At 48.2% G+C, this 69,422-nt stretch overlaps 2 protein-coding genes across 5 annotated transcripts; one reads left to right on the top strand and one right to left on the bottom strand.

Annotated features, from left to right (window-relative positions):
* The first annotated feature begins 9,855 nt into the window (after positions 1 to 9,855).
* On the top strand, positions 9,856 to 27,694 carry LOC121673178 (ras-related protein Rab-6A). 2 transcript variants are annotated; one of them, XM_042046269.1, is made up of 7 exons: positions 9,856 to 9,942; positions 12,474 to 12,527; positions 14,179 to 14,284; positions 16,073 to 16,184; positions 16,886 to 16,979; positions 22,434 to 22,500; positions 24,639 to 27,694. In XM_042046269.1, the coding sequence occupies exons 1-7, from the start codon at positions 9,862 to 9,864 to the stop codon at positions 24,701 to 24,703; spliced, it is 579 nt and encodes a 192-aa protein (XP_041902203.1). In that variant the 5' UTR covers positions 9,856 to 9,861; the 3' UTR covers positions 24,704 to 27,694. The 2 variants fall into 2 exon arrangements, with proteins under 2 accessions (XP_041902203.1, XP_041902204.1); XM_042046270.1 differs by lacking the exon at positions 14,179 to 14,284 and adding an exon at positions 14,006 to 14,111.
* A 4,573-nt stretch (positions 27,695 to 32,267) lies between these two features.
* On the bottom strand, positions 32,268 to 38,003 carry LOC121673176 (pleckstrin homology domain-containing family B member 1-like). 3 transcript variants are annotated; one of them, XM_042046268.1, is made up of 7 exons: positions 37,784 to 37,999; positions 36,613 to 36,675; positions 35,992 to 36,144; positions 35,062 to 35,164; positions 34,190 to 34,229; positions 33,449 to 33,554; positions 33,145 to 33,375 (listed from the first exon to the last, which is right to left on the bottom strand). In XM_042046268.1, exons 2-7 carry the CDS (start codon positions 36,647 to 36,649, stop codon positions 33,239 to 33,241), a joined length of 576 nt encoding a protein of 191 aa, XP_041902202.1. In that variant the 5' UTR covers positions 36,650 to 36,675; positions 37,784 to 37,999; the 3' UTR covers positions 33,145 to 33,238. The 3 variants fall into 3 exon arrangements, with proteins under 3 accessions (XP_041902201.1, XP_041902200.1, XP_041902202.1); XM_042046267.1 differs by having other exon boundaries at positions 32,268 to 33,554; positions 36,613 to 36,672; positions 37,784 to 38,003; XM_042046266.1 differs by having other exon boundaries at positions 32,268 to 33,554; positions 37,784 to 38,002.
* Positions 38,004 to 69,422: the final 31,419 nt, after the last annotated feature.

The following is a 69,422-nucleotide window of genomic DNA, read 5'->3' as shown; positions in this document are numbered from 1 at the left end:
GTGTAAAAGGAAGGATCCTTTGGGAGAATTGCTGCTCTGCCTTTTAGAGGCAATTTCTTGTCCACTGGAGATGGACCAGTAAATACCAGTGAGCCAGCTCAGCTGTCTGAGTGGGAGGAGAAATCTCCAGGTGAGATGTGACCATGAGGAACAAGAGACTTTCCCACTTGTCACTGTCTGCTCACATCTTTTGCAGTGGCAGAAATACTGTTCAGGTTCCCTTGAGGAAGGGAAGTTTCACCTGAGCTATTCAGAATGAAAACCACAGCAGGGAGCATGGACAGGATGATCTTTAAAGGTCCTTTCCAACTCAACCCATTCTGTGATAACTCTTGCCAAATACTTGAAGCAAACTGCAGTAGTGTACAGCAGGAATTAGACCAGGAAAATGTATACTGCAAGACTAGGAATAAAATGAAAATTTTCTCATTTAAAGAAAAAGAGAGCAGGTTTTTAATAACTTTAACTAGCTCTGCATTCCTAGCTACAGAGACTAATGTTCAGCTAGATTGAATCCCAAGTGTGTGTCTCTGTCCAGGGGTATATGTAATCTAAAACAAGGCTGAGAACTTCAAATTTGAAGACATGAACCAGCCTTGAACCGGTAGGTTTTGGAAAGCATCTCTTGGAAAGAGAGAAAAGAAATCCTTGATTTCTGCATTGTACTGAATTTGACTGAAAAGTGGGGGAGTGGAGTTACATGCCTGGCAGCAACACCCTGGGAAAAAAACACTTAATAGGTCAGAAAAGTGCATCAGCCTCCATTTCCTTCTGTCTTGGATGAATTATTGTAGAAAACAACACCGTGAACATGCTCTGAGGTACCCAAAGAGAACAGTGAATGAGAATTAATGAGCTTTTCAGGCTAACACATATTTTCATAGTCATCTTTTTTATAAGGCAGTTACTGAAGTGTTAATCATTTGATTACTGGTTGTTGTAGATAAGGGAGTAATTGGTCCCTTTTTGTAAATGATGGAAGTGCCTGACAGGAAGGGGCATCATGTTTCCATGGATTATTGCCCAGGGAGATTGACTTGAAGTAAAACCCCTTTGCTCTGATGACATCTGGGTTGTGACAAAATCCTGTTTTGTATTTCCTTCTCAGTAGCAAGGGCAGGTCTTTAAAACACAATCCCAAATGTGTGTGAAACTTAATTTTTAGCATGGCTTGAAATAAGTATTACAAATTTCTTTTAGAAGCCGTTACAAATGAGCCTTTGGTGCTGGCCAGGGAGAAGGGCTGAATCTTGGCCTCCTTGGTGACAAACAGCTCTGGTGTTGCTTGAGGACATTTCCCTGAGCCCTGAGGAGCTGCACTTCTCTGTTTTCCTGGGGCTGTAACAAATAGAGCAGATATTTTTTGGTGTAACTCAGGAAAATCAAGTTATACCTTGTCTTGGGAAGGAAAAGCATGTGAAATGCAGGATCAGGGCAGCTCTTCCCATCCTTAGAGTTTAAAATGGTGCTCCTGTGCAAAGGGCTTGGCTCCTTCCTTTGTATCCCTGTTCTTGCAGCACGTGGGAACGAGCTGCAGATGATCCCAGCCATTCCCAGAACAGCTTTCAGTGTGTTCATCTGCTGGGTAGGTGTCATTCCTTGTTATTCCCTGTTACATCATGCCAGTTCACTCCACTCCATGCTTCCCTTCCTGCTGCTCTGCGCCAGACACTCATAAATATTCATGTGAGCTTCCCACCATCCACTTAGGCTCCTATCCCTGGCTAAGGGTCTGTTCCAGTTTGCTAAATGCAGCTTTTTTTACCAGTGCTGACGGCTGGCTGGGGAGCTAAGGCTGATGTCACACTTTCTGCTTTGGGAAGTTGCTGGGAATTGCTGGGATGTTAAGGCTTTAAAAGGTTTTGCTCAGAAATTCTCCCATCACAAAGAGCTGACTGAAGTTCAAGGCACCTGATCGTCACAGGGTAAAAGGAAAATGGAAATTTCCTCAGCAGCAAAATTCTGGCTGTGCTGTTTCTTGCTTCATTGAATGAGTAAAACTCATCTCTCCACCTTCAGCTCTAATAAAACTGTCTCATCTTGCCTTGAAAAGTCCAGTCCAGACAGAATCTTTGTAAGGATAAAGGAAATTGAATTTACAATGAGCAAATAATCAACTTTTTGTTCAGGATCTCTCAGTACTTTAAAATACTCAGGGCTGTGTACAGAGGGCAAAGGAAAGAGGCCAGTTTGGTTATTCCACTGGTTCATTGATCACATGCTGCATCTCATTAAATTCATCCCCATTTTGTGTGGAGCGCTGGGACAGTGCTATTACTGATCATCTGGAAGGGGGTTAAAACCTGTGTTTTAAGGAAATAAATTAATTTTAAGAGGCTCAACATTCTCTCATGAATCCCAGAATGGTTTGGATTGGAAGCAGCCTTAAGGCTCATCCAGTCCCATCCCCTGCCATGGGCAGGGAGACCTTCCACTATCCCAGGTTGCTCCAGGCCCCATCCAGCCTGGCCTTGGACACTTCCAGGGCATCCATATGCTTCAGGATTACCTTGAGGTAATCCAGAACTTCCAAAAGTCTCTCATGTTGTCCAGTCAGTTTCTCTAGAATTTTTATTTTTGATTGTTTCTGCTATAAATAGTCTCTGAATAACTGTGGTGATGGCTGTGAGGAGTTACTACTTTCGGCTTTGTCCACTGCTGGCTAACAAATGGAAATGGAAAACAGGGAAAGGCCAAGTCCACCTTTCCCTGTAGTTCACCAACGCTGAACAGGCTGCTCTGGGAATCCTCCACATCCAGTCCTTGAATTTCTGTGTGTTTTTTCCCCTGCTCTGTAGGTACAGGCCAGCGATTCTCAAATTCGGAGCTCCAGCCTGCCAGCAATCCCTGAAGCCAAAGTAATTGATCCAGGACTGTATCAAACAGTTTTCAATAGTGCTTTTAATTAAAAGGCAAAATAAAAGCTTTGTTGTGGTGGTGACCTGAAAAGAAATAAAGGATTGGCAGGGATTCATTGGTTTAAGAAGGCCAGCTGCAGTTGTTTGACATTGTTATTGATTGTGTCTGCCTTTCTAGAGTTCCTTTTCGAGGTAGGATACCATAAAACCTCCACAAATACACTGCCAAAAACCCCTTTCAGATGTGGTTGCTCTGCTGCCTGTCCTCCTTTCCCCAACAGTCATGGACAAACTCCTGCCAGTAGCATCCTTGTGGCTGTTTTTCATTGGAGGAGGTTCAGAGCAGGTTGGAGCAGGTTCTGCAGCCTGTGTGTAAGTTCTTGAAAGGTCTTTGGCTTATTTTGGGGCTGGGGTTTGCCATGTGGGTGTTGTTTCGTAGCCCTGTGAGAGCTGCTGGATCCCCATTCCTGGAGGGATTTAAAGCCCTCTGGATGCAGCTCTTGGGGCCGTGGGTTAGTGATGTTCTTGGCAGTGATGGAGGAATGGGTGGACTCCATGATCTTGGAGGGCTTTCCCAGCCAAAAAGGTTCTGTGATTTTTTTTTTTTTTGCATTTTTAGAGGTATCCCTATGGACCAAAACGTGTCCTGAACTGCCAGAGAAATACCTAAATACCAATATTTGGCATCAGCACGTTGTGTGCAGGTCCTCACTGGCCATGGTTCTGTGGGAAGCATTGCAGCTGCAAATGTCCTTTGTCAGAGGAGCAGCTGCTAAAATAGAAGGAATAAAACTGCTGGAATTGTGTTGAAGGGACGCTGTGTTCAGAGGGTGCTCCCTGTGCTCCGCTCCCTCCGAAGCCGGCGGATTCGCTGTCACTGCTTTAATTTCCGTTGCCTGATCTCCGTGTTTGATCTCTGCCGTGAGCTCTAGGCCATTGTTTGTTCTGCTTGGAATGAGTATCAAACCCAGAATCAGCTAAAGTCAGGGTGAGTTGTTCTCTGGGAGGAATGAAATGGAATGTATTTAAGGTAGAAAATGATGGAGCATCTCTTGAACTACAAAAATGGTATATAATCAAACCTAAATTGTTCCATGTTTTTGTGGGTCTTGTTTCCCTGTAACTCTCTGGATATTCTATGTTAACTTCCTAAACAGAATCTTAAATTCCTTCTTTTAAAGGAGCACATCTGTATAATAGGATGACAGAATAATTTATAACCTAGATCTTTAACTAGGCTGGGAATAAATTATCTTAAAAGGGGCTGTTTGAACCATTTTGTTTATTCTACTTAGAGTGGTCCATGCATGGATTTCAAGAAGGTTCATATCTTGCAGGCTTTTTACTGATTTTATTTTTTCTTGATTTTTTTTTTTTTTTTTAATTTATTCAGGACTTAAAACTGCAAGGAATTGGCTCAGGTGGTCCTTTGGTCTGATCTTATATCCCATCAGGAAAGAAATGGCAGAATAAAATAGGTTTGACAGCAAAGCAGGAGTGCAATCAATAGGGAAAAAAATCAGGGTAAAAACATCCTTTAATTAGAGTGAGGAGATGAGACCTCCTCAACTGTGGCTTTTGCCTCTGCTCCCTGGGACTAGACTGGATTCCATCCCCCGAGTTCCTCACTGTGGCTGGGATAAACTTCACCTGACTGAGAGTTCCTTGGATGAATGCAGTCTGCTGGCTCTGTCAGTGCCTTCGGATAATGAATGAGTTCTGTTTCTTGCTTGGAGGGAGCCAGGTGAAATTTCCGTAGTTTGACAGCAAAGAGCAGCGGAGGATGGGGGATGTTTTTATTATTTTTTAAAGAAGCTGCTTTAATCACTTTAATACAGCATTTCTGTTTCCAGTGCTGGGAATGACATACCTAAAAATACTCTTACTGGTTCATGCAGATCATTTTAAGTCAACTCTGTGCATCTTCCTTTTGGGGCTTCTTTTTAAACACAAATCTAAAAATGGTTTTGAGGCATTCATAATTCAGTATATTGTTCTTAGCAATGCTTTTCCTCTGGGTGCCTTGGGTTGGTTTTTTTCCCAGCAAAATAATTCCAGTGAAGATTTTGAGGTGAGCTTATCTATGAAAGAAAGTTGTAGTGTCACTGGGGTTTATCCTTCAGTCAAATCTGAAAGGAGTCATGCGAAGGGCAAGTGAAATTTTGGGATTACACTGCAATTTATCTGCTATTGTGAGGAGAAGGCTTTCCTCATCTTCCTCCCTTCACCTCTGGCTTTCAGCAGGTTGGATCTTTTAGCCAAGGCTGCTTCTGAGAGCTGGGAGAGGCCAAGTGCAGTTTTCCAGTTGAATAGGCAGGACATGTTGATTACTGCTAAGGTTATTTCGCTTTGCAAATATTTCTCGGTTTGTTTTTTTTCGTGGTTGCTGATGCTTTGAAGGTTCTAAACGACCACTAGGTGAAGTCAGCAATTTAAATGCGACTTTTCCAGAAGAATCCATGGACAAGATGTGAATCTCTAGTATGATCTGCCTAAGAGAATGAGAGGGGGATGTCAGACCTGCTCCTCGTGCATCGCACAGTCCAAGTGCCACAGTCCCAATTACTTTTCCTTGGAGGTCACTCCTGGCTGGTGCCTGAGCCCTTTGCAGACTCTGGCAACAAATGACCTTCTAATCCCATGCTGGCAGGGAGGTGATTTGTGTTCTCTCATGGGTCTGTGCCCTCCTCCTCCGTGTCTCGGTAGAGTGCCCGGCACAGAGCGCTGCAGCCGGCGCTGTTCCGCATGCGCTGGCACCGAGGGCTGCGGGAGCTGTGGGAGCTGTGGGAGCCCACCGTGAATCAGTGTCAGTACTGGGGGCTGCTGCTGGACACACAGATCTCCCCAGGAGCAGGAAAAAGGCAGCCTGCAAGAATCAGATGGAACGACCTTAGAATCTCTCCAGCGGCTGCTGTCGGATCAAAGTGGGTGGAAGCACGAGATCAGCGTATTGATTCCATCTTGCAGCTGACTTCTCTCTGTGAAATCCCTGCCAGGCAGTGGCTCAAGGCTCCCAGACAAAGGGTATTGATCAGGGTGACTCTGTGAGCTGAAGGCTTGGAATTTAGCCCCTCCTGGTTGATGGCAGTTCCACTTATAGGAACTTCACGACTTCCCATCTTTTAACTCAATCATGTTTGGACACGTGGCTGTTTGCTGCCACAATTCAGTTGCTGATTCAGGAGGGTGTTGGTATTTGGGAGGGTGTTGGTGTTCGTGGGTGTCTGCTGGTTTCTGTGCTGAACCAGTGATCAAACCTTGCCTTTTAGGAGTTTCCTAATTTTATATATCAGGACAGCCGACTTCTTGTCCCAGAACATACGAAAACATTGCAGCCTTCCAGAATTCAAGTGGATGGGGTGAGCAGCCAGTTCATGATGGGAGCCACCAGCTCCAGATTCTTCCAGAGCTGACCCAGCCAAAGAAAACCATCTGAACAAGTCAGATCCGAGCTTAAAAATTCCTGTTGGAGCTGGACCCCTTCAGAAGTGTACATTGATAATTAGATGATAGAAGGTGCTCTGGGGGCTGGAGCCCCTCTGCTCTGGAGCCGGGATGGGAGAGCTGGGGGTGTTCAGGTGGAGAAGAGAAGGCTCCAGGGAGACCTCAGAGCTCCTTCCAGAGCCTAAAGGGGCTCCAAGAGAGCTGGAGAGGGACTGGGGACAAGGGCTGGAGGGACAGGGAATGGCTTCCCACTGCCGGAGGGCAGGGCTAGATGGGGTATTAGGAATTCTTGGCTATGAGGGTGGGAAGGCCCTGGCACAGGGTGCCCAGAGCAGCTGTGGCTGCCCCTGGATCCCTGGCAGTGTCCAAGGCCAGGTTGGACGGGGCTTGGAGCAGCCTGGGAATAGTGGAAGTTGTCCCTGCCCATGGCAGGGGGTTGGAATGAGCTGGTCTTCAAGGTCCCTTCCAACCCAAAACCTAGGATTTTATAATCACAGCACTTAAGCAGTGGTGTCTGAGGCACAGCTGTGTGATTAGGAGCTGTTTGATGTGGAGATTTTGTTGGACGGAAAGTTGGAAGGAGCCAAGAACTCATCTGGTGAAGCCGTTGTTCAGCCTCTTAATGACAGAAAAATGTCCAGAATTGATGTTCAGGTGCAGTGTCGAAACAAACGGTTTCTTTGGTTAATCACATATTTACTTGGCTTCCCTCCTCTTCAAAACACTCTCGGATGCCTTAGATGTAAATTCCTGGAGTGGAATGACATCTGACAACTCTGCGTGCCAAGGAAGGGAGGAGAGTCCACTGCCCAGCTGAATAAGTTATTTTAGAGTTTAATTGCCTCAATTTCCCAGTTCCATGCCCTTCTGCTCGGATTGTGGTTGGACTTCGCTTTTAGCTGTTAGATCTTGATCTACAGAGGGAAAAGTGGCTGCAGACAACTTTTCCTGAGCAGTAAGTCACTTCTGCCCTCACCTTTCAGCTGGTTGCTGTGAGCTATGCAAGCTGCCTGGTTTTTTTGCCAAAAAGTTCCTTCTCAGCTCCTGAATTGTTTGAGATTTTCCCTGGCTTCCTGTAGCACAGCTGTCAGTGTGTCCAGCAGAACCCTCCTCCCTGCTCCAGTCAAAGCAAACCCCATTCCCAGCACTTCCTCCCCCACCTCTGTCCCTCCAAGGATGTGATACTGACCTTTTTCTTGGAATTGTTCCAGTAGCATACCAGGGATATTTTGGCCTAAAGGATATTGCATTGCTGACTTATGCTGCCCTGGACGTACTCGTGTGTGGAAATTTTTCCAAGAGATTAAATTAACTCAATAGATTAAAAAAAAAACCCAAACCAACATCTTAATGAAACAAAGCTGAAGTCTTGAGTGTCTTATCTGTTCCTTGGGCTATAACCCCTGGATTACTTATCCAGTTGTTTCCCATCTGCATTTAAAGCAGCCGGTTGTTCTTGTCTCTGTGTACTACCTTGTTCTGCTTCTCCCTGCTGAGCTTCATTTGCCTCCTGAGGTCATTTTGGCATTTTCCAAGATGAATTCAAATTCTGATTCTGTCCTCTCCCTTGCTTGCAATCACTCCCAAATTAATGCCTTTTGGGAATTCGAGAAACATATGGCCAGCAAGGCGGAACAGAAATCAGAGATACAGTGGGAACTGTGGGCTTTCTTTCCTGCCAGGATTTCTAAAAGGAATCCATTTGGGTTTTTTAAAAGGAGGAATGGCAATGCCTCAGTATTCATGGAATTAAAACTGTGAGCAGTTGGTGTTAATACCAACTTGATCTGGTGCCTGTCAACATAAACCTGGGTCTGTTCAGAGAAGAAAAGTCTTGGAACTAAGTCCATTAGGATGCTCTCTCCAAATGTTGGTTGAAGCAGATATTTAAATATAAACAAGCCAAGCATTACCTTATTTCCCCCCTCTTTTTGTAAAATGAGTGAAGGTAGGGTAGGGAGGGAGGTTCCAGGAATAAACGGAATATTTTCATATTTTGTAGTCTGTGGTCAGACCCCGTCCAAGACATGTCACTCAGAAGGGAAGAATTTGCTGGAACACTTCATTGTCCTTCAGGGGTCGTGAGTTACCAAAGCAGATGATTTCCTGGGTTAGATTGGACCTGTGAAGAATTAAATGTGCCTATTTGCATCAGTGGCCACGTGAGGAAAACCAGCTTGTTTGTGACGCTGCAAATCAGTTCCTGGGATTCAGCCTGTGCTGCAGCGGGAAGGGATTGGGTTTGCTTGTCTGTGTCTCCTGAGGATTGTCACTGGGTCTGGAATGAATCCCTCCTCCCCTCACAGCAGCCTGTGGCTGTTTGTCCTGCACCAGCTCGAGCTGTTCAGCACATTCTTGGGACAAATCTGAGTAAGGGATTCGGGAATCATTCCCGTCTGGGATGCGCCGCTTCCGAAAACCTACTCAGAGAAGGGAATATTTGGTCTACCTTTGTGAAGGCAGCTTTTTAGCTTCATGGGAAACCTGACTCTGCCTCCAGAGCAGAATATGCTAGAAATTCATGTGGGAATGCAGATTTTGACTTGGGAAGATCTCATCTCTCCAAGGCTGTCTGCTGGGTTCCTGTTTGTTTAGTCCTTTTTCAGAGTTCACTGAAGATGAAAATGCTGCTTAATTGGGATACTGGAGATTTTGGTGACACTCTTATGTTAAGATTTAAAACAAACAAACAAAACCCCCCAAAACTCACCCCAGAAATCATAGAATGGTTTGGGTTGGAAGGGACCTTAATCTTGCCTTAAATCCCTGTGTTCACTGGGTGGTCACCCGGGCAAAGAACTAAAATCCTTGGAGTATTGCCTGGAGAACACAAGCTCTGCCCTGTGCACTCTTCCTGCTGTTTATCTGCACCAGCAGTGTTTGGGATCCGACACAAGTCACACAGTTCCTCTCTTCTGCCAGTGGGAGATGGCAAATTCCAGCTGCAGGGAGGTTGGAAAGAACACTAGGAGGAGATGTAGCCTTGAGGAACTTCAGTTGCTTCCCAGATAACTGGCCTACAGTTAAGAGGATTTATACACATCAAAATGAGGCAGCTGGAGATATTCCAGTTCCTGTGTATCTTGCTGATCCCTTCCAGGTGAAGATGGAGGAGAAGGAAAAACCCTATGAAGTATGAGTTAGGCTTTGGCCCAGCTCAGCTGTGTTGTTTGGTCTTAGAGGAGAAGAAGATAAGTGTTGTGGGGATGGTGGGGTTTTAAAGTGAATAATTCCCGTATTTTATGAGTGAGAAGAGCTTTTTGTTGTTAATAATTAGTTGTAGGGGCTGTTAAATTCATTCAGTTCAACTAAAATTACTGAATGACTTGGTAGAAAATGGAGCAACGAAATTAATTTTCATCCCAAATCACAAATATTTAAGAGTAAAACTGATGCTTGGGAATGATACCGAAAAAATAAGTGACCTTACAATTGTAAAGTCAAATAACTGCTCTTGTCCTTGAGGGAAGTTTAAGTGCACGCTATGGATCTGTTGGACACAGTAAACCCTTTTAAAATGACTTGCTTAAAATTTGCTCTGAAATTGGTCCTTGAATCCATGGTTTTTTCTCTTCTTTTAGTGGGGAAGACTTCCTTGATCACCAGGTTCATGTACGACAGCTTTGACAACACCTACCAGGTAAATTAATCAGTATTTTTGTCTTGTGTAAGACTCCTCTGCTGCCGTGTCTTCCATTGCAGGAAAAGTCATTCCGTAAGAGTTGGGGCACTGACCATGAAATTCCCAATTGTAAGATCTTAATCACCTGCCAGAGTGGCACTTCTGGGTTGGATTCTGCTCCAGAAGTTTATCTGCTGCTTGCAGCAGGATGAGCTGTGGTTCTAAAGGAATACCCGAGGCACAGCCAGGGAATAGCAGTTGTTAAGTCTGCTAAGGGTTTTTTATCCACCATTTTCTACCAGACCATCAACAGATCTAATCCCTGTGTGTGGATAACATAGCAGGTACCCAGCTCTTTTAAACAACGAGTTGACACAAGCTAGAAAATCATATAAAATGTGAAAAAAAAAGGAAAATGTAGGAAGTTTAGAAAACAATTTTACAGATTAGCACTGTGCAATCCAGGAGAACAGTTGCCCACTGTTGCCCACTGCCAGAATTTAGCATGAGCTCAAAATGTGGCAAGATATAAAAGTACTTCAGTTTCCTAAAGTGTATCTCCTCCAAGCAGAACTTGTTTCATGACTTGGTTACAGTTGGTGATGTTCTGGATACACGAAACTGAGAAAAATCTGTTCCCTGGTGCCTGGGAAGGTTTTCTTAGGGGGGTGGGAGGAGGAGGTAATAGAAAAAAGGAAAAAAAAGGAAAACGTGATTCTCCCGTTCCTCAGTGTCTGCCCAAGGATCTCATTGAACTGAGTGATTTCCCTCCTGCCTCCTTCAGTAATTCCTCCTTGCTGCTGCTAGGAAAAACGAGATGGGAAGTTCTCCCTGAGCTGTGGGAAGAGGCACGCTTCCATAGTGTGGGAGGGCTGGAGCACACGTCACTGCTCCCGAGGCAGCAGACATCCTTGCTGATTCCTCCCACTGTAATTACATGGACATTGAAGGCAGTTCTTTTATTTAAACTGGGTTTTTTTTTCCCCCCCAGTGTTTTTTCTTTTAGGACTGCTCCTTTTCCTTACGGAGTTTGTGTCCTAGTTCTTCCTTGAGGAGGTTTGACCCTATGTGCTCTAGGATAATACGGGTGTCGCCAGGAGAGGTGGTCTGTTGTAATACATTAAATGATTACAAAATCAGTGAGTGGCACTTAGAACAGTGAGAAATCCTAAGGGCTTCCAAGATAACTTGGATTTAGGCATCAGTGCTGCCTGCCCAGTTTGGGCGTTAATGGACTTGGGTCAGAGCCATTCAACCAAACCCCTCGGTTTTCCTGGAGTCGTGACTGAGGTGGGGCCATACCTCCTACTGTGCTGGAGCTGGAAGAAGGAATCAGTCACAAAAGCTCCAGGAATTTGGCCAAAATCACATTTCCAGAATAGACATTTTTGGATGCCCAGGATTCTCTAGAGACCCCTCAGAGCCCAGTATTTAGTGCCAGTGCACATCACACCCTGATCGTGGGTAACTGGAGCCGGAGGGGAGTTCAGGGACGATATGCTTGTTCTGGACGTTTCTGGCAGATTCTGAATGCGTAGTTTTCTGAAACCTATCATTTGAACATGGGTTTTTATGTTCAGCTGTTAAAAATAGAAAGCTGCCATTTAATAAAATCCGTGCTGTGCATTGGATTCCTTTTACTTGATGCTGGATGAGAGGAGTTCAGCTGTGTTCCTCTGTCTTATCAACAAGAACTTGCTGTACTGTGTCAGAAACCCAAACACCTGAAATAAAACCATGCAATTGGATCTGTTTATTTTACCAGGAGTGATTCCCCTCCATGGACATGCTGGGAATGATTTCCCTTGTGCTGTGGCACCATATGTAACATATCATAGAAGATCTATTTTTTAGTAAAAGTCTGGAGTGTAGGGAATGCTGGAATCCACTCCTTGATAACTGCTGCTTCCCTGTGTCGTGGTAGGACAGGCTGGGAGAGGAGAAGGCTCCAGGGAGAGCTGAGAGCCCCTTCCAGGGCCTAAAGGGGCTCCAGGAGAGCTGGAGAGGGACTGGGGACAAGGGCCTGGAGTGCCAGGACAAGGGGAATGGCTTCCCACTGCCATTAGGATGTTCTCCAGGAAACTCCCACTGGTGTCTGGACATTTGGGTGCAGTTATGCTGCTGCTTTAGGACAAACCAAGCTGTAGTGGTTGTTAGGGATCATGTAGGTGTGTGCCTTAATCTGCCTGGGAAAGTGAAGATCCATGGAGATATTTGGCAATTGGGAAGAAGACAATGTGCCCACATATCCTGGTTGAGCTGAGGGACACCAATTTGTCACATGCATAAAAATCCCTGCTGCTACCCAAATAAATGTGTGGATTAAACTGTCAATATGCATGAACTGAAGCCGAGCTTTAGAGCCTTTTGTGCTTTAAGGAATTGTTCTAGTTGTGATATATTAAACAAATTGCTTATTGAATCGAGTTGTATCTTAAGAATAAGAAACCCAAGCTGTTTCTCTTTCAGCTGCTGCTGCTCCCCTGAAAATCACTGCAGGTGTTCTGACATTTCATTTAAGAGCTGTTGGTTTTCTCATCTCTTTACAGGCAACAATTGGCATTGACTTCTTATCAAAAACCATGTACTTGGAGGATCGAACAGTGAGTAAGATTTTGTTGCTCTTCTCTCTGAACAGTAGGAATGAGGACCAGCATCTGGTTTTGTGCAGCCCACACTTCTGAGATCACTTGGAAGCACAGGCTGAGCCTTCATCTCCCAGCTGCTTCCAGACTGACAAGTGCTGTGGAGACACAGCAGTGGGGAATGGGAAGTGGGGAATGGGGAATCATCACTTGGTTCATGTGTGCAGGGCTCTCGGGTGCAGTTTGGGAGTGGCACCAGGTGCTTTGGTGTCATCCTCTCTGAAGAAAGAGATGATACAGATAATTTGAGGGGTGAATGGTGGTGGGAATCTGGAGAAAGGGGAACCATGCTTAACCCCTTCAGTTTTTGATGCCACAAAACAGAAAGGTAAAATACAGATTGCCAGATGTGGCCAGTTAATAGCTGGCTCCATCTTCTTCCTCTTTTGAAAAGAAGGTGGCCTCTGATGAGTTCACAAATGAGATTCGTTTCTTAGCTTGGTGCGGTCTTAGCTCCTCAAGTGAAATCACTCCTCTGTGCAAGCAAAGCTGTGGTTTAAAATGAGCTCAGATTCTTAATTAAGAAATTCAGCCTCAGTTGAGCTATTTGCAGAAACAAAACTGCAGTGCTGCAGAAGCTTATGGTACTGGATAAACCCCCAATAAATGGTACTGGATAAACCCCCAATAAATGGTACTGGATAAACCCCCAATAAATGGGATTGCATGGAAAGTGCTTGAGGGATGAGATGTGCTTTCCATGGACAAGCTGGCTCTTACACACCTTGCCATACATGTTGCTTTTAGTCTGTCTTGCCTTTTCTTCCAGAACCTTGCTGGTAAGAGCCATTCAGCCTCTCTGTGCATGTTACTTTGCAGTTTAGAGTTATACAGAGCATTTTATCCTTGAAAAACTGACATGAGTAGCTTTCCCAGCTTTTCCACCAGCAACCATCCTCCATGCTGCTGGAGGTTGCCTGTGTGGGTCCTGAGGACGGAGAGCAGAGCATGAAACTCTGGTGTAGGGAGAATTGCAGGTGAACATTTCACAGAATCACAGGATCACTGAGGCTGGAAAAGCCCTCCAAGATCAAGTCCAACCATTCCCCAGCACTGCCAAGGCCACCACTGCCCCACGTCCCCCCCAAGTGCCACATCCACATGCTTCTGAGCACCTCCAGGGATGGTGATTCCATCACTTCAGCCGTAGCTTTCTTGTTGGTCCTCTCAGTTTGGAAGCTGAGCCATTCCACCCCTCCCCTTTTGGAAGGGAAGCATTTTTTGGGAAGCTGAGCTAGCTGCACCCCCCAGTTTGGCTGCTACTGTCCCTCGGGAGAGATTGCTGTAAGCAGATGGTATCCTGCTGCTCCCAGTCCCCAGGCATCTCCTGCATGAGTTTATCCTTTTCATTTAGCTTTTTTGGAAAAAGTAAAGCATTTATTTACTCTTTTATTTTTAGTGGCAGTTTGGCTTTTTTAATTTTCTCCCACCCACAGATCAGGTTGCAGCTGTGGGATACTGCGGGTCAGGAACGTTTCCGTAGCCTCATTCCCAGTTACATCCGTGACTCTGCTGCTGCTGTAGTAGTTTACGATATCACAAGTAGGTATTTTGCACTGGGTTTGACCTTTTTTCTTATTTTTCTTGCTTGTTTGACTGATTTTGTTAGGTACGGTTGCAATTATGGGACACAGCAGGTCAAGAGCGGTTCAGGAGCTTGATTCCTAGCTACATTCGTGACTCCACTGTTGCAGTTGTTGTTTATGATATCACAAGTGAGTGGGGGGAATTCTGCATTTCTAATACTCTGCCCTTTTCATCCTCTAGCTTAGCTTTGCATGTCCTCTCACGTCATCTGCTTGGGCTTCATCCTGGCATGACAAAAGCGTGGTTTCTTTGCTTGTTTTGAACAAGCCCTGTGGTTGCTGCTGTTGTGATCTATAAACTGTCTCAGAAACATCATTTTAACCCTTCCCTATCCCATTTTCTTCAGTCCTCGAGTCCTGCCTGCTCTCGTTGCACTCTTCCATCTGCCTTTTGGTTACAACATCACCTGTGACTTTTGGTCTTCATGTTCATGGGTATCTGAATTCTCAAATTGGAGGCTGTTGTAGCTTGCTTCACTTCATTCACCCTCCCCCACTGAACAAAATCTGGGCACGGGCTGGCGGGGAGAACGCATTAACATCACATTTTCCTTGGAATCAGCCACTCTCATGTGCTGCAAGATGTAAAACTCACCACTAAGCCCTTACCCTTTAACAATTGCTCTTTCATTTCTTACTAAGGTATGTACATTTTTGTCAACTAAAATATTAGTGCTTCTTCAACCCTGCTCCTTCTGTCCCTCCCCTCAGTCCAGACACCCCTTAACTTACCAGTTCCTGCACTGACAAAGAGCAGAAATTTTGTTTTAGGGGAGCTAGGCCTTCAGACAATTTCAGTTCTAAACCAGAATTGACTGAGAACGATGGCCTAATTCTACGCAAATGCCTAAGTTCTTGTCCTTTGATTTATAAATACGAGGAGATTACAGCAGGAATAGGGGCTTTACCTAGAAAAGCTCTAATTGTTAAAAATGGCACTTTACTTTGAGCTAAAATTACAGGTTAGCTGTGAACTCTGAATTTTTTCCTGACCCAGCAAATTCAATATTGCCAAGCAGTAAAGAGAATTAAGATGCTGGCAAGTGATCAAGTCGTGGCTGTCTAGCACGCAATATATTACTTTGCAGTAGAAGCCATTAAAAAAAAATCAATACTTTTCAAGAACTGCTGCAGTGCCCCCCCCCCCCCCCTTTTTAAGTACTGAAACTACTTGGGCTGCTCATATGCTCTTTGTGTCACTAACTGGCAAATGCTGAGCTCTATGGCAGCTTTCCTCCAACTCCTTTTTCCCTGTGGGATGCGACTTGTCAAGCACCATACAGTCTGAATTCTTACCTTGCAGCTTTTAAGAAGGTAGCATTAAGTGCCTGTGAAGAGGTTAAATTTCTGCTTCTGGTTTTATGCAAAGATTTAGAAATTGTTTTGAAGGCAAGTGTTCAGTGCCACAGGAGTTGCTGCTGTGTTGTGTAACCCTGGGATTCCCTAGAGAAAATAAAAATTACTCATTCAAGTGTACAAAATGCAAGGCTGGGATTGAGGATTTTGAGAAGCAGTGGAATCGTAGGAACCTCTGTAGGTACACAAGCCATGAGCAGTGTGGAGTGCAAAAACTAATCCCCACTCCCTATGGAAAATACTTCATGTTGAACTAAAAAATAAGGAACTGAAACACGGTGATAAGCCTTTTCATTTTAGGTGCTGTCAAATTATAAATGGACTCAGTTCCCTCCCTGGCTTTGAATCCACCTGTAATGATGCCCTTGCCCACCTGAAATTAATGCCAGACTTTCCGTGTCCTTTAGTGGGGGAGATTTAGGGTTCCACTTGCTGATTCTTCATCACCCTCTTCCGCCGACTCCACAGAATATGAAGCTTCTCTTTCCAAGTCCAGATGTATTTCCTGGTGAGCTGTGAGGGACACCTGCAGTGATAACCCTCTCCACTGTTCTCTGATAGATGTAAACTCCTTCCAGCAAACCACAAAGTGGATCGATGATGTCAGAACGGAACGGGGCAGCGATGTCATCATCATGCTGGTGGGAAATAAAACAGATCTAGCAGATAAGAGGTATGGAGGAATAATCCAGCTTTCAAATGCTTTTCTTACTCTGCTGCTGTTTGCTTCTATTTTAAGGAGTATATTTAAATGTATTTTTTTTCTGGAGATGGCTGTGACTAGAGAAATCTCAATTTTAAACCCGCTTTCTTTTGGCTAAGCCAAATTTCCATCACAGTGCTGTGAATGAGTGGAAAAACCATCACCAACTTGTCCAGATATCAGGAGAGAAGGGGCTGTTGACTACAGCCCACATCAGTGAATGAATAAACTGGTTACAAATATTTGTTCTTAATAATGTTCTGCTTAATGGATGGAACGCATATCCAGGGAAAAACGGGACAAAATTCCTCCCGTATGAGATGGTTACACTTGGACTTTTTTTGAAACAGTATGGTTTTGATGATTATTTTTGGACTGTGATTGCTAATTGTAAAATATAAAATAAAAATAAAATAAAAGCACAGCCTCCTGGACAGGGATTTGGGGGTGAACACTTGGCTGTTCCACTGGAATGCTGAGTTCTGCTTCGGGAGCCAGGTGTGCCATGGAAGTGGGTCTGGTACCTGAAGTAGTGATATCTCTCTGCAGCTCTGCATTCCAATCAGGAAAAAAACCCATTAAGTGCTTTCAGAACTGTAATAAATCTTAATTATTAAGGTGTTTGTCCAGATTTGGGTTTTTTTTCCCTAACTCTGTGTTTTCTTCCCCAGACAAGTGTCCATCGAGGAAGGAGAAAGGAAAGCCAAAGAGTTGAATGTAATGTTCATTGAAACTAGTGCAAAAGCAGGATACAATGTAAAACAGGTGAGTGGCACTTCCCTGGATATTGGGAGGCCTTGGCAAAGGGAGCCAGTGGGAATTGTAGTCCACACACAGCAAGCAACCCCTCAGAGTTGTTGGCTGAGGTTCTGAAGGATCCCTCACCTTGCATCAAATGACTTGGGGCTTCCTTCCCCTTAAATAATAGAGGAGTAATGGAAGAAGCTTTGTGAGTACAAAATCACACCTTCCTGGATTTTTGGTGATCCAGATTTGGTGTTTGGACTGAGAGTGAGACAAAAAGTTGGGGAAACACAGGTCTGAGGAGTGTTTGTTATTCAGTGAATGAACAAACCAGTGAAGGAGGAGCGTGATGGCTTAAAATGCTTCCAGTGCACAGGGGGACACTGGAACTGCTGTTCCCACTCTGTTGGAAGGCACTGCAAGTGACAGCAAATGTTCCTGGATAGCCAGAGCTATTTATTTCTAGTAGATGATGAGTTGCTTTTGAATTGGGGAAAGCAGTGAAAGGTCTTTTGAGCTGATGGGACTGCAGAAAAATGAGCGTTTATGTCCTGAGATGAGCTGTGGCTCTTTAAATTTGGACCTGGAAAAGACATAGATTCTTGTGTGTCTCCACAGAGCAAACACAAACATGTGAAATGCTGTGTTCAGCTCCCTGTCCCCTGGGAATAGAAGGATGTGGAGCTGCTGGAGAGAGTCCAGAGGAGGCCCTGGAGCTGCCCCAGGGCTGGAGCCCCTCTGCTCTGGAGCCAGGCTGGGAGAGCTGGGGGTGCTCACCTGGAGAAGAGAAGGCTCCAGGGAGAGCTCAGAGCCCCTTGCAGGGCCTAGAGGGGCTCCAGGAGAGCTGGAGAGGGACTGGGGACAAGGCATGGAGGGACAGGACACAGGGAATGGCTTCCCACTGCCAGAGGGCAGGGCTGGATGGGATATTGGGAAGGAATTGTTCCCTGTGAGGGTGGGGAGGCCCTGGCACAGGGTGCCCAGAGGAGCTGTGGCTGCCCCTGGATCCCTGGAAGTTTTCAAGGTCAGGTTGGATGGGGCTTGGAGCAACCTGGGATAGTGGAAGGTGTCCCTGCCCATAGCAGGGGTGGCACTGGATGAGCTTTAAGGTCCCTTCCAACCCACACCATCAGGGATTCTCTGTGTATGGATGACATTCCATGTATATTTTATATATGTAGTTACACAAATGGTTTCTATGCAGAAATGGTACCAGGAGTAATAAAACAGGATTATAAACTACTTTATGTTCTAGACAGGACTAAAGGGTCTGTTATTAAAATGTCCCTTGACTTTGTCTCTAAGTAGCAAAATGATTCCCTATATAATGGGATAATTATAGCAGTGTTAACTCAGAGCTCTTTCACTGCATTACCCACCATGGACGTATTGGCTTCCAGGGTCCCCCAATTACCCTGCCACAACAGAGGCTGCCTTGTAATTAAGGTTTGGATTCTGTGCTGCAGTCCTTAATGAGTGCTTAGACCTGGGGGTGTGCACTGAGAGCAGTTGCTTCACTGAGAGGAGTGATGATGATGGTGATGATGAAGCAGCAGCTCTACACTCCTTCTTTCCTTGAGGGAGTTTCTGTGCCCTGCCACATTTCCAGAGGTTCTGTAGCCAAGCCTGTGAGGGAGTTGTGGCTTTCAGGGCCGGGTGGAACCCTGAGGATTTGATGGTGTGCAAAGACACGAGTGGATATTCAAAAAGAATTAAAAGTGGATTTTTCTTCTAAGTTTTGATCCAGATGTTGCAGGCGTGGGCTGGGATGTTCAAGGGTTTCAAAGCTCTTCTATACTCTAGAATATTTGTAACTCTCAGTTTTTTATTAGTTTAATAAATAGTTGTTTAAGCAATTATCAAAGGATAAGACCTTTAATGCCACCACTTAGATGGTTTCCTGTTTCCTTGCTGCTTCTCTATTGAATTGTGTGAATTTATTTTAGTAACTTAGCAATAAATTCTCTCCCAGTGCAAGGGGAAAGTACAACTGCAGAATGGATCCCCTACCCATAACCTGTGTAAAATCCTTAATAAGCTGAATGCAAATTTGACCTTCCCATAGCTGGTAACTTCTATCCACAATATATTCTGGGCCTGGAGAACAAGCACTGTCTAAGTTAATTTTCATACAGAATTTTCATACAGAAACAGCTGAATTTCTTGTCCTGCTCGGGGAGGGAATGGCTGTGACTTTCCCAGCTCCTCCTCATCAGTGGGAATCCAGGGGACTTTGGTCCTTGTGTGCTGCTTTTAGCTTCTGGTTCATCATTTTCCGGTGGAAGGCAGCATGGATAAGAGGGAAGGGCACTGCCCTCAGCTTTGTGCTCCCTGCAGCTGCCCTGCAAATCCAGAGGGCCTGGCTTTGTGCTGGGACCGCAGTAGGTGAGGTGCTCTGTCCTTGCAACAGCAGGTATTCCAGTGCCAGCATCTTCTACCAGCAAAGAAGCAGAGGGGACCGTGCTGCTGCCAGGCTTTTTTTGCCATTCCCTGTGCCAGGAAAGGGGAGAGCTCTGAGGATGGCACCTCAGTGCTGTGTACTGTTGGATCTGTGACTGCAGAGCTGTTTGCAGTCCCCAAGGTCCTTCACACTTGCTGTTCGTTCTGGCTTTAGGCAGGGGCTATTGAAGAAGAAATGAGTGGATACTGGGGAATAAAAGCGGTGGTGGTGTTATTGTGGGGTTAAACTGATGCAGCAGAGGGGAAAAGATTGGCTTTTGGATCCTGCAAAGACTGATTGCCAGGGGAGCCTTAAGCTGGAGAAGAGAAGTAGATAACTTGCTCCATTTAATGCAGAGAATCGTAGTCTCTGATTCATTCTGTCAGCCCTGAATAAGCTTTAAAAGACTTTGCGATTCCTGCTCTGGCTCGGCAGTCTGTATTTCAGGGAATCTTATTGTTAGTCCGTGGATTTCATGCCCAGAATATGTCAGGGTTCATTTTGCTGTCTTGTAGAAAGAGAGGGGAGGGAGAGCCCTTGAATTCCTCCCTCCAGCAGTACCTGGCACACTCCACGCTGGCCCTGGAAGAGCCAGGGGATGAATGTGGTCCTTGGCAGAAGAACTTTCTCACGGCAGCAGCTCCCTGAGCACAGCCCCTCTGTGACCCTGTTCTCACAGAGCTGGGCTCTTTCTCCTGTCTTCTGATTCTTATCCATCTGATGGGCAAGAATTATCCTCAGAGCTGCAGAGAATGAGAATTAGGGAAAGATTTTTGTTTGCCTTGCATTGGGGAACAGGTTTCTTGCCCGGTTTTTCCATCTGGACAGTGATCCTCCTGTCCTTTCCATATTGCTGCTGGACTGTGGCTGAAAACTGGTTTATGCCTGCAGTCCTTTGTGACCCTGATCTGTTGGGATTTATTGGCTGGAGTAGCAGGAAAGGCACAGTTTGGCAAATGGCTGGAAACTGATGGTGAGAGATGAGGCATTTTTCCAGAGTTTCTATCAGGAAGCAGATTGCAGAGTTGAACGCTGAGAGAGCGTTTGTGTGGCTTTTAGTCTTTCAGCTGCTGCATTTAACTCCTGCTTTGGAAAAAAAGTCCTGGATGCTCATCAATACTTGTGTTTTTATACCCACACAAACACTTAAACATGTACATGTGTGTGTAGACACACACTGGCTCGGGGCTGACAGCACCAGGAAGCTCGGAGGGCCCTGTGGGAAGGCTGCTTTCCAACCATCAGGAAGTTTCCCTAATTGGATTTACTCACATATGCTGGGGCTGATAAGCAGAACGTTAATAAGAAAGAAAGTTGATTTTTCTTAGTTGCCAAATTCCTATTTTTAGTCCGATAATTTAGGGGAGAAATACTGCTAAAAGCATCATTTTATTCCTGGTCTTAATGTAAAGAAAGGATTACTGTATTTTAAGCAGTAAATTCTTTTTGTCAGCACTGTGGTTTAAATGCAGGAATTCCAGTTGGTTCCATCAGCTGAGGATTTTTTAAAGACTCCTCACCCTTCCTCTGCGTGGGCATTCCTGCTGTTGGTTTAGGTACAGTTTAGCACCTGGAATTTTGTTATGTCCTGGTCGGCCTCTGAGGATTTCCCTGAGGTTTTCAGGGAGGCTGGAAGGTCCAGGTTAATTGCAGAGGTTCACAGAAAACACAGAGGGGGGTGTACTAAGCTTTGTTTACTTCCAAGTTGTTGGCTGAAATCAGGGAGTTACGTCAAGGACCGACTTCTCAGACCCCTGTCCTTGGCTCAGATTCCACTGTGTGCCAGATTCCTGCCAGGAAAGGTCCCAGACAGGCCTGGGGGCTTGCTCATGGTGAGCTTGGAGGGGGCTGTCAAGCCAACAAAGTTGTCTTAATTGTCTCTCCAGCATCATTTGGACACTGGGAGCCAAAGCGGGGAAAGCCCTTGGGCAGGGACCCGCAGGGCTGGTCGGGTACCCACATTCCTGATGTAAACAGGCTGGCAGTGGCTTGGCTTGGTTTTCTGTGGAAAGTGGGTCACTGGGAGTAAGTGGTTTAGCTTTGTGTCATTTGAGGAGAGGCAGGAAAATGTGCAGTAATGGAACACACCAGGGCTGACGTCAGACCCGCACCGGGCGATCCAGGACTCCCGTGCGGCTCTCAGGGATGCGGTGGGAGCGCAGCGATGGATGGAGAGCATCCTGTGCTGGGGGGGACAGGCAGCTGGATCCAGGGCAATTCTCCTGCAGTAGTAGTGGGCACATCTGTAGGGTCCTCACCCAGAGGAAAAGCCGTGTGGTGGGAATTACAAAGCTGAGCCTCAGGGGCAAAGGCAGGAAATGCAGGAGAGGAAATCAGTTCTGTTCCATCTCGCCTCCTTCAAGTGGAATAAAACCGTGAGGAGAGTTTGGAGCTCAGACCTTGCTGGGAAACTGGAGGTGGTGTTCAAGTGAGAGGCTTTGGATGCATTTGTTCTGTGCTTTATGCCCTGAATGTGGACATCGGATAACCATGACGTGGGCACCGAAAGATGAGGATTAGGTTTGGGCACGTTCCTTTGTCTGGTTTACAGGAGCCTGAGCCACAGCTGGGTGAAGCTTGGAAGAAATCCTTTCCATACATCCCATTTTCTGACACTTTCCCATGTGTGTCAGCTCAGCTGATACGGTGACAGGTTCCTGGATGGTGTGTTTGCCTTCATCAGCATGTCCATGCTCCTTTGTAATCCTCTGGGGAGGTGTGAAAATGGAATTCCCAGCTGGCATGGGGAAGTTGTTGGGGTCCATGGACATACGTGGCAGGTGTGAGGTGAGGTGCTGGATGCCTCCCATCCTATTTGCAGAGAAGGTGCAGGAGGTTTGCTGCTCGCAGCCATTTGATCTCCACTAACAAGAGCTGTGCTTTGCCCTTTCCTAGGAATAAAGGTTATATTTGGTGTCAGGATTTTGGGGCTGAGCAGTGTAAATAGTGCTGCAGGATGTGTTGAATCATTGTTTGAACTGTCTCAGCCAGGGGGAGCCGTTGTTTTCATCTGTTCCCTGTGTGGTTCTTTGCAGCTTTTCCGACGCGTGGCAGCTGCCTTGCCTGGGATGGAAAGCACACAAGACAAAAGTAGAGAAGACAGTATCCTTTCTGTGCCTGTGCCAGGCGTTACCCTGGACGAGGAAAAGCCGCTGCAGCCCTCGCGCAGCTCGTGGACATCCCAAAAAGAGGGGGAATAGGGGCAAGTAACCTTCGAGCTTGAAGTGCTGAGGAAGAAGGATTGGTGGGTTGAAAGGCTGGGAGCAGGGGTGTTGAGGGTGGAAGCAGCAGGGGAAGGAATGGTGATGCAAAAGGATTCTTTGCTTGGTGTTTGAACGTGTGGGATGTGGGGAGGGAGGTGGGAGAAACAGCTGCAAAGAGGTCTGAAAAAACCCCCCTATGTGGCTCTTGCACATCTGCCTGACAGAATCCAAAATCAAACTGTCGTGGAAGGGACCTCTGTAGGCCCCTTCTCTGACCTTCCTGCTCAAAGCAAGGCTGACTCCCAGATTAGGCCAGTTTCTCCAAGGATGGAGATCCCATAACCTCCCAGGGCAGCCTGTCATGGCCTGGACCCCAGGCAGCATCTCTGTGGTGGGAGGGAGAAGACTCAACTGATGCGATCAGTCTTAGCCAAGGGAAAGCAGGTGGCATGAGGGATGGAAAAGGCATGATGTAGCAGTATGGCTACACTGGAATCACTGCCCTGGCCAGGTGGGTGTGTTTGGAATAGCAGTTTTTCCAGGGTTGTTGGTTTTATTTGCAGCAGGGATCATGCAGCTGGTAAATAGAGGAGAAATTGTATCTTGGTGGAAAGAAGTCCCAGCAACTGTGGGAGTGAGACAAGCCAGGCCTTGAGATTCCATCAGAGCATCTGATACATGGGGGAAAGAAGGATTTGGGAAGCTGGGGGTTGCAGCTGCTGAGGCACAAGCTTTGTGTGATAGGGACTTGAGTGAGCAGAAATACTTCGTCATGCAGGTCCCTGAAAGGTTAACGAGCGACAATCTTTATTAATGAGGGGTAGAGTGCACAGGCAGGGGCTGTGTCAGGCAGTTTGATCACCAGTGTCTAAACGGGAGTGCAGCAAGGGCACTGGGAATTTGGCTTCCTGCAGCCTGCAGATAGCAGGGATGGAATAGCATTGTCTCCTGGGCAGCTGCATTATGATTAACGGGGGCGTTTTTGCAGAACATGGAGGGTTCAAGGATCTTGACCCACTTGTGCTCTGAGATGAAGCTGTCAAGGCTCATGTCAAGCATCTCCAACTTAAACACACTTCAAGCTTTAGATCAGCCAAATGGACCAAACACTGGAGATGAATTATTGGTCTTTTGTTTCTCTTTCCGTGTTTATTTTCTCCAAACCTCTTTAAAAAGCAACTTCAACCCCCTAAAGAAATAAGTTGGAAGTACCAGCTGTGTGATCTCTTTGCCTCTGTGTTCTCTGATAAGGGGAACGCTGGAGACTTGTGGTGAACAGCTCTGAGCTGGGGATTAGCATTCAAAGCTCCTCCTGGGCAAAGTTCCGTGAGGCTGTAACTGTAGGGCATCCGCTGGGAATTGGAGTGCTGCAGAGGGAGTTGCTTATCACAGGCAGGTTCTGAGCAGCCAGCTCTGCAGTGACCTTGTGGGACAGTAGCTGTCACTGGAAGGGGGAGCTCAGGCTGGTGGCAGGGCTTTGTTGGCTGCTGGTGGAAGCAGAGAGGTTTAACTGAGCACGGATTGATGGGGAGGTCAGGATGGCACGGCCGGTGCTCCGGGGATTAGCAGTGTGCAGTGGTGCCCAGGAAGTGGTAGAGTCCCCATTTCCAGAGGGATTTAAAGTCGTGTGGATGTGGCACTTGGGGATATGAGATACTGGTGGCCTTGGTAGTGCTGGGGGAGCAGGTGGACTGGAAGATCTCGGCGGGCTCTTCCAACCCGAATGATTCTGTGGTTGTGCAGAAGCAGTGATCAGACCCTTCGGTGTATCCATGCATCTTTAATTCCCACAGCAAGAGGTCAGTGGGATCGCTGGGAAGAGCAGACTGGTTGGAGACAAGCATTGGGGTCCGACATAGTTTCTGCTGCATATTTAATGTGCCAGTGCCAGGGCAGGAGGGGCAGGTGAGAAACCTTCGGTTTGGAGCTGGTCTTTCCAAGCATTTCAGTGGGGAGCACTGAAAGTGCCGTTCAAAATCCTGCTCTTGGTAGGGAAGCAGAGTTGGAGATCTGTTTGCCTTAACTTCCTCCTTCCAGTGATTGACATAAAACTGGAAAAGCCTCAAGAGCAGCCTGTCAGTGAAGGAGGCTGTTCCTGCTAATACCATGTGGCTTCCACCTTTCTCCAGAACATCACTGCTTTCCCTCCCTGTCCTCTTCATTGACTGCAGTGTGAATATTGGCTTGAACCTTCCCCTTTCCGTAATAACGTATCGCAGTTCATCATCGCTGGCTGTCTCGTGGAGATGATCTTTAGCTTCACAAGCACACCCCACACACACACACACCAACAAAATGTCAGTGTCTTCATTATTTATAAGAAAAAAAAAAAAAAAAGCCAAAATATTCCAGCGTTTTCTAGGTATAACTTTAAAAAAAAACAAAAGCAAAAAAAAAAAATCCAAACAAAAATAGGTACAATTTCTTAATATTTGTTCCTTTTTTAATATGTTATGATATTGCACTTTGAAAGGATGGCAACTGAGTAAGTTTGGAATTGGACCTAGACGAGATGTATGTGCAGAAGAAGGCTTGCAAATCTGGCCCTTTGGATTTCTCTCAGAAACTGGGAATGCATAGACAGCAGGCGGAATCACAGGGGGAGGCGGCAGATGCCGAGGGTTAAACACTTATCCTTGATAATTAAACACAAATTAACCCCAAGCTCTTAATTGCGTTGAGCAGAGCGAGTCTGCCTGGTGTCCAGACCCAGCCCGGCCGTAGTGGGGCTTTGTCACCGCCGGCTGCTGGAGCTGGGAATTCTTGCCGAGGCAGCGGGGACACATTTCCAAGGACGCATAGTGGGAAATACGGATGGGCTCTTTGGGATGAGTGGCTTCTGGAGGATTTGGGGGGGAAGGAAAGGGTGGATGTGCATTAGCAAAACACTTGCAGGAAACAGGGAAATAATGTTTCGAGTGCAAAATGAATTTTCAGAGCTTTTTTTTTTTCCTTTTTAAGTAGAACACCAATGAAGTGAATTATTACTGCCCAAGAGATGGGAACGTAACGTTTCAGCTGTTTGGAGGAGAAAGCATTTTGCTTCTTTGTTTTTTTAAGGGAAATATTGAAATCAGGGCTGGCATTAAAACCTGCCAAAGCCAATTGAAACCTTGGAAATTTGGGACAAAGAGGGAAGAGCAGCTGGCTGCCCCAGCAGAGGGGGAATGGCACCCGCTTTTCCAGAGCGTGGGCATAGGTCCGTGGGGAAGGGGTGTTTACTTTGATCCTGCAGAATCCTAGTTGAGACATCTTAGATGGAAAGGGAAGGACTGGAGTAGGATGGAAACCAACTTCTGATTATGCAGATTTATGCCTTTATTTTTTAGCTTTTTTTTTTTTTTTTTTTTTTAATGTTCAGTCTTCCAAGTTGGTTTAGTTTGGTTCTCTAGAGCTGTATAGTTTGGTTAAGTAATTAGTAATTTAGTTTTCTATGGAATTAGGCTCACAATTAACCCTTTTTTCTTTGATATTTATTTCTCGGCTTCAATTTTTTTACTCTTTTCAGTGCTGATTTTGTTGTTTTCCTTGGGCTGAGGAATCTGTGTAGAGCTTTGCTGATGTTGCGAGATGTAGCTACCCGAGAAACACGGAATGGAACACACTAGAAGTGCACCCTTTTAATCTTTACTAGTCATTGTGAAGTTGCTGTGTAAGTTAATAAACACAATTGTAAATACATTGTTTGCTGGGCGACTCTGGCCGAGTTACAGTGCAGGAAGGAATTCTCGAGTCTGTGTTGCGATTGCGAATTAAATGGACAATTGCAAGGGAATATTCAGGCTCCTCCTTGGTTCTCTTCTGCCCCTCTCTGTACCACCTAAAATAACCACCTGGGGGAGAGGAAGGGAATCATCCTCACCACCACTTTCCCCAGGAAGCGGGCATAAAAGAGTTGGAATTCTTCATTCCTGAGGTGAATGCCAGGCTCGTGCCCTGCCCTGGGTTTCTAGCAGCTCTGCACAACAATAACTTAAAGGCAGAACGAGATGTAAAAGTGCTTTTCTAATGCAATATTAAAGGCGAGTTTTTTTGACGTGGCATGTCTTGAAATAAACATCAATGATATGTGACAAAGGATCATTCTTTATTTAAAAGAAACTCTCTGGGGGAAGGAAACCTGGCTGCTTTTCCTTTGTTGTACTGTTCTTAACCATGCAGAAATGCTTCATCCTGCTGCTTCTTCCTTTGCTTTGGTTTGCTTTTGTCTCCTTTGGTTCTCCGTGCAGCTTCTTTTGGTCCTCATTTGGCTGTTCCCCACAAGGACATCCTTTTTTTTTCTTGCTTCTGATAGAACCAGCCCCCTCTGCTTCCCACAGTCCCAAGCTTTAAGCACTGGATTTAAGGAGCTGGCTTAGCCCGTACGGGCTGTAGTGGACCAGCAGCCTGGCTGCTTTTCCTGGAAGACCTGAGAGCAGGTTTGTCCAGAACTCCCTGGGAACAAAGGTCTGGAGAGCAGCATTCCCACAGCTCCGTGTTCAGCACGGCCAGGGGGCTGCAGGAGCACGGGTGAGGCTGTGGTTTGGCACTTCCAGACAACGTCCCTGGGGCTGCTCAGCACAGCCAGGTATGTTCCGTGCATGTCCTTGCTGATAGTCTGTGCTTAATGTGACCACAGGGCTCAGTCCTGTCCTCATCCCAGTTTTCCACAGAGCACACACTTCCAGGGTGAGCACAGGAGCAACATGGTCTTTATATTAATTTTTTGGTTTTTTTTTTTTTTTTGCACCATCCATCTGTCAGGTTTTAGATTTTAATTTTCTTTTGCTCCGTGGATGTGGCCAGTGGAACCATGGGCACAGACTTCTAATGCTGATTTTCGTGTGATTTTTTGAGTGAAGGTCTCGGCTCTGTTTCTTTTCTCCTCCCTGCTCTGGCTTGCTCGTTGTACAGTCCATCATGCAGCTATTCCATGCCTCACGTTTTGTCTTGATAAAAGTAGTTGAAGAAATTGTGTAAGGGGAAAAAAAGGTTCCTTTTCTTCATGTTGGAATGTCAGTGGTACCTCAGCTCTGTTTGATAATATGAACCAACAACAACAAGAGAACAAATCCTTAGCGCTTGAACTAAATAAATACCTGTCTCATTGGAAAGCTCTGGGTCTCTTCTCTCAGCACGTGCAGCGCAGCGCAGGCGGGAGGCGCAGCCCCTCACGGGGGGCTGAGGTGCTGCAGGAGGCTTTTGTGAGGGCAGGAAGAGTTTTGGGGGGTTCTGTTTCAGAGGGAAGGTGGTGCAGGGGTGTGTTTGCTGTTGCTGCAGTGTCTCTGCGATTGTTTGCAGCGCCCGACGAGCGATGCCGGGGACGGAGCCAGTCCAGGGAGGCAGCTGTGCCTCTCTGCTCCTTTCCGCTCTCTGCAGCCAGCTGCTTCCTCCGTTCCCTTCCCAAAGGCGATTCGGGTGCTTTGCGCGGCCTCACCGCTGCCTCAGCTTCCCTGGGATACGGGTGCACCAAGCCCACCTTCCCTGAGGAGGATCCTCCTTAAGCCTCCTTGCTGGAGATGGCAGCCAGGTCTGCGGGGCCAGGGAGGTGAGTAACAGATGCACTTTGGTGAGTTATCCTTTGCTCTCCTGAAGGAGAGAATCGTGGAATCACAGCATGGTTGGGTTGGAAGGGACCTTAAAGACCATTCAGTGCCACCCCCTGCTGTGGGCAGGGACACCTTCCACTAGCCCAGGTTGCTCCAAGCCCTGTACAACCTGGCGAGTAGAGGAGGGGAATTACCTGGATTTGGTGTGGGAACACCAACAGCCCAACCTTAGTCTCTTGGTTAAGCTCTTTGTTGTTAAAAGGACCACGAATAAATTGGTTGTGAAACTGGAATGCAGCTGTGGAGATGTGCTGGAATTAGGGATATGGAAACAGTCGTGGGGGGGAAATGAGTCCCTGGAGAAGGTTTTTGTCACTGGGAGGAGCTTCCATTCCTTGTACCTGGCACCTCCAGGCACCACCCTGGGTGGGAGCCTCTGGAAACACCACAGTCACCGCCTCGGTTCCTCCTGGCTGCTGCCGTGGGTAGCCTTGGGACCGTCACCTCCCGCTGGTGTCCCCAGGCTGCCACTGGTGAAGGGGGTCTCGATTAAACTGCAGAGACGGGGCTGCCGTGGAGCAGGGAATGGGGGGGGGGGCACCCACCAGCTCCGGAGGGTGCTCCTGGCCACTCGCTCGTGGCTGCAGTGGGTCAAGCTGTGCTCCCAGCCCAGCTCCAAAATCCAAGAGGGAGTATCTGGCTGGGGTTGGAGGGTGCTGATGGCTTCTTTGCTCACTGGTGGGATCAGCCCTGATTTTTCCAGGCTGGAGGAGCCAAAGGATCCTCCAGGCAGCATCTGCAGAGCTGCTGCAGCAGCCGAGCCGTAGCCTTGCTGCAGTTCTGCTTGCAGTGCCCGAATCCTCAGCACACCAAAGTAGGTAGGGCTCTCCCTACCTGCTGCAGCAGCACCTTTTTCCATGCTGGGCATGTCCCAGCTCCGAAGGAAGATAAATGGGGTGGGCAGGCTGCGGCACAGGCTGCCAGCGCTCCCGCAGTCAGAGAGGCAGCTGCAGACACCCAGACCTCAGAGCAGCCTCTCCTTCCCATCTGTGCTGCTTTCTCCTCTGCTGCTCTCCCGCTGCCTGAGCCGGGCTTTCCAGGCTTGCTGAGCTTGGGGTTTCACCATTGTAATTCTTTTGTCATCAGTTTAATGGATTTTTCATCAATTGGCAAAAATACCGATTTTATTTCCCCCCCTCTTTAACCATTTTTCCCTTCCCCACCCTGGTCCGAGTGCATGGTGTAGTCGAACGTGGCTTTTTATAAAATATTTAGGATCCTCTTGTAGGAGCAGAATGGAGCTGACTGCCCAGACCGATGCCGGAAAGGCCGGGCCCGGGTGTGTCGGGAATCAAACGCCTGTGGAATTGCAGCTCTGCCCTTCCCGGGAGGATAAGGGGTAGGGAAGGGCTGGGGCCAGCTGGGTGATGGTGCTCCTGCTGCCCCACAGCTCTGCCCTGCTGGGTTGGGAGGGAGGGGTGCTGTTTCCAGATCGAATTTTCCAGGCTTGCCACCTGTTTCCAAGCATTTGGATATAAATCAGAGCCGTTTTGAGTGCTTGCTGTCGGCCACCCGGAGAGCACGTCTGGAACGAGGATGTTATTAAAGGCTTGATTAACGTTATTGCTAATTAAAGAACTGAAGTGTCTCTCCCACGGCCAGTGGGTCCATCCACGGCGCTGCGTGTCCTCGGATACAGGGCAGGGAAGGGAGAAAATGGGATTTACCCACGCTTGCGGCACTGGTGGCTTGGCACTGACTTTTCCTGCATTTATCCCAGCTCGGGAAGAGGGGCTGGATGGAAATTGGAGGTTTGATCCTGACATTTCCTGAGCTGCTTGATTTCCAGAGAAGTGGGTTTGGATCACAGTGAGGGTCACGTGGCCCCCAGCTGATTCCTGTCCCATGGGATATTGTGGGATTCATTTTCCAGGTGGTTTGTGCGCATGATGGGTGTTAATGGCTTGTGCCTGCTCCTTACTGCGGATCCTGTTTTCCTGAGGGGTTTTGGAGTTGTTCTGAGCTTTGCTCCGTGTTTGGAGCTTCAGCAGCTCTCCCTGCTGGGAGAGAGGAGTGCTGCGAGTCTGGATTGGAGTTGGGAATGGAGCGGGTCAGCCCTGAGCTCTGTCCCTCAGCACTTCTGGTCCCTCTGGTCCTGCCCAGTGCCGCTCTCAGTCGGCGCCATGAGCTCCTGGGAAGCCCTTCCCGGGCAGAGCAGACCAAGCCAGGTACTTCTGAGGGCTGTGGTTCAATTGTTTGCGCTCCCAGTATTATTTATAACATATTTAATTGCTCCTTCATTTAGCTCCCTAGTGCAGGGCCTGGCTGCTGCCAGCTGTTCCTACTGGCGTGAAGACCCTGGGAATTGCTGCTGGAGGCATGTGCTGGTCCACCACTGTCCTTGCCCGGATTGCTCCATGTCCCTGGATCTCTGGGAGACCAGCACAGCAGGAGAGAAGCAGGAACAGCTTTGGAATGTTCAGGTACCTCAGGGATGAGGAGCATGGGTGTCTGAGCTGGGGAAAAGGAGCTTTCTCAGGTCAGCAGCCGGATATGGCATGGGAATGAGGGACAGTTTCTAGGTTGTGTTGCTACTGGTGACAAGTTTTCAGATGTTTCCACCTCCCAATGTGTCTCACCTGGGATTATGCACTTTGGCTGGTGAATCATAAAATGGATATTGGATTGGTAAATTAGATATTAGAGAAAAATTCTTCCCTGTGGGGTTGGTGAGGCCCTGGCACAGGCTGCCCAGAAAAGCTTCTCAATACCCCGTCTATCCCTGCCCTCTGGCAGTGGGAAGCCATTCCCTGTGTCCTGTCCCTCCATGCCTTGTCCCCAGTCCCTCTCCAGCTCTCCTGGAGCCCCTTTAGGCCCTGCAAAGGGCTCTGAGCTCTCCCTGGAGCCTTCTCCTCTCCAGGTGAGCACCCCCAGCTCTCCCAGCCTGGCTCCAGAGCAGAGGGGCTCCAGGTCCTGGAGCTGCTCCAGGGCCTCCTCTGGACTCTCTCCAGCAGCTCCAGGTCCTTTGCTGCTGGCCCCGGGGCTGGGGCAGCTCTGCAGGTGGGGTCTCACCCGAGTGGGGCAGAATCTGCCCTTCCCTGCTGCTCACGCTGGGGGATCAGCCCAGCACGTGGGGATTTTGGGATGCCAGCACACACGGCTGGGACGTGTCACAGGTTGGAAATGGGGACAGTGCCCCCCGTCACAGGAGTTGTTTCATTCCTGTGCCCACCCCTGCAGCAGGAATAGCCGTGGGTGCTGGATCAGCGGCCCAGGAGCGGCGGTGCCACGGGGAGGTACCGGTGAGTGAGCGCTGCGGGGCCTGGCCGGGGTCATGGACAGGCATGAGGGATGAGGATGCAATGGGGTGTGTGGGGCTGGATCCGACACCTCTCCAGCCCTTGGGAGCTGGTGTTTGTGCTGGAATTAACAGAGGGATGGAGGGGCCTGAATCCCTGGCGTAGAAGTGGGAGCCAGGCGTGACTCCTGCTTTGCAAATTAAACAGAACCAGGGATTCTGTTCAGCCACCTCGAGGCCTAACCCGGGGCTGGCAGTGCCTGACACTGCGCGGGGCCTGTCCCAGGTGGAGACGCCTCATCCCATGAATCCGTGGTGCAAAAGAAGGAGCTGCTCTGCCAGCACACGACGGTGGTTCTCGTGCACAGGAAGAGGATTTTTGGGGCAGCTTTGTCCCTTCCGTATCTCTTCAGGGCCACTGTACCACGTTCAGAGGCTGAAGGTGGAACCCCCAGAGCTCCCAGTGGGAAAGGGAGGGAGGTAAAGGGGCACAGGAGGAGGCGGAGGAGCTGGGGACATCCCTGGGCAGCTCTCCAGGAGGACACAGTCCTTCCCACCCCTGGAGGTGGCCAAGGCTGAGTATTCCCTCCTCATCCTCACTCACCCGCAGGCCAGGGCTGGTTTTTTGCTGCCTTTATTAGACTTCAAAGAGGTTGTTTGTTTGTTTGTTTGTTTGTTTTTTCTCTTTCTGGGAGCGGATGCACAGCAGGAGAGAGGCAGGGAATGCAGGAGAGGATGAGGATGGTGTGTTGGGATGTCCCAGTCCCCCGATGGGCACAGGGAGGAACTGACCCGGGGCTCTAAAGGCAAGAGCAGGTTGGGGTGCTGGTATCACTGGTGGTTTTCTATCCAGCTATGGGGTTTGTAATTCCTAAATCCAGTATCAGTTGTGGTTCCAGGATACAATCCTGGCTCTGGGGGTGATGCTCGGCAGCTGCTCCTCACCCCTTCCATCGCCATCTCCCTGGTGCTGCCCAACCAAAACCCTGAGCTGCTGCTTGTCCCCTGGCCTGACCGTGTGTCCCCCCTCAATCCCAAATCCCTGCTGTGAAGATCCTGGCTTGGCTGCCAGAAAGGATCCCTTGTCCCCATGGAGAGCTGCCCTTCTCGCCCTCCCAAAAATCAAGGTGAAACTGAGGATGCTGTGTGTCCCTCCCTTGGCTGGAAAGGTTGGGATATTCCCTGGGCTGTTCTCAGCCTGGTTCCCAAGGGTTTAACTCCAGTTCCTGAGGGTTTTGCACCATTTCGCCAACTTGGCCAGGCCCGGGAAACCGGTGAGAGTTGGAAAGGGGTGGAAATCCTGCAAAGGTTTTCATCCTCCTTAATCTTTCACCCACCTCTTGAGCATCCCGGTGGTTGCCCCCTGTGTCAGCTCCTGCTCCAGTGCTGGAGCCTCTCCCAAAAACAGCCCTTAAAAAGCCTCTGCATTGTGGGGTTCACCCAGCCAAAAAAGATCCAGCCACTTCCCCCCAGATTGACTCCCCCTCGCTCCCAAACACGGTATTTCTGCAGCCAGCTCCCTGTGGAGATTTGGGGTGGGGAAGCTCTGCCAACAGCCCAGGCAGCTCCCCGGGCCCTTTGCCGATGGGAATCGGATGCTGTGGGGTTCTGGAGTGGGTTTTGGGGGGGCTCTGAAGCACTTGGGGGTTATTTAATGCAGAAGCTGGGGCTGGGAGGAGGGCGTGTGGGGAGGTCTCTGTCCCCAGGGTGTTTTGGGGAGGCTGAGGTGGGCTCAGGGCAGGTTCGAAGCCAGGGGTAGGTTAGACCGGGCTGGGGAGCAAAGGGGGGGCCGAAGCCCGGCCTGGGGGCTGCTAAAACCAGCACGGCATCCACATGAAGGAGCCCAGGGCGGCGCCGGTGGCGGCCCCTGCCAGCAGCCCCAGGGCCATCTGGTCCCCAGAGACGCGGTAGGGATCCTCGCGCACGATGACGTGGGTCACCCCGGGAGCTGCAGGGGAAAAGGGCCGTGAGCGGGGTGCGGAACGGCCTCGAGCACCCCCCGGGGCCACCGGGCCACCCACCTCCGTACTGGTGGCCGTAGTGGCCGGAGCTGATGTAGGCGGCCTGGTGGGAGTCCAAGGGCACCGTCTGGTAGTAGTCGTCGTCGTAGGGGTCGTACACGTGCACCTGGAGCAGCGGGGGGTGGGGTGAATTTGTGGGGCTGGGCCGCAGCCCCCCCAGGGGTGACAGGGCCCTGGGTCCCTTGGGTGGGGAATCTGAACAGTCCCAAGGGCTGGGGGCAGCCTGTGCTCAGGTCACCCTGACTGCCCCTTCCCTGTCACCTTAACCGTGTCCCTGCCACCTTAACTCTGCTCCCATTCCCTTCACCTGTTCCTGTCACCTTAACTGTGTCGCTGTCCCTTTACTGTGTCCCTATAACCTTAGCATTGTCCCTGTCCCCTTAACAGTGTCTCTGTCATCTTAGCTGTGTTCCTGTCACCTCAGCTCTGCCCCCATTCCCCTTAACAGTGTCCCTGTCGCCTTAACTCTACTCCCATCGCCCCCCACCAGTGCACAGGGTTCCCGTGGCTCTGTCACCTGCCATCAGTGGTGACATCCAACCCTTCCCCACCTTCTTCCCTGTGGCTCCAGGGACTTTACTCCCTGGGCCTTGAGGCTGCACAGTGGGTGTTGGGGAGCCTCTCCAAGCTCAGTGTCAGCCCTGGGAAGGACCAGGGTTGGGGTAACCTCCCCCTGCCCGAATCCTGAATCCCAAATCCCATGCCAGGATGGTGTCCCTGCTCAGGGGGACGAAGCCTCACCGGGGTGGATTTAGCCTCCAGCACAGCCATCTTCCAAGCACTGCAAACAAAACAGAGGCACTCATTTTTGGCAGGTGCTGCAGGGGTGGGAACTGTCCCTTTTCCCCTCCATGGGGACCTGGATGTGGCCATGGGGCTGGCACTAATCTTTAATTCCCTATTAATGAGTGCTGGGCTAACAGCTGGGATTGGGAATGTGCTGGGAGGTGCCCAACACCACAGAGATGGGCACAGGGCAGTCCCTGGGAATGGCCCCGGCTAAAACAAGGGCAGGCAGGAAAATGACACCTAAGTTTGGAGGGAAAAGCGTGTAATGGATGAATTTCCACTCAGCTGAGGTCAAGCTCAGTTGAGGAAGTTCTGCTTGGCCACAGCTGAACGTTTCCCTCAATCCAGGTGCAGCTGAATGTTTGCCGCTTCTAATTTTTAAAAGTTTTATTTTAAAACAATCAATTTTCATAAAATAAAACTCTTTTTAAAGTTTAATTTCTAATTTCTTTTAGAAATAAATAGAAGGGGAACAGTGCTAAAAAGGGCAGTTTGCCTCAAGCCAGCGAGGGCTTCACATTCACAGTTTTTATTTACAAACATTGATGAAAACCCTTCTCCTCAGTCAGGCCAAGAGGGGATTTCTCATCCATGAGGAAACCTCCCTCCCTCAGGAGACTGCTTAAAAATAGCTGCTTTTGGCTCTGGATTATTCAGTGGGAACCCCAAATCTCCTCCTGCGCCTTTCGCCCTGCGAGCGTGTTTGAGAAAACAGGCTGGGGGCGGATTTAGCCAAGGGTGGGATGTGGTGGGAGCAGGACGGGGCTCTCGTGTGGCCCAGGCTCTTTCCAGGCTGGGATAATTGGGACGCAAAAGTCACTTACACAGCGTCGTCCTCGCTCTGGGCACACAGCGTGGTCTTGGAGCCGTCCCGCAGCACCACGGTCAGCAGGCAGTCCCGGCTCCTCCCCTCGGGCGGCTGCACGTCTGGGAAGGGAAGGAAAGGGATGGGGTGGGATCCAGCCTCAGCCAGGGAGATGCCCCAGAGACCCTCCCTGGGCCCCAAATTCCCTCTGGCGTGAGAGCTGGTGGGTTTAGGTTCGGCTCCGTCTCCACGTGCAGTATGCGGTCAGGATCTCACAGGTTAAAAGCCAACCCAAGGAATGAGCTGATGGGCAGAAACCTCCACCCCCGTGGCAGAAGGAACACGGAAGGGCAGCAAACTGCCAAAAATCTGCTCGAGGCCACGAGGCCGAGCTGCCTTTGCTTTGAACTTGCCAGAGCACACCCAAATTTTGTAGCAACAGGAGATGCGCATTGCTGGAGTGGGATTGTGAGCTCAAGCAAGAGCAAAATCTTAAATCCATGAGGCTCATGTATCTTCCCCCGTTCTCCAGGCTTGGCAGGACCCTCCCGTGAGCACAAAGCTCCGGGATTGTGCTCCCACCGGCACTCCCAGCCCAAGAAAGGAGCTTTGTGCGGCGGCCGTGGGCTGCGGGGCCCAGCCAAGCTGCTGCTTTGTTCCCCTTGTTTGTGCGAGACGTGAGCGATGAGTCAGGGCCGTGGGATCCTGTTTGCTACAAGCACAAACCAGGAGGAGAGTTCCTCCTTCCTTCCTTCCTTCCCCCAGGAAAAGCAATGGCAGAGACGATCCAGCGTCTCCTGGCTGCGAACGAGAAGCTGTGAATGAGACAGCCTGGATTATTTAGGGGGTATGCTGGATGTGCGTCGTTTAAGAGGGGCACAGCCACATGGAGAGCCCTGTGTGGGATGGGGTTGGGAATGCAGGGCTCGGGAACAGGGGCTCTGCTCACCCTTGCACTCGCGGCCGATCCGCACGTCCCGGCAGCTGTACTTGATGTGGATCCGGCCGTCCATGTCCCGCTGCGTCTCGTCGTGGTAGTAAACCAAGCTGCCATCCAGGTAGAGCACGAACCAGTTCCTCTTCCAGCGGCGCAGGATGGAGCCTGGTGGGACAGGGAGCAGGTGAAGGACCCCAGGGAGCCCGGTGGGACACGGCCAGCGCGCTCACAAGAGCCAATGTCATCCTCCAAACATCCATCTCCAGCTCCTGTGAGCTGCTGCATCCCACAGGACACCCGTGCCTGGCATGAGCATCCGGGGCAGCGTGGCCAGGTGGCTTTAAGTGGAAAAAGGCTGCCAAAAAAGCCATCAGGGCATTGGGTGCCACCCTGCCGAGCGCATGGGAGCGGATCCAGCCCCGGACACGGAGCCGTGTGTCTGTTCTCATGGCAGGCAGCCCCTCTCTCCGCTTACGTAAATCCGCGAGCGGCTGAGCCACAATCTCCCTGCTGCTGTGGATTAACCGCCCAGGTTGGGGCTCCTTGTGTCCCCCACACCCCACCTCTTCCCAGCAAACCCCTCCGGGTTTTTCGAGGGGCTCCCAACCTGGAAAGCTCAAGGGTGGCACTTACTCTGCCGCCAAAGCCAACCGCTCTTCACCAGTGCCATGGCTGCCGCAGGCTTCGCCGGATCTGCTGGGATGGGAAGAATAATGGGGTTAAAATAGCAGCTCCCGCCTCGCCTCCGGCTCTGCCCATGGCTCTCACCTCCCCACAGCCTCTGGGGGCCAAGTGGGATGGGGATTCACCCTTGTTGCTCCTGGTATTTTTGGGGGATGAGCTCAGCGCCCGGGTTAATCGGCGTTAGACAGACGCGGGATTTCGTCATCTGGGAAACATCGCGAAGGAGGCACTCCGGCCACCTTTCTTTCTGCCTTTAATCTCATCGGGATTTAGGGATTATCGTCCCATGGAGGTAAATGGAGAAATCCGGGCCATGGATGAAAACAGGCAGTGCCTCCCCACAGCCCCAGTAACTTTCCATGGTAAACGACACCTACACTTGTTTATTTTCCCTGCCTGGATGGAAATTAGTCCTTAATTAAGGCCATGAAGTCATCGCTCCCCAGGTCCCCAAGCACAGCCAACACCCCAGGGACAGGCAGGAGCAGTTCCCTGGCCACAGCCCCCATACCCACCATCAGCTGGGAATCCCAGCACCCAGTGATGGGAACTCGATACCCTGGGATGGCCTCCAGGATCTCCCACCAGCTCTGGGGGCACGGCAAGGCACAAACACCCCCCAGTACCTCTGTGCCTGCGTTACCGAGTGCCTGAATCCCTGAGTATCCAGGTCCCCATGGAGTTTGCAGCCCTGGCACCCTCACCCTGCGCTGCCCACATCCCCGGGAAATCACAGCCCGTGGACACCCCCATCCCCTGCCACCCTCACCCTGCCCTGCCCACATCCCCGCAAAATCACAGCCCATGGACACCCCCATCCCCTGGCACCCTCATCCTCCTGCCCTCGCACCCCTGGGTACCCCATCCCTCTCCGCTCCCGTCCCTGTGCCACCCTCATCCCACTCTAGTCACAGTCCCTCGGCACCCACATCTGGTGCCCTCATCCCACATCCCCTGGCATCTTTTCCCCTCCGTACCCACATTTTGTGGCACCGTTTCTGCCCCCCTCAGGAACCCGCCCCCCTCAGTACCGGCCCCCTGGCACTCTCCCTGCCCCGGTCCCCCCTCCCCGGTCCCTCCGCGCCCCCAGCCCCCCGAAGCCGCCCCGCGCATCCCTCACCGGGCGGAGGCGGCGGTGCCCGCTGCGGGATGCGCTGCGCTCCGCTCCCGCCGCCCGGCTCTGCCCGCCCGCGCGGCTCGCCGGGAGCTGTAGTCCGGCACCAGCATCCCGAAGTGCCGGCCGGCGGGAGAATCCCGCTTTCCAGCGGTTTATCCCGAAAAAGCCGCCGCCCGGCGCCTGCGCGGCGGGGATGCTGCCGGGCTGGTGCCACCTGGGATGCCCGTGGCTGATCCAGCAGCTCCCATGCTCACTTTCTCCTCAAATCCACCCCCCCCTTTGCTCCTGACGAGGAGCGCATCCAGGAGTGTGGGTGCCCTTGGGAGGGGGCTCAGCCAGAACGGCACCCCCGAATTCGGGCGTCCGGGGGGGGGGCTGCTGCCCCGCACAGAGCTGGGCACAGGGAGGCGATGCTTGGGGGATGCAGGATTTTCCTCCACTACTGGGAATGGGTCTGGCGAGGTGTTTCATGCCAGAAGCATAAATCAGGAACAACCCAAGTTTTAAGCACCAAAGTGCTCGTCTGAAATAAATTTCCAAGTGGAGTGAACAATCCTCTAGGTCAAAATCAAGGTCTGTCCTGGCTTCTGCCGGAATTAGAACTGTCCCGGGCTCTGGGACACGAGGTTGGATTATTTGGGAAAGTCAAGACACAGGTGATGGCTGAGGCTGGGCTGTTAATAAAAGATGCTTATTGAGCACATAGCAACCCTTAAGATACGAAAAAAATTCTATTCCAGCAGAATTTTCAATGTAAAGCCCTTTCCCCTCCTCTCCTTCCAGCGCTGGCTTTACTGTGGTAAACAGCAGAAGGAATTAAATTAATCCAGCAGCCCACTGGATGATCGCGAAGGAGTTGAACTGGAATCACCCCCTCAGCCAGGCCACACTCACAGCCTTGTGCATCCCGCCGTGCTGGTTACGGGGCTGCAAAACATCCTGGTGGTGCTGAATATTTCCAAAATCAGGGACATTATTTGGAAATCTGGCTGGGCCAGAGACTTTGTCCTGCAATGAGTCCAGGAAAAAGTTCCCTTAGGAAGAGATATGGACTGGAATTTGGATGTATTGGGCTGCCTCTCCATACAGACACGTGTCAGTTTGGAATTAATTGTTCTCAAAACTTTTCCATTGTGGTTTTCCTCTTGGGAAGGAAATGGTGCCAGTGTGGGAATTGGGGGGCTTGGTCTATTAATTTTTTTGTAAACCAGGGTGGGGTTTTTTATGTTCAATAGGATAAATTTGGGACATGCTGGGTGGAAATAGTGATCCAAAGAGCCAGGACATTGTTTCCAGCCAGAGAAAGGAGAGATGCCATGTGGGAATACACTCTGTCCCTCGCTCAGGAGAGCCAAATACTGAATTTCCCCCCATTTTCCATAGCAGTTGGGCACTGCTTAATAAAATCTATGAACTTTGATGTCTCTGGTTTGTTTTTCCTCCAGCTCTGTCTGCAGTGGCTCGTGCCTGGTGGGGATCTCCCCCACCCCAGCCACAGGCTTGGGTTTTGGGTAGGAAACCAAGGAATTTTGAAACTCTTCCGCATCTCAGGAAATCCATGTCTTCCACAGGGGGTCTCCCCAGGTTTCCCGGTGCTGTGGATCTGTGGAGACAGAAGCTCTGGCGGTTCAGAGCTGAACCTGGGGACAGCTGCAGGTGACACTCCCAGCATTTGCTGTTTCTGTCATTCCCACACTCGGGACAGGTCGGCACCTGGTTAAACACCCCGCAAGTCCCTCTGGGGGGATTTTCCTTTTCCTGTAATGAGCATGTCCCATTGGTGCCGCTGGAATCCTGCAGGAGAAATGCACAAGGAGAAATGTTTCCTTTGACATGTTTTTCACCTCCTCCACACCCATCCTTGCGTGTCCCAGGGGAGGGAAGCAGACCCTTGTTACCCCTGTCCCAGTTCCCTGATTCCCAAGGGAGGCATTCCACATCCATGGCTCAGGAAGCACAATTTACAGCGTGAATCCCCACCAAAAAAAAGCGCAGCAAAATACTTCGAACAGCAACGTGTGTTGTGAGGGTGTGAGGGGGGGGGGGGGGGCATGGGTGCCCTGCTCGTCCCAGTCCCTGGGTGAAGATCCACAGGAATTCTCCATCTCTTTCCAAAATACTCCTTTCCTGCCCTAAGCAGGGTGAGGGGCTGGTTTGGGTGCGAGGAGAAGGACGGGGCAGAGCCCCATGGAGACGGCGGGCGGAGGGCTGTGCAGGCAAGGCCGGGCCCCGCGGCTCCCCGCTCCCCTCCCGCTACCGGCCCGCGACCCTGCGCTCGCCAGGCGACCCGGGAAGGGTCTCCCGGAGCCGGGTTCAGATCCCGAATCGCCGTGAAGCCCCACCTGGCATATCCCAGCGGGATTCCCGTAGCGGCCTTCTCCCTCCCTCAGCCTTCGCGGACTACAGCTCCCGTCATGCCTCGCTGAACCACAACTCCCACCATGCCCGGCGGCTCTACCCCTGCTGTACTACACCTCCCAGCACGCCCCGCGCCTGTCCGGGCCCTGTCGCCTGATGTCCTTCCCTCGCCAGCCGCGCGGACTACAACACCCATGACCCCTCGCGCGGGGCAGCCAGCGGCGAGCCGCGGCGGCGGCGCGCGGGCCTTGCCGGGAGCTGTAGTCCCCGCAGCGGCGGCGGCTGTAACGGTCCCGCTGGTGGTACTGCCCCCCCCATTCCCGGCTGGCGGCTGTGGGAGCAGCGGGAAGAGGAGGAGGAGGAGGAGGAGAGGGAGAGCTGCTGTACCGGCACAGGGGCCGCCGCCGCCCGAGCAGCCGCAGGTAAGGGGAGGGGAAGCGAAGGGGGGACACCCCCGGGTGACAGCGGCGGGAAGGGGTGGCGGCGTGGGGGCTCCGCGGTGATGCAGGGGGGTGGCTGGGGGCTCCCTCAGAGCGCCCGGGGAGGGGGCGGCGGGGGGCGCATCCCTCAGCCCCGCGGCGGGAGCGGCGTGAGGGGCGGGAGCGCCGGGCCGGGGGCAGCGGAGAGCGGAGCCCTGGGGCGGGGGGACCGGCCCCGGGCTTGTCGCTGCCCGGCAGAGCCCGTGTCCCCCCGGGCTCCTGCTGCCCCCGGGGGCTCTTGTCCCCGTGTCCCCTCGCAGCCCGTTCCCCCGGGGGCTCTGTTCCCCCCGTCCCCCCGCGCCTGTCGTGTGTCCCCCCTTCTCACAGCTCCTGTTCCCCGCCCGGCCCGTGTCCCCCGGGGCTGCTGTCCCCGAGAGCCTGTGTGTGTCCCCCCCAGTGGAGCCTGTTGCCCCCGCACCGGGCTATTCCCCCCCCCCAGCCTGTTGCCCCCCAAATTTGCTGTCCCGCCTTCCCAGGGGCTGTTTTCCCCCAGAGCCTGTTGCCCCTCCAGGGGCTGTTCCCCCATCCCAGGCTCACCGCCATCCATGGAAAGAGGGAACGGGATGCGCGGGCTGGGGGTGCCCCCCGGGAATGGGCGAACCCCCCCAAAATATCCCGAGGGGCACGTGGGGCCGGCAGGAGAGATGCCGGGAATATTGACGAGCCCGCCGGCAACTCCGTGCGATGGGAAGGGCCGAGCTGTGGCCGGCAGCCCCGTCCCGCAGCCCTGCTGGGGGGTTAAAATGCTTTTTAAATGGTTATAAAATGGTTAGAGGGTTTGGTGAGCGGGGGGATGTCGGCGCGCAGCATCCACAGGAATGAAAGCAGGGACATCCAGGTTGGGAAATGCAAGGCGGTGTTAAGATTTTTCTGCCTGTATAAAATGCGTATTCCGTTCGTTTTTATGAAAATGTGGATTATTTCCTTTTTTTTTTTTTTTTAAATTTCTTTTTAATAATGATTGCTTGCATGCTCTGTTGTTGGCATTGTGGTGTTCAGGGCAGTGAAGTCCATCGCTACATTGTGGGTGAATAATGCCAAAAAGGAGCTTGGTTTCCGTCCTTTATAGAAAGCAGAGGAGCCTGGAAGTATGGAAATGAAATAAATACTCATTAGCAGAAAGAGCTTTTGTACCGGGTTGGGTTTGGGGGGCATTTCCTCCCCTCACTGCACATCGTGATGAGCTTTTGGGTTATGGTTTGTATTTCCATAGGCTGAATTTTATTTATTTGGTGCTCATTATTGTCAAGTGTAGAAAAATGAGCAGGTTGAGGGTATTTTTTTCCCCCCTCTCCTGGACAAAGACATGTTGTACTAAGCAGAAAGAAACCCCAGAAAGATTCTATTTTTGTTTTAATGAAAATATGATTTAAGATGCTGTGGTGTGTTTATTTTTGCTGTTAACTAGTGATGGAGGAAGTCAGAGCCTTTTTTTGTGCGTGTGTGTGTGTTTTTTTAAAGGCATGTGAATGATGGAAACATCTTTAGGGAAACATTTTGCTGGACTTGATTGCATCAACTGCATTATTTCATAAAATGTGAGCTGTGAAGTGGTTGTTGATTAGAACTCAAATTGAGGAGCGATGTTGAGCAATGTAAAGAAAAAGGAAATTAGTATGAAGAGGCCAAATGCTTATTTTCTTTTTTTTTCAGTTCTTTCTGATTCTGAATTTTAACTGTTTCGTGGCTTCTCTTGACCTTTATGGTTGAGTCTATTAAAAAAAAACCCCAACAGCCACTATGATCTGTATCTGTATTCTTGTTATACATATATAGGTAATAAAAGGACTGATATCAGCCAGCATTGTGTATTTTGCATTAAATCTGATTAACTTTTTGTTCTGGGAGTTGCAAATACCAACTTACCCAGTTATGCATCCCAACTTTTTATTTACCAAGGCAAATGTGGATGTTTTTTAGAAGGAATCTTTCTCTCCCAAATCACGTGCTTTATTTTAGGGAGCGTGGGGTAAGTGTTACAGATATTATTGTCCAGATCTGGGGGGTTTGGGGTGTATTCTTCAGCTGATTAAAATTCCTGGCTGTCAGCAAAGACACACTTTTTCGGACAGATAGATATATATCCTCTGGAACAAAGGGACTGGAAGCAAAATGTGTGCCGTGGAGGTGTTTGGAATTTGTTCAGAAAATATTCCTTGGAGTGAGAAATCTAGATTGCAAAAAAATGTATGTGGGATAACTGGGATACAATCACTGAGGGAGGATGTTTGGGGAGATGCTTTCTGATCCTGGTTGATATTCATCTGTCAAACCCCATGGTAAGCCTGCATTGCAGCAGGTGAACTGTCCAGGGACTTTTAAACCCTGCAGTTAAGTTTTCCTGGTCCCTGTGATCCGTAACCCACCACGGGGATACCGGGAAAGAACAGGGAAGAGAGGCGATGCTGCTCCTGCCAACATTTCTTAGGAGAGTGAGAATGCTTTGGAGCAGCAGTTCTGTGAAAGGCCTTCGGTACCTGCACTGAAAGCGTAATTAAAATGGTAATTGAATGGGGGCTAAATTGAATTATGCGATCTGCCTGGGAGAGCTCAGCTTGGACACGGAGGTGCGAACGCAGCCACCTCAGGCAGGGGAGGTGTCTGTGGAATCCAGGGTAGTGCCTGCTTTTGGGAAGTTCTCCAAGGCGTGCGATTGGCACCGATCTCCCTTTCAGGGAAGTGGGACATTCACCGCTGGGATGTCGCTGCTGGGTCACCTGCTGTGAAAGCTGTGGCATGAACAGAATTCCATCTGGCTCTAAATCCAGGGGTTTTGCTGCTCTTGCTGGGGCAGAGGTGCTTCAGAGCCTTCTCCTCAGGTAGTCAGAACCCCCCCGTGTTTCCAGCCGGGAACTCGGAGCAGCCTCCCAGCTCTCTGGAAAGCAGTTGTCGAGGCTGTCAAAAGGGAAACACAACTTTTATATCTTCCTTTGTGAGCTCGCTCTTCCCTTCAGTGCGGATTATGATCTTCATTTGTCTTCCAGCCCTGCCTTTGGGGCCTGATGGTATCTGCAGAGGCCCCCGGTTTCCCTTTCCGCAGCACAAGTGCTCAGTGTACTTTCTGTTTCCTCTGCAATTCCTGAAGTCTCTCCGTGTGCCGGGGCATTCCTCTCCCTGTTTCTGTCCCGAATTAGCTCCCTCATGCTCGCTGACGTGCCTGTGCTGTGATCTTCCTCATCAGCTGGGCTCTGGTTTGCTGCTTAAAATCCATAGGTTCTCATGTCCAGTCCGTAGGAATATTCGATCCGAAATGACCGAGTGAGGAAAGGGCTCCTGTCATACTCTGTGGTATTTTCTTTTTGCCAGTTTCAAATGCCAGTCCCTTTGGATGCTACTGGATGCTCATGCCATGCATCCCTTCAGTGAAGAGATGAAGATTTTTGTTTCACTGACGAGAAATAAAACCCACCAGTCTGGTTTTTTACCTGTTGATGGTCTCTTCAGTCTCTGAATTAAAAAATACTGAATCTTTATCTGTCACTGTTTAAAACTGGGAATAAATTTTCAGGAATTATTTCCGTGTGACTCAAATACCAGTTGGACAGACACAGTTCTGCAGAGCTGTTAAATTGTGTCACCTTCTAGTTCCTTCCACTCAACTGAATCACTTTGTTCCTATTTTTGTGTCAAAAACATTGATATCCCTAAATATGAGGGAAGAATGTCATTGCAGGGCTGTGTTTATTTATGCAAATTCATAATTCCAGAATGGCTGGGGTTGGAAGGGACCTTAAATCCCATCCAGTGCCACCCCCTGCCATGGCAGGGACACCTTTCACTAGCCCAGGCTGCTCCAAGCCCCAATGTCCAGCCTGGCCTTGGACACTGCCAGAGATCCAGGGGCAGCCACAGCTGCTCTGGGCACCCTGTGCCAGGGTCTGCCCACCCTCCCAGGGGGGGAATTTTTTCCCAGTAAAATTTGTGTAAACCTGATTTTTGGAGAAAGGCAGGATGATGTGACTGCACTTCCCACCTGGGCAGAGAGAGAATGAAATCAATATGAAAACATGTCTACGATACACATTTTGTGTTGTGCTCTGATTTTTCAGTGCTTTGTTAGGTGGATAACCTTGAGGTGGGATTTTATGTTTATTTGTTAGCTTGAATGGGAAGCAACAGTTGGGAATTTCCAGGATTTTCTTCTGCTGAGGGGCAGGTGTGCCATGAGCATCTGAAGCAGGAATCCCAGACCTGTAATTAAGATCCCAGGCAGCAAAGATCCAACTTTTAAGGCATATCCAGCACTTGCAGATCTGAAATTTGTGGAAGCTGTTTATTTTTAAGAACGATGTAGGGAATGATCTTCTGTTGAGGATGACGGGGATGCACGGATTTTTAGAGTGTGAGTGGGACTTGGATAATTTTTCCAAAGCTCCTCTGGGTTTTGTTTACTATGGATGTGCTGAAAACCCTGAGCACTGCACAGGAATTTCAAGTGACTGTGCTTTCTGGGAGGAAAAAATGTGGGCCTGCTGACGCTCCCCAGCAAACCATTTAGGAGATTATCGTCATAGGACTTATAAAAGCTGAAAAAAACCCACATTCCCCTCCTCTGGTTTGTATTTGTTTGTGCTTTACCCTGTCTCTCCTTCCTCTGCTTGGCTGAAACAGTCACGTGGAGAACTGGAGAGTGGAAAAATGAGAAGTCAGAGCAGAAAACTGGAGTTTATCGTGGCCTTGGTACAATAACTTTCTCAATATGAAGATTAAAGCTGAAGTGTATTTGTAGGCTGATCGTTTTTGCCTTCCTTGTCTCAGCAAGGGTTAGAGATTTGGGAGGATTATTGGAGACAAGCTTAGAGTATTTTATGAGAGGAAAAGTACTAAACTGGCAAAAAAAAAAAATAGAATAGATGCCATCATGCCTGCTAGGCATGTCTAATTCTTTGATAAAATGGATAAAGATTGCCGACTGCAGCAAAAGTTAAAATAGACCATAACATCTTGGGGTCCGCAGGGTTTTTCCTCCTAATTTGCTGTAGAACTTAATAAAAAAGATCTGCCTCTTTTATGGCATCAGGCTCTTTATCTGCCACAAATTAAAGCCCAGTGCTTGGGCTTCTGCTTTCTCTGCTGTTAGATACCAGCTCCCTAAATTTGATAATGAGTCGGTTTTGTCATTCTGAGATTAGAAATACATCCTGAAGACTGGTGAGAAGTTTTGTGCATGGTCTTCTTCTTCCCCATTTTCCATTCAGCTCTTTATGCTTGGATTTATAGGCAATAACAACTCGCTTTTTGATGGACAAGGGGATTTGTGTGGTTATTTTAAACAAGGTCCTAAGAGTCCCCACAGTCCCGTGGGCTGCCCAGGGTGGGGGCAGAGTCCCCATCCTGGGACAGATCGAAAAGCCACGTGGATGTGGCACCTGGGGACATGGGTTAGTGGTGGCCTTGGTGGTGCTGGGGGGCTCCATGATCCTTGAGGTCTTTTCCACTGTTAACAATTCCATGATTCTACCTTCTCCTGCCAATTTGCTGGGCAAAGTAAGATCGTTCATTCCAGTTCCTGATGACATTTTACCCAGGATAATTGTCATGTCTGTATGGACAGACAGGTGCTAAGGGCTTTTCCCTGCTGAAGAGTGTTTTGTATGAAGCTTGTGAGCATTTGAAATGCAATTACTCTGGAATAGGTCCCTGTATAAACATTTGATTCTGTAGTAGTTTATTCTACAAATAATTTTCTTCGGTTTTCTGTGTATGGTGTCACTTAATGAGACTTTTAATGGCTTTTACAAAATGATGGCATTCCACATATTTTCCAGTTTGCTCTTGACTTGACTTACATTCACAACAGAAGTTTTCAGGCCTTAAAATGCAGTGCCATAAATGGAGAACTGGGTTCTTTTTCTTTACTGTAGCGTCCAAATCCCAGCTGTTGAACTTTCTTGGATAGCTGAGTCTTCTAATATGGATTTAGGAGCTCAAGAAAATGTTTCTTTGTATAAGAATTTTTTGACTATCTTTCTGTTTGAGCCCTTGGAAAAGCAAACACGGCAGAACAGCTCAGGAGCATCTCGCCCACGTGGTTTTGCTTTCCAGGGAAGCCGTGCTGCTGCTGGAGCAGATGCCAGGGACAGGGTGGGTTCCTGGGTGATTCCAGGAAGTGTGGGACATCTCCACCGAGCGTGGCAGATCCGTTCATGGAAAGAAGGAACAAGTTTTTACAGTATGGGTGGTAAAACACTGGCACAGCTGATTGCCCAGGGAGGTGGTAGCTGCCTCATCCCTGGAAGTGTCCAAGGTGTAATTTCAATTGGTTTCTAACTTCTACTTCCAAAAGCCAATTCTTGTCTAAATGCAGAGGTCCTTTGATACCCAATAACTTTTCCCTTTGGAGGGAACTCTTAATTCCACAACCAAGTGGCCTTTGATTGTGGTCCAGTTAAACTCACAGCATCGCCTGGAAAGTGTTGGGCAGGTTCCATTTGTGGGGCTCTGGCTTTCCAGTTTTGTTCCCTAGATTCCAGGTCTACAGTGGACCTCTGGAATGGTTCTGGGCTCTGGATGAAGCCCAGCAGAACCCCACTGCAGCTCACTTTGCTGGTGATTTTCCATGCGTGGCTGCTTTTAGTCATCTGTCCGTCCGCCAACTCTGAATCTGCTCAGCTGCTTTGTTGACACATACAGTGGTAATTTTTTAATTGGGACGTCATCCTCAAAAGGTTGCCTGTCACGTTGCAGCATTTGCCTTTATTACCTTGGATCTCCTCGGAGGATGAAGTCAGCTTTGCTTGACAAGGCCTATTTTCCATAATGTTGACTTGACTGTCATTAATTTCACTCCTGTTCTTTTTAAGTCCAGATCGAGTCTGATTCAGATTTCCCTTATTTTGTCCAGAGCCTATGTCTGGCAGACTGATTGGTGTTTACTTGGTGTTTTGCCCTCCCATGATGTAGCCATGTTGGAGATGTTTGTCTTCCAAATTTTCTCCTGCATTCTGAAAAATATTGCAAATGAGCCCTTGGGGTCTCTGAAATATTGGAGGACTCTTGGAGGACTCCCAGGATGATTTTCAAACATCCTGGGCTTCTGGGGCATCATTCCATACTGGAATGCAGAGCTGGTAGAGACCCTGGGGGACTTCCCAGTTCATTCACCTTCTCAAGGCAAGCTAAAGTGTCCCTAGAGCAGCCTTAATGAATGTATTTCTAATTTTTCCTTAAAATCTTCAGTCTTGGAGGTGCAAGCCTCCTCAGGAAGCTGGCAGTGAGTGCTTAACCAATTTGGCTAAAAGCTTTTCCAATATCTTAGATCTATTAGGAAGCAATTCTTGGCTGTGAGAGTGGTGAGGCCCTGGCACAGGGTGCCCAGAGCAGCTGTGGCTGCCCTTGGATCCCTGGAATTGTTCCAGGCCAGGCTGGATGGGGCTTGGAGCAGCCTGGGGTAGTGGAAGGTGTCCCTGCCCATGGCAGGGGGTGGAATTGGATGATCTTTAAGGCCCCATACAGTCTAAGCCATCCTGAGATTTTGTGATCTCTGAGAAATGAAGATACTTTGCTTTGAATAACACATCCCCTTGTTTCTGCTGTCATTGATGGGAGCATGTTACATCCTCCTCCAGTTTGTTTTCCTCCAGGCTGGCAAGGTCCTTTAATGTGTTCCTATGGATCATTTTGTATCCAAATCTCTTTATTATTTCCTCAGCTTTCCTCTGTGCTCTGGTGTGTTTACTTCTCTCCCTCCTCAGACTTGGCACTGCGAGGCCTTGTCAGCATTGTATAAAACGAAATAATGCTGGTTTCCACATGGCACTCTTAAAACAATCTGAAGTGCCTTTTTTTCCCTTCTTTCTTTTTTTTTTTTTTTGGTAATTCCATTGTATTGTTGACATTTTACTTGTGATCTGATATCCCCTCGGGGTTGTTTTCTCCTGTCCATCAGTCCAGCTGGGAATTCTCCACCTGCACAATGTACACTGCTCTTGCACTCGTCTTTATTGGGTTTCACCGGGCTGTTTTGGTCTTGACTCATCCATGTTGTTTCATTTTTGCTGTATCCTGTAATTGCTTTCATATAAATTGTTAAACAATCTTTCTGGTGTCTTCCCATTGATTGTGAGGGGAGTGCAAGCTCTGATTTGCCTCAGAAGCTTTTTCAAACTTCACTCTGGAGCTGTTTCCTTTTTGATCCCAAAAGCACTTTGAAACTTGGTGAGTGGATCATCTATATGCAAATTCCTTAATTTTTCCTGTGCTACGTTGTATTTGTGCCAAATCAAGTGATGCCAATTTTCATTACAGTCGGACTCGGTATCTTAAAGGTCTTTTCCAACCCAAATGGTTCTGTGAGCCTGTGATTATGTTGATATTTTGTTAAGATGCTAACTAAAAAGTACAAACATCGTACAGGTTAAAATCAATTATTGAACTCAAGACATTTTGCAATCTTGATTGAAGTACGAGACTTAGATATAGTTAAATATGAGCCTGTTCTTTTTCTGCACTGTCAAGGCTTCCAGTCCAGTGATTTCTGCAGCTTTATTGCTTGTAACGAGGCCCAAATCAGTTACTTGGTGTTACAATTTGTCACCTGTGATTTTGGGAAACTAATCTCTTGTAATTACTTGCTGCATGAGAGTTTCTGCATCCCTCCTGTCTCCTCCATAACCCCCCAAGGGTTTTTTCCCTGTATGGACTCACCTCTTTTGGTGCTTCCCAGAACCTCCTCCTGGCTTCACCCATTAAAACACACCAAGTTTCTGCCCTGGAAATTCAGTTTTCCCGCAGCGTTGATAACTGTCAGAGAGGTGAGCCTTCCCACCTTTTTTTTCAGGATACATTGCAGCCATCTCTTCCTTTCATAGCTGAACACCATGGGATTAATGATTTTCAAGTCCAGTCACGTGCTCATTTTTTTCTTACTGCTGGCCAGGATTTCATTTGTTCCTGCTTGTTATCCAGACTCCCTGCATCCATATATAGCAACAGAAAATTCATTTTTTTAATGAAAGCTCTTGTCTGACTTTGTGCCTCATTTCCCCTTCTAAGTGTCCTTCTCCCGTGTTCAGCTTGTGCCTTTCCTGGATGCATCAGCAGTTTCATCTGGGAAGGTGTCTTATTAGTTGGAAAGATGCTGGCTCTGCAATTCATGGTCTCTCCCTTCCCTCCAGTATTGCTCCATCACTCAGATCCAAATATTTTCTCATCAGTCACGCAGCCTTGTTCAGTTCCATGATTCTTTTGGGGCCTTCTCTTGTATCTGGTACCGGATGCATCTTTTAGCTCAGGGATTGACAGCCTGTGGATGCAGTGTGGAGCAAACAGCATTGGCATTTTGAGGCACTGGTTTGCAAGAGGAATTTGCAGCTTGCAGTTCCTGCCTCTCCCTGAGCTCCAGGCTCGGCAAAAGCCGCTGTCCTGCTTGGAAGCAGATTCCTGCTGGTTTGAGAGGCAGCTCGTACCAGCTCCTCCTCAGCTTCTCTTGGCACCCTCAAGCCAGTGGGAAGGAAAAGCCTGGCATGGCACCGTGTGAAGATTGCCAGACCTTGACTTAAACTTTCCCTTGGAGTTCTTTTCCCGGATCCCTGAAATCTTTTCTCACCTGCTTGGTTCCAGCTGACGCCGTCGCTGCTCCCAGCAGGCGCAGTTACTGCTTGTGACCAGAGCAACCAGCCAATATTGGTGCTCATCTGTGGGAAGAGGAAATCCATAGCAGCCAGGTATTTCTTGGAGGCCATGGTGCTGATCCACAAAGCATGTTTGCAGAGGCCGGTGTTTCTGAACACAGGCTGGAGAAAACAGCAGGAAACCATTTTTCTCCATAATCCAAGGTCATTTTTTCCCGCCAGCACTAAGCACACGCGCAGAGTTTAGTGTGACTTTCACCACGGGTGTTTCCCTGGATGTCCTTGACTTTCTCCTGCTTTCCTGGTGCTCTTCACTGACGCTCCTGGCACTTGACTGTGCGTATTCCCTCCTGTTCCCTGCAGTTTGTGTTTTTTCCCCTTCTCCTGACACAAAGCCTGACGTTCCGTGTTTGTGTTCAGCCCTTGGGAAGCTTTCTTTCCTCTGTTTGTGGCCAGTGTTGCTGGCTTTAACCAAATTCCACGTAGCAGAATTGTCCTCAGTGGAGATTTTTTTGGGATGAATTTTCAGCCTCATGCTGAACTTTTCATTCAGGAGAGATCTCTCTGCCAGAGAACCCAAATCTCCAACCTCTTACATTGTGGCTCGTAGTTTGCTAGGGATGAACGATGGCCTCATGATCCAACGGTGGAAGACTGGCATCTGCTCCTTTCCATGCCCCAAATTTCTCTCTAGTTCCCAAACTGCATGAGCAGTGCCTCAGTTTCCCATTTGGAACAGGGCAAAAAGGGTTGGTAATGTCTGTACTTGCTGAGATAGATAAATGAAACTTTGGAAGATGCTATGGTGACAACTTCCCCCCTTCTCTGCCACAGGAGGGAATGGGAAGGTTTGGACTCTTTGTGGCTGGGCTCCTTTATTGTGCCCTTTAACTTTAAATATAGTTTTATACAGGTTTCAGAGCCAATTGATTCCTGCCACATGGAAATGTCTCCCATGTGCCATCAGGGCTGTGGGGACTGTTCTGGTGTCACCCTTGCTCAGGCTTGCAGTTCAGGCTGCTGCCTTTGATCTGTGAAAACCTTGGTTTGAATCTTCTCTCTCTGTGAGACCTCTCTCCCCAGGACTGTGCTGGCAGTCAGGATTAGCTGGGCTTTACTTCGTTGATGATCTTGTTTTTAAATCTGAAAGGACCTCAGCAGAGTTTCCTCCTGGGGCAGGGAGGGCATTGATTCTGGAATATGTTTTTCTTGGTGTTATCAGGATTTTCTGGCTATCAGGATAAGCCATGGGGCTTATGGATCATGGAGTTTTCTTCCTGGAGGAAGTTGTGTCTTCAGTTTAGGTTAGGTTTTACCTGACTTTCCTATGATTTTTACCTTTTTATGATTTTTTCCACATTTTTTCATATTCCTTGCTTTCTGTGGGTGTTTCTATTGACCCAAATATAGTGGGAAGAACGCTGGGGAAAACAATCCCTTATTTTTTGGCTTTTGGTTTCCGCCTGCCCTCTGGAGATACCGGCAGGGTTCCAGGAACACAGGCTGGCCTGAGGGAGGAGAAAACAGGGCAGTGTTTCTTTTCCTGCCTCAAGGTAGACACCAGGAGCTGTCGTACTTTTAGGGATGTTGCCATTAAGTAAAGAGGGAGTGGAAAAAACCCCAGATATTAAATTTGCTTAAGATGTGTTCTCATGAAGATGCTTAGTTGGATATCAGTCCTGTCTGCAAATCTTTTTATATCGAAATAATTTAATGGGAGTATCCATTTTAAAGTTACTGGGGAGTATCCAGAGTCTATTCCTGGTACGGAGAGCGGAAATCTGTTTTAATTGGAGCAGTTTTCTGGGAGTCGTGTTTCCTGCCAGAGTGGTAACAGTAGGAAGGATCAGCAGCATGAGAGGTTATAAAACCCCCAAGCATTTTACATTCGTTTCAAGTAGCTGGATACAGTTAAGAAGCCACAAAAATTGGGCAAACAGAGACTCTGCTCAGAGGATTCAGAGAGCGTGTTTTAAACCTTCCCAAAAAGCACCTGAATCCATGGGGACACAGTTCCTGAGTTCCCTTCTGTGTTTGTTTTACTGAGTGGCTCATACTCTGAGAGCGAATAAAAATCCACTGCTGCCACAAATAGCACTCGAGATGCTGGTACTGATTATAATTAACCCTGATGGTTTCTGCCTGATTTGGTTCATTTTTGTATTTGTAGGCAGCACACAGGAGCGCAGGAACAAACCCAATTAACACTGGGAAGTGAAGCCAGAGTGTTATCAGATAACCCAGGGAAGTTAGAGAGCTGGAAGCCTTTAAAAATAGTTTTCTCAAGATAACTGTGTCACTCTAATTTCAGAAGAAAAAAGTGTGTAGATACCTTATTTTTAAAGCCGCTTTTGTTTCCCAAAATGCCCGGAAAATCGAGCTGATCCATTAAAATTGCTGTTCCTTCAGTGTTCCATCTTAGAGGGATTCTTCTACACAGGGATAATTTATTCCTCCTTGGCAGCGTGTCCGTAATACACATTATTAGCAAACCCTCAGAATTTTGTTCTCACATGCTAAAATAAAGTGGAAAATGAAAAGATTTTGTTTCATGTCCATCATCCCAGATTATCTGAGATTTATTTCTGAATACAGTCTTTACAGAATGGGTGAGAAGCCATCATTAGAGGTTAAAGACATGGTTGTTTTTCTTATGTGGATTTTCACTTTGGGTTATTTAGTTTCTCAAAACTTGTGTCTCTTTAAATCCATAGATCAGGAAAGTTGTGAAAATCCATTTTTCAAAGGTTATTGATTTCAATTTACCATTCAGGATTCTGCCCTGTCTACAATAAACATCTCTTAAAAGTGGTTTTATATAAGAGCACCCAGAGACAGCCAAACCCCAATGAATAAAGGGGAGCTTAAAGGCTTGAACTCAGTCCTGCTAGAGCAGATCTGATTTCTACTTAAAGTCAAGTTAATACCAATTTTAAGTTAATGATGCCTAAATCGGTTGCCAGTTTTTGTCATCACTAGGAAATTAAATCGAGTTGACTGTGCTTAAATTACTGTTTTCAATTAAGTAGCTCAAAGCAGAGCAGCAGAACTGAGAACTCACCCTGGTCCTGCCTTCCTGCAGACCTGGTGCCCTGCTGGAACCTCTGGGATGGATCCAGGGAAGCATTTAAGTACCAAGTGATATTCTGATGGAGAAAATTGGCAGGATGTTAGCAAATAAATATTATATTAATCATATTAAAAAGGGGTTATTGTGGTCAGATAGATGGGTTTTAGAAAGGTTTCAAGGAACTAACAGTGGATGCAACAGGATTTTGGGAGCCTGGAGAGGAGAAGGTTTCAGGGAGATCTTAGGGCACCTTCCAGTGCCTGAAGGGGCTCTGAGAGAGCTGGAGGGAGTTGCTTTATGAGCAGTGGTGCTCAAAGGGATTTCAGAGCAGGTGGATGTAAACACCAGCAGCGATGCTGTAGCAAAAAAAAGGGCAATTAAAATTTTTTAAAAAAAATTTTTAGGTGTATGAGCAAGAAAATATTTAGAAGAGAACAGATTTCATTTCTGTATTTGGTGCTTGTGACTTTCCTGTGTGATTTCCATTTCAACATCCTGAAATAGCTCCTGGTTAAGTTGTAGGGGAACGGAAGAAACGCAAAAATAGTCTGAGAACTAGAAAAAACACACAGAGAGAAACACAGAGCTAAGTCTGTTTGGCTTATCAGAGGGAGAGTCTGACTGCAGGAGCATCCCAGAGAAAATTCCAGGCACCGAGTGCCCTCCCATACATCCAAGGAAGTTGGAGTTTTAAAAGGGGAGCCCTTTAAAGGTGAACTGCCTTTTGGGAGGGATGATCCAAGGAAAAGAGCACTTATATCTAAAATTGATCACTTTTCCTTTAAAACTACAGAGACCAGGGCAGGGTATGTTCTTGTCAAGGATTAGGTTGGTTGTGGGTGACATTTAAATGGCTGAAAATACGAACAGTATTTTCTTCCCGGGCAGAAAGAGCTGCAGGAAGGCACCAGGCGCCGTTCACCCCTGGCCGTGGCACAGGGGTTGTGTGAGGGGGTGATGGAGTTTGCTGATTGAAGCATTTGATTTTATTTAGTGGGCCAACCCTCATGGTAAAATTACCGCCTCGTTCTGGTTGAAAATTCCTGTGGAGGATGGCACTGTGGGAAGGGTGGGTTTGGGATATGGCTCAAATTAACTGGAGCTGGAGACAAGCCCGAAAATGTTGTGGAGCACATGGTGAATATGGGAATAGAACTGGATTGCTGAGAGTGAAGGTTAAAAAGATTTATATTTATATTTATATGATAGATGTATCCCCCTATATAGAATCACGGAATTGTTCAGGTTGGAAAAGCCCTCCAAGACCATGGAGTCCAACCGTTCCCCAGCACTGCCAAGGCCACCATTGGCCCACGTCCCCAAGTGCCGCATCCACACGGCTTTGAAATCCCTCCGGGGATGGGGACTCCAACACTGCCCTGGGCAGCTGTGCCAGGGCTGAACAGCCCTTTCTGGAAGGAATTTTCCCAATATCCAATCTAAACCTCCCCTGGCACAATTTGGGGCTGTTTCATCTTGTCCTGTCCCTGTTCCCTGGGAGCAGAGCCCGACCCCACCTGGCTCCGCTCTCCTGTCAGGGAGTTGTGCAGAGCCAGAAGCTCCCCCCTGAGCCTCCTTTGCTCCCCAGCTCCCTCATTATATGAGAGAATCTCTCAGAGCTGTGAAATACCTGTGGAAACCTGGGCTGTTTGGGAATGTGATGGTGAGGTGGGTGGTGTCTGGTGGGTCTCCACTCAGGACCAGTTGAGGGAGGGACTCATGTGGTGCAACCACCGCTATAATTGCTGTTGTATGCAAACCATATGTAAACTTCCTTTCTCCCCAAATCGATCTCATCCCGAGTGTTCACCTCTGGCTGCTGTGTCCTAGGAAAATAACTGAGGGAACTGTATAAAATGGAGTTTCAAGTGTGTGTCAGCACCAGGTAAAACGACGCAGCAAGAATCCTGTGAGCAGCAAGACAAAGCTTCTATTGAAATCCTCTGGCTCCAGGTGATGTATTGTAGTACCTGGCTGTCTCCAGGTGATCCCTTGTGCTCCTTGAAGCCAGACTTCACCGAGGGACAGCTGGACACTATTCATGGCATTCCCAGAAAAAGTGCCATGTGCATTGATCAGTCTTTGTCTGCATCTAAAACTCATCCCTGCCAGTTCTGCCTCGCCATCAGAACTCCTGGCCTGACTGATGTTTGAAGTGATCTAAGAATACCTCAGATGTATTGTCAAGGGACTCAGTGCTAAATAAATTATAGGAAAGATGAGATCCTAGCAAGCATTTGGATAACATAAGCAAGATTAATGGTTTGGAGCCTGTTTTCTGAACAGTGGGATGTGATTGATCAAAGAGAAAAAATTGTCTCCGTGGCTCCTTTGTACCGAAACTTTCAAGAGCTGAAAATGAGCAGCTGAAGTAAGAAATGCAGAGCTTAGGGAAGAACCTTGTGATGAAAAACTAGGGTGGGAGGTTATGAAAGTACAGGTTGACAGCTCTGTCCTCTTTACCAACCTTTCCCCATAGGGATCTGCTGTAGAAGATTTTGGACAGGCTGCTGTAGCCTGGATAGGTACTTTGAAATTTTTTTACAGTATTTTTTAAAAATCAAAGACTTTTCTTGTGCTGTGAGTAAGATCTGAGTTTCTAGAAAGCTGGTTTCTTCTGCTCTCTGGGGAAAAAAGAGCTGAACAGGTGGAAGGCTGATCTCCTAGGGAAAGGTGACTGTGCCTGAGGATCTGGGAAGAAAGGCAAGGGCAGATTTTTATGTGCCTCACTCCCTGCAAATAATGCTCCTTGCAATTCCTGCTCCTAAAATCAGAATTTAGGACTTTGTTTCCATGCTTGATTCTCAGTTGGGGGAAGAAATTTAGAATTTTGCCAATGTTTGAGTGTTGCACCCAGATGTGGTGGTCTGGTAGGGAGGGGAAAGACGAGGCTGGAAATGAGCAGGGGAGCTTATGGACACAGGAGTGCTCAGAGTTCATGGAATATCTTGGATTGGAACCCAGGGTAATCACATTTTTGGATAAAAAAAATACTCAGATAAGGTCTTGTGACTTTCCTGTGTGTGATTTCCATTCCAACATCCTGAAATAGCTCCTGGTTAAGTTGTAGGGGAATGGAAGAGTCCTTTGTCTCAGAAGAGTCAGACCTGTTCCAGGGCTGAAATCTGTGACATTCAGAACAAGTGAGACACAAAGGTAGAAAACTGTGGCTCGAATAATTCCGACTGATTCGGGTTGGAATGTCACTGAAACCAAGCAATGGGAAATGGGAGATAAAGGTTATCCAAGTTATCCATACCAGCTCCAGTGGCTACACAGCTTTCCCTACAGTTCTGTAGAATGGCCTTGTGTGTTTAATGCATTGAAGGACACACGTCCACTTCACTTAGCTGAAGAAATTGGGGTACAGAACTGCTGCACTTGATGGAAATGTCATTTCTTGCAGTTAAATTTTGCTGTTCCGTTCACTGAAGCGTGTAAGGACGAGACTTAGGATGATATTCTGCCCTTTTCGGTATCTTTCTTTAAAAGATGTTGCCCTGACTAATCTAACAGTGGGGATGGGCTTTCATTTAGCTCAACCCAAATAGCAGAGCTGGTATAAGAATAAACACGAATGTGCTCCTTCAATATCAATAGAGGAGACTGATTTTGTAAAAACACTGCAAGGAGAAAGATGGTTTAAACCATCCCCAGAATAACGATGTGTAAATTGTGATCGCTCTTGCACTCCAAGTGTCAGTTTTAATTTGAGTCTTTTGTAAACCACTTGATTGTTGAATATTGCAAAGAAATTTAACCCCCTTGGAAGAAATCAGAAAGAATCCTGCTATTGAGGTAATTAGATACAAATTTGAGTGGGGATTTTTTTAATAAAGATTAAATGATCTGTTCAACTGTTTCAGGCCATACTTCAGATACACACACCTGTGTCTAGCTTGTAGAGCATTTTCCTCATTAATTAAGAGCACTTTCCTTGTGTTATTACTTAATTGGGTATCGCAGGGAACCTGATGAGACAATGAAATGGTCTTAATTGCATACAAACTAAATGCGTGATACTCCACATGCTGGAGTGTTCCACAGCGTGACCCCAGCTTGTCATCGTGTGCTAATGGCCACGGCGCTTGCTCGGGGGAGAGGGAGCCCTCCTGGAGTTAACACAGCGTGAAGCACAACCACAGGCTGGGCAGGGAACGGCTGGAGAGCAGCCTTGGGGACAAGGATTTGGGGGTGCTGGGGGATCAAAAGCTGGCCCTGCTCTGGCCACGTGCACTGGCACCCAGAAACCCCCATGCCCTGGGCTGAGGGGGGATTCTGCCCATCTGCCCCGCTCAGGTGAGACCCCACCTGGAGAGCTGCTCCAGCCCTGGGGCCAGCAGCACATCCAAGGATGTGGAGCTGCTGGAGAGAGCCCAGAGGAGGCCCCAGAGCTGCTCCAGGGCTGAAGCCCCTCTGCTCTGGAGCCAGGCTGGGAGAGCTGGGGGTGCTCACCTGGAGAGGAGAAGGCTCCAAGGAGAGCTCAGAGCCCCTTGCAGGGCCTAAAGGGGCTCCAGGAGAGCTGGAGAGGGACTGGGGACAAGGCATGGAAGGACAGGACACAGGGAATGGCTTCCCACTGCCAGAGGGCAGGATTAGATGGGATATTGGGAAGAAATTGCTCCCTATGAGGTGGGGAGGCCCTGGCACAGGGTGCCCAGAGCAGCTGTGGCTGCCCCTGGATCCTGGCGGTGTCCAAGGCCACGCTGGAGGGGGCTTGGGACAACCTGACCTGGTGGAAGGTGTCCCTGCCCATGGCAGGAGTTGGAACTGGGTGATCTTTAAGGTCCGTTCCCACCCAAACCATTCTGGGATTGTATAAATTAAACACTTTCCTATAGTCAATTTTCCCCACTTACCAGACTTCAGAAGTTTTCCATGTTTGACAACATTCAGTTTTGAACCATCTAAACACTCTTGGCTGTTGACGTTTCCCAGGGATGTATCCCATTTCACAGGGATGCCTGTTTCCCTGAAGTTTCAAACCAATCATTACAAAGGTAAATGGCCATGTTTAACTCTTAAATATAATCTGTAAGGCTTGCTTTCTGTGAGTGTACATGTGCTCCTGGACAGCCAGGGGCTTGCGTGGAAGCAATAAATTTATTCTTCTGGGATTAATCCCTACTCTGCTTCTTCAGCTTCTTCATTTTTTTTTTATTTTCTGTTGGGAGAGTGGAAATGAGAGTGTAAGAAGGAAAAAACTCTTCCCCATGTCATGTTTGCCTGTGCTCATCTTCCCCAAGCAGCAGGTAGATGTGTCAACACCATGAATTATGGATGGAGCTGCTGGAGCCCACAGAGTGCAGCAAGAGTTGACCTGTTTTATTCATCCCTCAGCAGAACTCCATGTGGGACTGGGAAAACCCAAAACCTCCCCATTGTCTATGCTTGGGAAGTTAGTCCTGGATTATACTGATTAAAACTTGGCAAGGAGAAGCTGGAGAGCTTTTCACACCTTTCCAGTATGGAAAATTCTCTTGTTCAAGAGGATATTTCAATCTAAAAAACAGTTGTCAAAGGCAAACTTATGTTTTTCTCTCTTGGAAATGAACTCTTTTGCAGTGTGCCAAGGTATTTTTTTAGTTTTAAGGGGAAGAGATGGCAAGAGATTTCCCATCAAGGCAAGGGAAAGACAAAAGCAGGGACTCAGCATGGACTGTGCATGACACAGGAGCTGAGTTCTTGTGTGACTTGGGGCAAGATCTGTAGTTTGTCTGGATTTTTGTTTTCCATGTCCCTGGAAAGGAATGATTGATATTTCCCTTGCAAGGCTGTTTTCAGGCTTCTTGGATAAAAATTTTGCAGGGATTAGTTATATGGCACAGAAGCCCTTGTAGCTCTGGGGTTTGGCATTGGTGCCACTCAAAAGTAATGGTGAGCACTGAAGAAAAAGCTGGGTTTTATCATGCTCTGAACTCCCTGAGTGCCTCACACAGCCCTAGCAAAGGTAGAGTGGCAGTGAACCGACGTCTTTAATCTTCTGGATTTCTGTATTTTGAACTTATGCCCATTGCAACAGTCGTCATCCAAGGAATTCAATAGTGGGAGGATCTGAATGGATTCCATTTCCATTCTGTTTGTTGTTGTTACACCCGGTTTAATTTTTCCTCTTGTATTCCTGGGTACAGACACAGCCTGCATGTGGCTGCATTCCTGGTGGGGAAGGGTGGGAGAGCTGGATTTTACCATTTACCATCCTATTTAAGGTAGCTTTTGCCTTCCTTTTATTGTTTTCTGTAATCAGTATTTTGGATTGTTATTGTATTTTATATGAGGAAGGGCTGCAATAGGTGTCATTTCTTTTAAATACTCAATTTCTCTTAAAACTTCCTATTTTTTTGGCAAAGGGGATCCTGGAGCTTTGTCTGCTGGGAGAGGAAATGGTTATTTCATTTACCTACTTCTGTTTTAAAATCTATTTTTTAAATCTGTTGCTGATTTTAATTATATTTAAGTCAAGAATCCCAGCTTGCCGATTTAAAAATTTGTTTGTCAACTTGTTTTTTTTGTTTTTTAAATTGTGCTTTTGTTCTCCTAACAGAAATTTCTACTCCCTGCTTGGTCAAATATCAGTTGTACACTGTTGTCCTTCCATTAAAATTAGAACTCCTTTATTTTGGTCACTGCTTCTCTGCACACTTATTTAAGCAATGGCATCTAATTAGTAATTTGAGAGTCTTTGTTTAATTTTTTATTATGTAGGAAACAGTGATACATTTCAGTGATGATGTGTGCTAGGAACTAATGTCAAACTTCCCTTGGAAACTGGAATCCACATTAATGCAGCGTGAGGTGCACAAGTGTTTGTGTTCATAGAACTACTTTCCACTTGATGAATTCCTGAGAAAAGCAGCAGCCTTCTCCCAGAACAGACTGGGATGTCACAGCAGGAGTTATCTGACAGGTGTTTTCATAGAATCCCAGAATGGTTTGGGTTGGAAGGGACCTTAAAACCCATCCATTCCCACCTCCTGCCAAGGGCAGGGACACCTTCCACTAGCCCAGGTTGCTCCAAGCCCTGTCCAGCCTTGGACTTGGACACTTCCAGGGATCCAGGAGCAGCCACAGCTGCTCTGGGCACCCTGTGCCATGGCCTGCCCACCCTCCCAGGGAGCAATTTCTTCCCAATATCCCATCTATCCCTACCTTCTGTCGGTGGGAAGCCATTCTCCCCTGTCCTGTCCCTCCAGCAAAGTCCTTGTGCAAAGTCCCTCTTTTGGATTGTTTTAGCAAGTATAAGGTGTGAACCTGTCTCAGCTTGTAGGGCGTGGAAAATAAACATCAAATCGCCCACATGAAAGATGTTGCTTTTTTCTCCCTTCTTCTACCCAGATATTGAAGTGCTCTCTTGGTGCTTGGATTTTGTCACAAACATTTTGCATTGCCAAATCCCTGTGTACCCACCTGACGAGGTTTTTAGCAGGCTGTGTGAGCGGAGCACGACAGAATTGGGCCGAGGTCAGGGGTACCAGGCCTTGTAAAACAATTTCAGCGTCTCTTTGTACAGATCTGTTTGTCTTGTGATCCATCAAAACCCAGCTGGGGAATTTGTCCGGGCTGATGGCTCGTTTCCTCCTTGGAGAGACCTTCAAAGGCTGCCATACAAGTGGTTGACATTCTTCTTCACAGACACATGGTTGTTCCAGGAGGTTCATTAATGCAATGCTGCCTTCAAGCTCTTTGGAAATTTAAGGGTCTAAGTCTCTTGTTTACACCACTGTGGAACCAGTTAGGAATTGCAATGACTCGAGCTTTTGTAGTCTGTGTACAAAAAGGGAGATTGAATTTGATGGGTTTGGTGGGAATTAAGATCAGAAGGGAATATTAGATCATCTATGCTAATTATGAGTAAATTAGATGGTGCAAATTCTGAGCCGAAAACTAAATGCGCACTGTGATTCCTTATGGGATGAACTCTGTCACAAGGAACTGATGGGTGAGAAGAGGGTGTTAATTGCTGAGGCTGCTCTGATGGGGCATAGCTGATGCTCACTGGGGCATAATCCATGCAGCAGGCAAAGAGGGAATGGCATCCCTTCCTCCCTGGACTTCATCTGATCCTCGGGCTGATCCTGAGCACGGTGGGCAAGATGCTCTGGGCTGCCTTAGAAGAGGCTCCTGCAGAGCTCACAATGCCGGTGCTCTGTCACCTTTGTAGCTGCTGTTTAGGGAGCTGCAGGCTGGGCTTAGATTGTCCTTAATCTCCTCCTTGCCAGATCAGAGAAGTCTGGCTTCCTCACCTGGTTTTCCTAAGTCCTGTGCTGTGTGCAGTTTGGGGCATTAATGACTTCTCTTGACTGGCCAGCCAGAGCCTTCTACTGCCCAAAGGGACTCCAACAGTGCTGGAGAGGGACTTGGGACAAGGGATGGAGGGACGGGACACAGGGAATGGCTTCCCACTGCCAGAGGGCAGGGTTGGATGGGATATTGGGAAGGAATTGTTCCCTGTGAGGGTGGGGAGGCCCTGGCACAGGGTGCCCAGAGCAGCTGTGGCTGCCCCTGGATCCCTGGAAGTGTCCAAGGCCAGGTTGGAGTTCTAACAATCTTTAGGGTCCCTCCCAACCCAAACCATCCCGTGATTCCTCCTCACATCAGCCTGTGCTATTACTCAAGTCATTGATGGTTGTTTTGGACAAGCCCAAGTATCAGCCCCGTTTGCCTTGTTTCTGGCTGCCAGCTGAATGTGGAGTCATTGACTGCTGTCCTTTGAGCACAGTGGTCCATATTGCTTTAAACCCATTTAGACACAAATGTTTGATTGTAATTATTGCCTTAATACGTAACTGCAAGGTTTTGATAGACTTGTTCAGGGTTTCCAAAAAGCAAAGTAGTGTAAAATGGATTTACATGTTCCAAGATCGGGAGGGACTGACATAATCCTCTGGTCAGATGAAAGACCCTCCTGAAGCTTGGAATTGAGCAGGTTTTTTTTGTCTTTTGGAAACAATTAATATTCAAGTAAAGATACTGAGTCCAAGATTTGTTAAATCCTGATGGATCCTTCTGATGCGCGCTTGGAAAGCTCTTCTGTGTTGGCCTGGCTTTTTATCTGCTCAGACTTCAGATGCTTCTATTTTATCTATTTCTGAACTTGCAGAACTCCAGAAAGCCTTTCAGCCAAATTTAATATGGAATAAAGCAAAAAGCATGGTTTGATTCCAGACCAAGTCGGTCAGGCAACAGCTAGATAAGTATAATTAGCCTTGTAATTGGAATACGTTGTAGACAATTAGTTTTTGTAAATGTGTGTAATTTAATCCCAAGTAAAGGGTCAGGAGGACCTTGCTGTGAAAGAGGTTAAGGAGTAACATGTATAATTTCCAGGCCTTCTGATGCTCATGTCTGACACAGCTGGAGAGGAGCATGTCCATCTTTCCAATGGCAGCAAAAAATCCAACCTTCACAAGGTGAGTCAGGGCTTCTGTTCTGCCTTTGTCTCCCAGTATGCATTCCAAGAACAGCCTTAATAAATCCATGGGGGATGCGACAGCAGCAGTGATTTAGAGAATCCCCCATAAAAAACCAAAGTCTGTGAGGTACTAAGAGCCACTCTGTGGGAGTCCATTCAGCTTTTAGGGAAGCTCTTGAGAAATGGGATCCGCTCTCATCCCGAACACTCAATTCGTGCTCTCTGTGGCAAAGGGCTGCAGGATCTCACCCATGCGGTTACATGGCGGCACTTGGGATGTTTTTCTTCCTGCAATCCTTTTGTCAGGAAAGGGGCAGCCCTTCAGCCTCCAAGGTCAGCCCAGGAAAAGGGTCTGCTTCCCAGACATGTGGTACTCATTTGCTTGGAATTTTTGACACCACTTATTACAATATGGCACAGCTGCAAGTTCCCAGGCTCTTGTTTTTGGGCTAGGATTGAATGGTAAGAGAGAAATGCCCAAACGTCTCCCTGGAATCTTACAACACAGCTTGGATGTGGAGTAGGGTGCACAGGGAACACGTTCCCAGGATTTAACAGATCCTGCATCATTATGGTTGGCCTTTATAGCTTTAAGGAAACAACCTCAGTGTGTTGGAGTCCCCAAGAACGGGTTGGTGGTGCTCGTGACCAGCTGCACCTGGGCTTTGCCAGAGTTCTCTGTGTTATTTATGGCTCACAGGCTGCACTGTGCGTGACCCAGGTTCTGTCGGCACAGATGTTGGGGCTGGGGATGGATTCCACGGAAGGAGTCGGCAAAGGGGACTCACAGCTCAGTGTAGGATCAGTCAGCGACAACAAATGCAGAGGCTGGAAGAGCAGGTTCTGGTTTCTTGCCTTGTGCTGCAATAGCAGGAGCAGTGTAACCATATGATTAACAGCGAGTCCAAAAGTAGCAGGGTAATAAATACTGGGAATTCAAAGGAAACCTCAGCTTCTGGCAATTACAGAGTCTGTGCAGCAGAGAGATGGAGCTTCTGACTCCAGTGTTATTTGTGACCTACTTGGAACTGAAATGTTGCAAGAGCCTGTTTGTTTAATACTCAATTGCTTTTTTTTTAAAGTTATACCATATTCGGGTTAAATACAATCCTTTGAACATGGACTGATAGATAAACATTCTCCTCAGAAAATTCCATCAGTTCTTGTTGTCTTTATTTTTATTGCCAGCAAGTGCTCAATGTGTTCCTTCTTTTTCCGTTGCAAAAAACCCCCGCCCCAAACCTCCCTAACCTTTCCTATCATGTATCCAATATTTTATAGAGCAATCACAAAGGGTAGTAAATTGAGTAAAACATACTATCCTTGGCAGGATTTCCCTTATGACTAAATCCAATATGAACAAAGAGGACAAGGGCAAATAACTTCACTTATTCAGGTCATTTTTCATAAGAATCATAAAAATTAGATAGAAAAGGCCTATTAGATTATCTCTCCTCTCTTCCATTTTGCCAGTTCTGGGTTGTTCTCTACAGTAACCTTGTGAAATTTTATTTGTCCAAATGGAAGAAAGATCATCTTCCTGCTGGTTATTCTTTTCTTTTTGAGTGGAAAAGGATGGATGGTTTTCCCATCTGGGCTAGAAAATACTTCTTGTGCTTTTACAAGGCTCATTTTTAATTTCTACAGCTGTGTCCTCTTCAACAGTTTTATGTTCCTCTTTTTGGGCACTGTGATCTTATCGTGAGGCGTTTCCTACACTTGGGCCCATGTTTTTAATTCCACCCCGTTATTCCAGTTGTTCAAGTATTGGAATAACCCTGAGGCCATCTGTAACAATTTCATCCCATTGTGTTTCTGCCCTTCAAGTGCTCGCCAGGGTTAATGTACCAACAACAACAGATTGTTCTTGCTGTACAGTGGGAAATGTTTATAATGCTCTTCAGATTAAAATAATTTAAAATCCTCTTAAAAAGATGTTTCCCACTGCCCCCCCCAAGAGAACTGCCAGAGAAGTATATATAAGATGACTTAAGCCCCCCCAAACAATAAAAACCAAGCCTCTTACAATGGTAAAGGGCCATGAAGAGTTGGAGAGAAGCTGTCTGTGCAGCAGCTCTGGAGCTTGGTTTAACTCCACACGTGTGGTTTAATTGCCGTGCTGAGCTTCTCACAAGCTGAAGAAAGCACTGGAACATGTTTGACATTTGTTGCTCTAAATTACGGTTGTATCAGTATCATTGAAGTGTCCAAAAAATGCTAAAATTAAGAAGGGCTTGGAATGAATTAATGTTTAAGGAGTGTATGTGCTTATCTGCAGCTGAAAGGTCACTGAGTAAATTCTTCAATGATCCCAGTGTTGTGGGGGTGCTGCTGAAATGACAGATCTTGTTCTGTTTCCAAAAAAAAAGATCTGGGTTGGGACTCTGGAGCAAAAGAGGATGTGTCTCATGTTGCTGGGAAATAGGGAATCAAAGAATCATGTCCCAGAATCCCAGAATGGTCTGGTTTGAGAGAGACCTTAAAGCCCACCCAGTGCCACCCCCTGCTATGGGCAGGGACACCTTCCACTATCTCAGGTTGCTCTGAGCCCCGTCCAACCTGGCCTTGGACACTTCCAGGGATGCAGGGGCAGCTGCAGCTTCTCTGGGCAACCTCAGGGTGCCAGGGCCTCCCCAGCCTCCCAGGGAACAATTCCTTCCCAATATCCCACCTAATCCTGCCCTCTGGCAGTGGGAAGCCATTCCCCCTTGGTCTGTCCCTCCAGGCCCTTGTAAATAGTGTCTCTCCATCTTTATTGTTGGTTCCTCCAGGCTCAAAGGCCACAATCTGGGGGCTGGAAGTGCATGTGGCCATGGCCTGTCCAGCTTTTGATCCCTCAGCACCCCCAAATCCTTCTCTACAGGGCTGTGCTCAATGACTTCTTCTCCCAGTTTGTTCTTATACCCCAAGCCAGTGCAGCACTTGGCCTTGTTGAAACTCACGATTGCCATGAATGTCCTGCTTCTCAAGCTTGTGCAGGTCCCTCTGGATGGCCCTGTCCTTCAGGAGTGTCACCTGCACTGCTCAGCTTTCAGGAGCAGTGGTTTGATGGAGTAAAATGGTTTGGCATGGCTTTGGAGCATGCACTGTGAGGTATCCTATGGATCCTATGCCAGCAGGTCTGGGACCATACCCGTGTGTCATCTTCATCTCTTCATCAAGAGTGAATTGCTAGGAGTGGAATTTTGGAGGGAAAATAAGGGAAAGGAATGTGGCCAGCTCAATCAGGGGGGAATTAGGTGCCTTAGTCTGTTCTCATCCTAAAGGAGTCTCAGCACCCAGGGTTTGGACCTCTCCAGCCTCTGCTGGGTTCCTGAATTACTGCAGACTCCTGGGTGACGCTAGAGAAATCAGGCAAGTCTATAATTCATGAACGGGAGATACATTGAATGTGACAGGGAAAACAAAGAGAAATTAGGATCCACAGAATGAGCATTTGTGACAGCAGCGAGGATTCTTGGAAGCTGATTGTGGATCTTAATGGGACTGATATGCTGCTATATTAAAGGGAAATAAACCTATAATATATAATAAAGCAGCCTTTTTTGAGAATTGGGTTTTGATACATGCATTTGGTTATATTTTAGTCTAAAAAATAGGGTCTTCTGGTCAGACAGATAAGAAAAGACGGCTTTATGCTTAACATCCGTAATAGCCCTTCTTCTGTCTCTATAGCCACATCTCATGTGTTGATGCCACTCCTGGGCATCCTGCATCCTGATCCCTGTGTGGGAGCACAGTTCTGAGGGATACTGTCCCTGTTCTCTGTGGCTCTTGCATTGTGAAGTTTGTCTGCCTTTTAAAATGGAAGAGGGGACTACAGTCCCTGGCAACACACAGGGATTTTACTTAAAAATACTGTTGTGGAAGAGTGGTTTCACTGTGAAATAAAACTGGCATCCTTTTGCTCTGTTCTCCATAAAATCCATGGATGGGAGGGTGGCCGTGTACAGACTTGCTGTACATTAATTTTGTTTGCAAAAGCGCTGTAATTATACAGCTCTCCTGCCAATTTGGCACAGGAAGACAAGTAAAATCCCAAGCGGAATGCTTTCCCCATGAAAAGTCTTTCTGTAGGGTTTTTTTCTCCCTTAGCTTGAACATAATAACCTGATTGGCAAACCATTTAAAAAATGAATTGCAGGGCTTCCAGCATGAAATGATTGGCTCCATAGGAGTTACAGCGTTTGCATACGTGGGAGAAAAATCCAACTGTGCCGCCGAGATCCGCTGGGATGTCCTCTTGGAGAGCCTGCCAGGCTGCAGTGACCTGGAATGCATCCAGCTGGTGCATCACCTCTGCTACCAGCGCTGCATTTCTTCAGCTTTTAACTCAATTCCTGCTCTCAGTGGCAGCTGTTTAATTCTTCTGCCAGAGATAGCTTCAGGAGAGGGGAAAAAAAAAATAGAACTGCAAATAGAGGAATTGTTTAGAATATTGGGCCTAAACATAGATGATGGTGGTGATGGCTGGTTCCATTTTTAGCTTCCTAAAGAAACAAGGCTTATCCAGCAGTGACATCTGCTCATCGGCTGCTTCCTCACAGGTTGTGAGTGCAGGGGTCAACTTCAGCCAAATTTCAATTAAAACCCAAGTTTTGCTCCAGGTTTTGGTGTTTGGTGGATGGGGACATTTGACTTTGGAGCTCAGTGATTCCTTTTTGACCACATGGATGCAGGCACTGACTGCAGGGCAGAGGAGGGAGAGGGGGTCTTAGAAAGCATGGGAGCAGGAGGGGTGGAGACGTGGGTGCCTCGCTGGTGTGTGAGCTCTGATAGCACGGTAGAGAGTAAAAATTATGGCAAAAGCAGGCTGTCGTAGTTCCCTGTCTGAGGGAGCGGCCTGCTCTGTGTCACTCGGTAGGCTCCCACCAGGGGATGTCTTCTGCTCTGTTCCCACCTCTCCTTGTGCTGCCATGGCCATTTGTGGATCACTAAGGCTTAGGGAACGTTTTTGGCCATGTTATTTGGAGCTTAGATGAGCTTAAGGCAGCCGTGAGAGTGAAGGCCAGCGAGAAGCTTGTCTGAGGCGCGAGTGGCTCCTCGCGGCCCACAAAGCTGCTTTGCCTTAAGGAGCCTGGCTCCGGGCAGGATTATCCGGCTGGCTGGGAGAGTGCTGTGGTAGCCAAGTGGGCATGGAAGTATCTCTGGGGAGGAAGACCAGCATCTCAGTGTCACAGTCAGTGCCTGAGCACAGGTGAGATATTGAGCTTATCAGCTTGAGTCCTTGGGGTTTCTCTCCTGCTCTAAAATCCAACAGGCTCGTTCAGTTGGAAGGGACCTGCGAGGATCATCCAGACCCCCTGGCTGACCAAATGCACAGCATGTTCTCAAGGGCATTGTCCAGGTGCCACTGACAGGCTTGAGGCATTGACCACCTCTGCAGGAAGCCACTTCCAGCATTTGACCACCCTCTTGGTACAGAAATGCTCCCAAATGTCCAGCCTCAAGTGGCCAGTGGGACAATCCTCTCTTTCCCAGCTCTTTGGTGCATCGCAGGCTGTGGTTTGCCCTGACTGCTGGCTCCAGCTGACCAGCACCCCCAATCCCTGTCTGCAGGGCCGCTTCCTACAGATTTGGGTGGGTTTGTACAAACATCTGCTGGCCCATGGCTGGTGAAGGCCACGTTCTCTGCTCCCACCCCTGGGCAGGCTTTGCGGCCTTGCATTCCTGGCTCCACCGGCTGTGGAGAAGCAGCAAGGCCGTGTCTTTGCGACTCAGACCAACCTGGAGAATAAAAGCTGCAGCACTCGTTTTGGAGAGGACTTTGCCCTGTTTGGGATCTGGCAGAAACATTTTAGGATTCAGCGATGGGGAAGTGCTCCGGCTGCAGAGCTCTTTAAGATGCCCTCCCAGAGACTGTGGGGAGCCCCTGGCTGAGGGAAGTAAACTGGTGACCTGGAAAAAGAAAACGAAGGAAACAAGATTAGTCTGCTCGACAGGGAATGCCATCCTGGGATTTATTTTGATTCCTGTGAAGGTAGCAGTCTGAAAGGCTTTATGCAGTGAAAATTTGTGTTTTGTAATTAGAGAGAAAAAAGACATACCTTTGAGATATATATATATATGTGTATATATATATATATATGTAAAACATATAGAGATTGGTTCCTGGGTGGGGCCTCTGGGAGTGCTTTGGAGAGGCTACTCTGCATGATATCCTTTATTTAGCAACTGTCATGCCCGTTTGTAGGATCTGTAGTGATAGAACCTGTCCTGGGAAATGTCTGAAATCCAGAATCATGAAATATTTAGTGGACCGTTCACTGCTAATGGGCTCCAGCCCTGCGCCAGCACCACAGGATCAGTAACAAAAGGCTCTGTGTACCAGTGCCAAGCTGCCTGAGACTGCTCTGAGTTTGTTCAAGTCTTATTTCAGCTTTTATCAAAAGCAAAATCTGAGTCCAGCAAGGCAGGGTTTGGTTGGTTGAAACCAGCAAAAGCTTGTTTTATTTTCCTTGCTCAGCGGAAACCTGGGATATGTCATGTGTGGCATACACAGAAGTGAGTGATTTTTTTTCAGCAGTAGATAAATTGATGTGAGAAAAAATACACAGTATTGATTTTCCTTTTCCTGTGGCTTTTGAGAGGTTGTTAATGCAGCAAGTACACAAGAGCACTCATATGTCTGTCTGCACAGTAATCGCTAATGAATTGACTTTCTTAAAAACAATTTTTAGTCTGTAGTTTCAGTGACTTGATTTGTGGAGTAGATGATATCTCCTGGCACATAATTACTCATTTTTGGGCT

Source organism: Corvus kubaryi, unplaced genomic scaffold, assembly GCF_017639235.1.
Source record: "Corvus kubaryi isolate FWS band 111438036 unplaced genomic scaffold, C.kubaryi_AGA036_p1.0 65273, whole genome shotgun sequence".
Lineage (NCBI taxonomy): Eukaryota > Metazoa > Chordata > Aves > Passeriformes > Corvidae > Corvus > Corvus kubaryi.
Note: the sequence above shows the minus strand (reverse complement) of the source record. Positions and strands in the feature narration are given on the sequence as shown.

Excerpts from the sequence above, each read along its gene's own strand:
- LOC121673178 (XM_042046269.1), top strand. The coding sequence starts at position 9,862 with ATGGTTTTTTCTCTTCTTTTAGTGGGGAAGACTTCCTTGATCACCAGG. Across the intron at positions 12,528-14,178 it reads TGTACTTGGAGGATCGAACA|GTACGGTTGCAATTATGGGA; the intron begins GTGAGTAAGATT and ends TGATTTTGTTAG. Across the intron at positions 22,501-24,638 it reads AGACAAAAGTAGAGAAGACA|TGATTGACATAAAACTGGAA; the intron begins GTATCCTTTCTG and ends TCCTCCTTCCAG.
- LOC121673176 (XM_042046267.1), bottom strand. The coding sequence starts at position 36,649 with ATGGCACTGGTGAAGAGCGGTTGGCTTTGGCGGCAGA. Across the intron at positions 34,230-35,061 it reads CAGAGCGAGGACGACGCTGT|TGCTTGGAAGATGGCTGTGC; the intron begins GTAAGTGACTTT and ends TTTTGTTTGCAG. Across the intron at positions 33,555-34,189 it reads TGGAGGCTAAATCCACCCCG|GTGCACGTGTACGACCCCTA; the intron begins GTGAGGCTTCGT and ends CCGCTGCTCCAG.